At 53.0% G+C, this 70430-nt stretch overlaps 1 protein-coding gene and 1 long non-coding RNA gene across 2 annotated transcripts in view; one reads left to right on the top strand and one right to left on the bottom strand.

Moving 5' to 3' along the window:
* Positions 1–34741: 34741 nt before the first annotated feature.
* On the bottom strand, positions 34742–58288 carry LOC144673429 (uncharacterized). Its single transcript, XM_078535272.1, has 2 exons — positions 58204–58288; positions 34742–35786 (listed from the first exon to the last, which is right to left on the bottom strand). Exon 2 carries the CDS (start codon positions 35773–35775, stop codon positions 34747–34749), a length of 1029 nt encoding a protein of 342 aa, XP_078391398.1. The 5' UTR covers positions 35776–35786; positions 58204–58288; the 3' UTR covers positions 34742–34746.
* An 11856-nt stretch (positions 58289–70144) lies between these two features.
* LOC144673430 (uncharacterized) overlaps positions 70145–70430 on the top strand; it is a 37125-nt gene continuing 36839 nt past the window's right edge. Inside the window, exon 1 of the long non-coding RNA XR_013574308.1 lies at positions 70145–70300. This is a non-coding gene — a long non-coding RNA (uncharacterized LOC144673430). The remainder of the gene's footprint in view (positions 70301–70430) is intronic.

Here is a 70430-nt window from a genome sequence, read left to right as displayed (position 1 = left end):
TCTCTTGGGAGTGTTTGATGGGGACAGTGTAGAGGGACCTTTCCTCTGTATCTAACCCCGTGCTGTACCTGTCCTGGGAGTGTTTGATGGGGACAGTGTAGAGGGAGCTTTACTCTGTATCTAACCCCGTTCTGTACCTGTCCTGGGAGTGTTTGATGGGACGGTGTAGAGGGAGCTTTACTTTGTATCTAACCCCGTGCTGTACCTGACCTGGGAGTGTTTGATGGGGACAGTGTAGAGGCAGCTTTACTCTGTATCTAGCCCCGTGCTGTACCTGTCCTGGGAGTGTTTGATGGGGACAGTGTAGTGGGAGCTTTACTCTGTATCTAACTCCGTGCTGTACCTGTCCTGGGAGTGTTTGATGGGGATGGTGTAGAGGGAGCTTTACTCTCTATCTAACCCCGTGCTGTACCTGTCCGGGGAGGGTTTGATCGGCACTGTTTGGAGGAAGGTTTACTCTGTATCTAACCCCGTGCTTTACCTGTCCTTGGAGTGTTTGATGGGGACAGTGTAGAGGGAGCTTTACTCTGTATCTAACCCCGTGCTGTACCTGTCCTGGGAGTGTTTGATGGGGACGCTATAGAGGGAGCTTTACTCTGTATCTAACCCCGTGCTGTACCTGTCCTGCGAGGGTTTGATGGGGACGCTGTAGAGGGAGCTTTTTTCTATATATAACCCGATGCTGTACCTGTCTTGCGAGTGTTTGATGGGGACGGTGTAGAGGGAGCTTTACTCTGTATCTAACCCCGTGCTGTACCTGTCCTGGGAGTGTTTGATGGGGACAGTGTAGAGGGAGCTTTACTCTGTATCTAACCCCGTGCTGTACCTGTCCTGGGAGTGTTTGATGGGGACAGTGTAGAGGGAGCTTTACTCTGTATCTGACCCCGTGCTGTACCTGTCCTGGGTTGTTTGATTGGGACGGTGTAGAGGGAGCTTTATTCTGTATCCACCCCCGTGCTATACCTGTCCTGGGAGTGTTTGATGGGGACGGTGTAGAGGGAGCATTACTCTGTATCTAAACCCGTGCTGTACCTGTCCTGGGAGTGTTTGATGGGGACAGTGTAGAGGGAGCTTTACTCTGTATCTAACCCTGTGCTGTACCTGTCCTGGGAGTGTTTGATGGGACGGTGTAGAGGGAGCTTTACTCTGTATCTAACGCCGTGCTGTACCTGTCCTTGGAGTGTTTGATGGGGACGGTGTAGAGGGAGCTTTACTCTGTATCTAACGCCGTGCTGTACCTGTCCTGGGAGTGTTTGATGGGGACAGTGTAGAGGGAGCTTTACTATGTATCAAACCCCATGATGTACCTGTCCTGGGAGTGTTTGATGGGGACAGTGTAGAGGCAGCTTTTATCTGTATCTAACCCCGTGCTGTACCTGTCCTGGGAGTGTTTGATGGGGACAGTGTAGTGGGAGCTTTATTCTATATATAACCCGATGCTGTACCTGTCTTGCGAGTGTTTGATGGGGACGGTGTAGAGGGAGCTTTACTCTGTATCTAACCCCGTGCTGTACCTGTCCTGGGAGTGTTTGATGGGGACAGTGTAGAGGGAGCTTTACTCTGTATCTAACCCCGTGCTGTATCTGTCCTGGGAGTGTTTGATGGGGACAGTGTAGAGGGAGCTTTACTCTGTATCTAACCCCGTGCTGTACCTGTCCTGGGAGTGTTTGATCGGGATGGTGTAGAGGGAGCTTTACTCTGTATCTAACCCCGTGCTGTACCTGACCTGGGAGTGTTTGATGGGGACAGTGTAGAGGGAGCATTACTCTGTATCTAACCCCGTGCTGTACCTGTCCTGGGAGTGTTTGTTGGGGACAGTGTAGAGGGAGCTTTACTCTGTATCTCACCCCGTGTTGTACCTGTCCTGGGAGTGTTTGATGGGGACGCTGTAGAGGGAGCTTTACTCTGTATCTAGCCCCGTGCTGTACCTGTCCTGGGAGTGTTTGATGGGGACAGTGTAGAGGGAGCTTTACTCCGTATCTAACCGCGTGCTGTACCTGTCCTGGGAGTGTTTGATGGGACGGTGTAGAGGGAGCTTTACTTTGTATCTAACCCCGTGCTTTACCTGACCTGGGAGTGTTTGATGGGGACAGTGTAGAGGGAGCTTTACTCTGTATCTAACCCCGTGCTGTACCTGTCCTGGGAGTGTTTGATGGGACGGTGTAGAGGGAGCTTTGCTTTGTAACTAGCGCCGTGCTGTACCTGTCCTGGGAGTGTGTGATGGGGACAGTGTAGAGGGAGCTTTACTCTGTATCTAACCCCATGCTGTACCTGTCCTGCGAGTGTTTGATGGGGACGCTGTAGAGGCAGCTTTATTCTATATACAACCCGATGCTGTACCTGTCTTGGGAGTGTTTGATGGGGACGGTGTAGAGGGAGCTTTACTCTGTATCTAACCCCGTGCTGTACCTGTCCTGGGAGTGTTTGATGGGGACAGTGTAGAGGGAGCTTTACTCTGTATCTAACCCCGTGCTGTACCTGTCCTGCGAGTGTTTGATGGGGACGCTGTAGAGGGAGATTTGCTCTGTATCTAGCCCCGTGCTGTACCTGTCCTGGGAGGGTTTGATGGGACGGTGTAGAGGGAGCTTTACTCTGTATCTAACGCCGTGCTGTACCTGTCCTAGGAGTGTGTGATGGGGACAGTTTAGAGGGAGCTTTACTCTGTATCTAACTCCGTGCTGTACCTGTCCTGGGAGTGTTTGATGGGGACAGTGTAGAGGGAGCTTTACGCTGTATCTGACCCCGTGCTGTACCTGTCCTGGGTTGTTTGATGGGGACGGTGTAGAGGGAGCTTTATTCTATATATAACCCGATGCTGTACCTGTCTTGGGAGGGTTTGATGGGGACGGTGTAGAGGGAGCTTTACTCTGTATCTAACCCCGTGCTGTACCTGTCCTGGGAGTGTTTGATGGGGACAGTGTAGAGGGAGCTTTACTCTGTATCTAACCCCGTGCTGTACCTGTCCTGGGAGTGTTTGAAGGGGACGGTGTACAGGGAGCTTTACTCTGTATCTAACCCCGTGCTGTACCTGTCCTGGGAGTGTTTGATGGGACGGTGTAGAGGGAGCTTTACTCTGTATCTAACGCCGTGCTGTACCTGTCCTGGGAGAGTGTGATGGGGACAGTGTAGAGGGAGCTTAACTCTGTATCTAACCCCATGCTGTACCTGTCCTGGGTGTGTTTGATGGGGACAGTGTAGAGGGAGCTTTACTCTGTATCTAACCCCATGCTGTACCTGTCCTGGGTGTGTTTGATGGGGACAGTTTAGAGGGAGCTTTACTCTGTATCTAACCCCGTGCTGTACCTGTCCTGGGAGTGTTTGATGGTGACAGTGTAGAGGGAGCTTTACGCTGTATCTGACCCCGTGCTGTACTTGTCCTGGGTTGTTTGATGGGGACGGTGTAGAGGGAGCTTTATTCTATATATAACCCGTTGCTGTACCTGTCTTGGGAGTGTTTGATGGGGACGGTGTAGAGGGAGCTTTACTCTGCATCTAACCCCGTGCTGTACCTGTCCTGGGAGTGTTTGATGGGGACAGTGTAGAGGGAGCTTTACTCTGTATCTAACCCCGTGCTGTACCTGTCCTGGTAGTGTTTGATGGGGACGGTGTAGAGGGAGCTTTACTCTGTATCTAACGCCGTGCTGTACCTGTCCTGGGAGTGTGTGATGGGGACAGTGTTGAGCAGCTTTACTCTGTATCTAACCCTGTGCTGTACCTGTCCTGGGAGTGTTTGATGGGGACGGTGTAGAGGGAGCTTTACTCTGCATCTAGCCCCGTGCTGTACCTGTCCTGGGAGTGTTTGATCGGGATGGTGTAGAGGGAGCTTTACTCTGTATCTAACCCCGTGCTGTACCTGACCTGGGAGTGTTTGATGGGGACAGTGTAGAGGGAGCTTTACTCTGTATCTAACACCGTGCTGTACCTGTCCTGGGAGTGTTTGATGGGGACAGTGTAGACGGAGCTTTACTCTGTATCTCACCCCGTGATGTACCTGTCCTGGGAGTGTTTGATGGGGACGGTGTAGAGGGAGCTTTACTCTGTATCTAACCCCGTGCTGTACCTGTCCTGCGAGTGTTTGATGGGGACGCTGTAGAGGGAGCTTTGCTCTGTATCTAGCCCCGTGCTGTACCTGTCCTGGGAGGGTTTGATGGGACGGTGTAGAGGGAGCTTTACTCTGTATCTAACGCCGTGCTGTACCTGTCCTAGGAGTGTGTGATGCTCACAGTGTAGAGGGAGCTTTACTCTGTATCTAACCCCATGCTGTACCTGTCCTGGGTGTGTTTGATGGGGACAGTTTAGAGGGAGCTTTACTCTGTATCTAACCCCGTGCTGTACCTGTCCTGGGAGTGTTTGAAGGGGACAGTGTAGAGGGAGCTTTACGCTGTATCTGACCCCGTGCTGTACCTGTCCTGGGTTGTTTGATGGGGCCGGTGTAGAGGGAGCTTTATTCTATATATAACCCGATGCTGTACCTGTCTTGGGAGGGTTTGATGGGGACGGTGTAGAGGGAGCTTTACTCTGTATCTAACCCCGTGCTGTACCTGTCCTGGGAGTGTTTGATGGGGACAGTGTAGAGGGAGCTTTACTCTGTATCTAACCCCGTGCTGTACCTGTCCTGGGAGTGTTTGATGGGACGGTGTAGAGGGAGCTTTACTTTGTATCTAAAGCCGTGCTGTACCTGTCCTGGGAGTGTATGATGGGGATGGTGTAGATGGAGATTTACTCTGTATCTAACCCCGTGCTGTACCTGTCCTGGGAGGGTTTGATGGGGACGCTGTAGAGGGAGCTTTATTCTATATATAACCCGATGCTGTTCCTGTCTTGGGAGTGTTTGATGGGGACGGTGTAGAGGGAGCTTTACTCTGTATCTAACCCCGTGCTGTACCTGTCCTGGGAGTGTTTGATGGGACGGTGTAGAGGGAGCTTTACTCTGTATCTAACGCCGTGCTGTACCTGTCCTGGGAGAGTGTGATGGGGACAGTGTAGAGGGAGCTTTACTCTGTATCTAACCCCGTGCTGTACCTGTCCTGGGAGTGTTTGATGGGGACAGTGTAGAGGGAGCTTTACGCTGTATCTGACCCCGTGCTGTACCTGTCCTGGGTTGTTTGATTGGTACGGTGTAGAGGGATCTTTATTCTGTATCCACCCCCGTGCTGTACCTGTCCTGGGAGTGTTTGATGGGGACGGTGTAGAGGGAGCTTTACTCTGTATCTAAACCCGTGCTGTACCTGTCCTGGGAGTGTTTGATGGGGACAGTGTAGAGGGAGCTTTACTCTGTATCTAACCCCGTGCTGTACCTGTCCTGGGAGTGTTTGATGGGACGGTGTAGAGGGAGCTTTACTCTGTATCTAACGCCGTGCTGTACCTGTCCTTGGAGTGTTTGATGGGGACGGTGTAGAGGGAGCTTTACTCTGTATCTAACGCCGTGCTGTACCAGTCCTGGGAGTGTTTGATGGGGACAGTGTAGAGGGAGCTTTACTATGTATCAAACCCCATGATGTACCTGTCCTGGGAGTGTTTGATGGGGACAGTGTAGAGGCAGCTTTACTCTGTATCTAACCCCGTGCTGTACCTGTCCTGGGAGTGTTTGATGGGGACAGTGTAGAGGGAGCTTTATTCTATATATTACCCGATGCTGTACCTGTCTTGCGAGTGTTTGATGGGGACGGTGTAGAGGGAGCTTTACTCTGTATCTAACCCCGTGCTGTACCTGTCCTGGGAGTGTTTGATGGGGACAGTGTAGAGGGAGCTTTACTCTGTATCTAACCCCGTGCTGTATCTGTCCTGGGAGTGTTTGATGGGGACAGTTTAGAGGGAGCTTTACTCGGTATCTAACCCCGTGCTGTACCTGTCCTGGGAGTGTTTGATCGGGTTGGTGTAGAGGGAGCTTTACTCTGTATCTAACCCCGTGCTGTACCTGACCTGGGAGTGTTTGATGGGGACAGTGTAGAGGGAGCATTACTCTGTATCTAACCCCGTGCTGTACCTGTCCTGGGAGTGTTTGATGGGGACAGTGTAGAGGGAGCTTTACTCTGTATCTCACCCCGTGCTGTACCTGTCCTGGGAGTGTTTGATGGGGACGCTGTAGAGGGAGCTTTACTCTGTATCTAGCCCCGTGCTGTACCTGTCCTGGGAGTGTTTGATGGGGACAGTGTAGAGGGAGCTTTACTCTGTATCTAACCCCGTGCTGTACCTTCCTGGGAGTGTTTGATGGGACGGTGTTGAGGGAGCTTTACTTTGTATCTAACCCCGTGCTTTACCTGACCTGGGAGTGTTTGATGGGGACAGTGTAGAGGGAGCTTTACTCTGTATCTAATCCCGTGGTCTACCTGTCCTGGGAGTGTTTAATGGGGACAGTGTAGAGGGAGCTTTACTCTGTATCTAACTCCGTGCTGTACCTGTCCTGGGAGTGTTTGATGGGGATGGTGTAGAGGGAGCTTTACTCTGTACCTAACCCCGTGCTGTACCTGTCCGGGGAGTGTTTGATGGGGACAGTGTAGAGGGAACTTTACTCTGTATATAACCCCGTGCTGTACCTGTCCTGGGAGTGTTTGATGGGGACGCTATAGAGGGAGCTTTACTCTGTATCTAACCCCGTGCTGTACCTGTCCTGCGAGTGTTTGATGGGATGGTGTAGAGGGAGCTTTATTCTATATATAACCCGATGCTGTACCTGTCTTGCGAGTGTTTGATGGGGACGGTGTAGAGGGAGCTTTACTCTGTATCTAACCCCGTGCTGTACCTGTCCTGGGAGTGTTTGATGGGCACAGTGTAGAGGGAGCTTTACTCTGTATCTAACCCCATGCTGTACCTGTCCTGGGAGTGTTTGATGGGGACGGTGTAGAGACAGCTTTACTCTGTATCTAACCCCGTGCTGTACCTGTCCTGGGAGTGTTTGATGGGGATGGTGTAGAGGGAGCTTTACTTTGTATCTAACCCCGTGCTGTACCTGACCTGGAAGTGTTTGATGGGGACAATGTAGAGAGTGCTTTACTCTGTATTTAGCCCCGTGCTGTACCTGTCCTGGGAGTGTTTGATGGGGACAGTGTAGAGGGAACTTTACTCTGTATCTAACTCCGTGCTGTACCTGTCCTGGGAGTGTTTGATGGGGATGGTGTAGAGGGAGCTTTACTCTGTATCTAACCCCGTGCTGTACCTGTCCGGGGAGGGTTTGATTGGCACTGTTTGGAGGAAGGTTTACTCTGTATCTAACCCCGTGCTTTACCTGTCCTTGGAGTGTTTGATCGGGACAGTGTAGAGTGAGCTTTACTCTTTATCTAACCCCGTGCCTTGCCTGTCCTGGGAGTGTTTGATGGGGACAGTGTAGAGGGAGCTTTACTCTGTATCTAACCCCGTGCTGTACCTGTCCTGGGAGTGTTTGATGGGGATGGTGTAGAGGGAGCTTACTCTGTATCTAACCCCGTGCTGTACCTGACCTGGGAGTGTTTGATGGGGACAGTGTAGAGGGAGCTTTACCCTGTATCTAACCCCGTGCTGTACCTGTCCTGCGAGTGTTTGATGGGGACGCTGTAGAGGGAGATTTGCTCTGTATCTTGCCCCGTGCTGTACCTGTCCTGGGAGGGTTTGATGGGACGGTGTAGAGGGAGCTTTACTCTGTATCTAACGCCGTGCTGTACCTGTCCTAGGAGTGTGTGATGGTCACAGTGTAGAGGGGTCTTTACTCTGTATCTAACCCCATGCTGTACCTGCCCTGGGAGTGTTTGATGGGGACAGTGTAGAGGGAGCTTTACTCTGTATCTAACCCCGTGCTGTACCTGTCCTGGGAGTGTTTGATGGGACGGTGTAGAGGGAGCTTTACTTTGTATCTAACGCCGTGCTGTACCTGTCCTGGGAGTGTTTCATGGGGATGGTGTAGAGGGAGATTTACTCTGTATCTAACCCCGTGCTGTACCTGTCCTGGGAGTGTTTGATGGGACGGTGTAGAGGGAGCTTTACTCTGTATCTAACACCGTGCTGTACCTGTCCTGGGAGAGTGTGATGGGGACAGTGTAGAGGGAGCTTAACTCTGTATCTAACCCCATGCTGTACCTGTCCTGGGTGTGTTTGATGGGGACAGTGTAGAGGGAGCTTTACTCTGTATCTAACCCCATGCTGTACCTGTCCTGGGTGTGTTTGATGGGGACAGTTTAGAGGGAGCTTTACTCTGTATCTAACCCCGTGCTGTACCTGTCCTGGGAGTGTTTGATGGTGACAGTGTAGAGGGAGCTTTACGCTGTATCTGACCCCATGCTGTACCTGTCCTGGGTTGTTTGATGGGGACAGTGTAGAGCAGCTTTACTCTGTATCTAACCCTGTGCTGTACCTGTCCTGGGAGTGTTTGATGGGGACGGTGTAGTGGGAGCTTTACTCTGTATCTAGCCCCGTGCTGTACCTGTCCTGGGAGTGTTTGATGGGGATGGTGTAGAGGGAGCTTTACTCTGTATCTAACCCCGTGCTGTACCTGACCTGGGAGTGTTTGATGGGGACAGTGCAGAGGGAGCTTTACTCTGTATCTAACACCGTGCTGTACCTGTCCTGGGAGTGTTTGATGGGGACAGTGTAGACGGAGCTTTACTCTGTATCTAACCCCGTGATGTACCTGTCCTGGGAGTGTTTGATGGGGACGGTGTAGAGGGAGCTTTACTCTGTATCTAAGCCCGTGCTGTACCTGTCCTGCGAGTGTTTGATGGGGACGCTGTAGAGGGAGCTTTGCTCTGTATCTAGCCCCGTGCTGTACCTGTCCTGGGAGGGTTTGATGGGACAGTGTAGAGGGAGCTTTACTCTGTATCTAACGCCGTGCTGTACCTGTCCTAGGAGTGTGTGATGGTCACAGTGTAGAGGGAGCTTTACTCTGTATCTAACCCCATGCTGTACCTGTCCTGGGTGTGTTTGATGGGGACAGTTTAGAGGGAGCTTTACTCTGTACCTAACCCCGTGCTGTACCTGTCCTGGGAGTGTTTGATGGGGACAGTGTAGAGGGAGCTTTACGCTGTATCTGACCCCGTGCTGTACCTGTCCTGGGTTGTTTGATGGGGACGGTGTAGAGGGAGCTTTATTCTATATATAACCCGATGCTGTACCTGTCTTGGGAGGGTTTGATGGGGACGGTGTAGAGGGAGCTTTACTCTGTATCTAACCCCGTGCTGTACCTGTCCTGGGAGTGTTTGATGGGGACAGTGTAGAGGGAGCTTTACTCTGTATCTAACCCCGTGCTGTACCTGTCCTGGGAGTGTTTGATGGGACGGTGTAGAGGGAGCTTTACTTTGTATCTAAAGCCGTGCTGTACCTGTCCTGGGAGTGTATGATGGGGATGGTGTAGAGGGAGATTTACTCTGTATCTAACCCCGTGCTGTACCTGTCCTGGGAAGGTTTGATGGGGACGCTGTAGAGGGAGCTTTATTCTATATATAACCCGATGCTGTACCTGTCTTGGGAGTGTTTGATGGGGACGGTGTAGAGGGAGCTTTACTCTGTATCTAACCCCGTGCTGTACCTGTCCTGGGAGTGTTTGATGGGACGGTGTAGAGGGAGCTTTACTCTGTATCTAACGCCGTGCTGTACCTGTCCTGGGAGAGTGTGATGGGACGGTGTAGAGGGAGCTTTACGCTGTATCTGACCCCGTGCTGTACCTGTCCTGGGTTGTTTGATTGGGACGGTGTAGAGGGAGCTTTATTCTGTATCTAACCCCGTGCTGTACCTGTCCTGGGAGTGTTGATGGGGACGGTGTAGAGGGATCTTTACTCTGTATCTAACCTCGTGCTGTACCTGTCCTGGGAGTGTTTGATGGGGACAGTGTAGAGGGAGCTTTACTCTGTATCTAATCCCGTGCTGTACCTGTCCTGGGAGTGTTTGATGGGGACGGTGTAGAGGGAGCTTTATTGTATATATAACCCGATGCTGTACCTGTCTTGGGAGTGTTTGATGGGGCCGGTGTGGAGGGAGCTTTACTCTGTATCTAACCCCGTGCTGTATCTGTCCTGGGAGTGTGTGATGGGGACAGTGTAGAGGGAGATTTACACTGTATCTAACCCCGTGCTGTACCTGTCCTGGGAGAGTTTGATGGGGACAGTGTAGAGGGAGCTTTACTCTGTATCTAACCCCGTGCTGTACCTGTCCTTGGAGTGTTTGATGGGGACGCTGTAGAGGGAGCTTTACTCTGTATCTAACCCCGTGCTGTACCTGTCCTGCGAGTGTTTGATGGGGACGCTGTAGAGGGAGCTTTACTCTATATCTAACCCCGTGCTGTGCCTGTCCTGGGAGTGTTTGATGGGTCAGTGTGGACAGAGGTTTACTCTGTACCTAACCCCGTGCTGTACCTGTCTTGGGAGTGTTTGATGGGGACAGTGTAGAGGGACCTTTACACCGTATCTATCCCCGTGCTGTACCTGTCCTGGGAGTGTGTGATGGGGACGGTGTAGAGGGAGCTTTATTCTATATATAACCCGATGCTGTACCTGACTTGGGAGTGTTTGAAGGGGACGGTGTAGAGGGAGCTTTACTCTGTATCTAACGCCGTGCTGTACCTGTCCTGGGAGTGTGTGATGGGGACAGTGTAGAGGGAGCTTTTTTCTGTATCTAACCGCGTGCTGTACCTGTCCTGGGAGTGTTTGATGGGGACAGTATAGAGCAGCTTTACTCTGCATCTAGCCCCGTGCTGTACCTGTCCTGGGAGTGTTTGATAGGGACAGTGGAGAGGGAGCTTTACCCTGTATCTAACCCCGTGCTGTACCTGTCCTGAGAGTGTTTGATGGGGACGGTGTAGAGGGAGCTTTACTCTGTATCTAACCCCGTGCTGTACCTGTCCTGGGAGTGTTTGATGGGGACAGTGTAGAGGGAGCTTTACTCTGTATCTAACCCCGTGCTGTACCTGTCCTGGGAGTGTTTGATGGGACGGTGTAGAGGGAGCTTTACTCTGTATCTAACCCCGTGCTGTACCTGTCCTGGGAGTGTTTGATGGGGACAGTGTAGAGGGAACTTTACTCTGTATCTAACCCGTGCTGTACCTGTCCTGGGAGTGTTTGATGGGGACGGTGTAGAGGGAGCTTTACTCTGTATCAAACCCCGTGCTGTACCTGTCCTGGGAGTGTTTGATGGGGACAGTGTAGAGGGAGCTTTACTCTGTATCTAACCCCGTGCTGTACCTGTCCTGGGAGTGTTTGATGGGGACGGTGTAGAGGGAGCTTTACTCTGTATCTAGCCCCGTGCTGCACCTGTCCTGGGAGTGTTTGATGGGACGGTGTAGAGGGAGCTTTACTCTGTATCTAACCCCGTGCTGTACCTGTCCTGGGAGTGTTTGATGGGGACGCTGTAGAGGGAGCTTTATTCTATATATAACCCGATGCTGTACCTATCTTGGGAGTGTTTGATGGGGACGGTGTAGAGGGAGCTTTACTCTGTATCTAACCCCGTGCTGTACCTGTCCTGGGAGTGTTTGATGGGGACAGTGTAGAGGGAGCTTTACTCTGTATCTAACCCCGTGCTGTACCTGTCCTGGGAGTGTTTGATGGGAAGGTGTAGAGGGAGCTTAACTTTGTATCTAACGCCGTGCTGTACCTGTCCTGGGACTGTTTGATGGGGACAGTGTAGAGGGAGCTTTACTGTGTATCTAACCCCGTGCTGTACCTGTCCTGGGATTGTTTGATGGCGACAGTGTAGAGGGAGCTTTACTCTGTATCTAACCCCATGCTGTACCTGTCCTGGGAGTGTTCTGATGGGGACAGTGTAGAGGGAGCTTTACGCTGTATCTGACGCCGTGCTGTACCTGTCCTGGGTTGTTTGATGGGGACGGTGTAGAGGGAGCTTTATTCTATATATAACCCGATGCTGTACCTGTCTTGGGAGTGTTTGATGGGGACGGTGTAGAGGGAGCTTTACTCTGTATCTAACCCCGTGCTGTACCTGTCCTGGGAGTGTTTGATGGGGACAGTGTAGAGGGAGCTTTACTCTGTATCTAACCCCGTGCTGTACCTGTCCTGGGAGTGTTTGATGGGACGGTGTAGAGGCAGCTTTACTCTGTATCTCACGCCGTGCTGTACCTGTCCTGGGAGTGTTTGATGGGGACGGTGTAGAGGGAGCTTTACTCTGTATCTAACGCCGTGCTGTACCTGTCCTGGGAGTGTTTGATGGGGACAGTGTAGAGGGAGCTTTACTCTGTATCAAACCCCATGATGTACCTGTCCTGGGAGTGTTTGATGGGGACGGTGTAGAGGGAGCTTTACTCTGTATCTAACCCCGTGCCGTACCTGTCCTGGGACTGTTTGATGGGGACAGTGTAGAGGGAGCTTTACTCTGTATCTAACGCCGTGCTGTACCTGTCCTGGGAGTGTGTGATGGGGACAGTGTAGAGGGAGCTTTACTCTGTATCTAACCCCGTGCTGTACCTGTCCTGGGAGTGTTTGATGGGGTCAGTGTAGAGCAGCTTTACTCTGTATCTAGCCCCGTGCTGTACCTGTCCTTGGAGTGTTTGATGGGGACGCTGTAGAGGGAGCTTTACTCTATATCTAACCCCGTGCTGTGCCTGTCCTGGGAGTGTTTGATGGGTCAGTGTGGACAGAGGTTTACTCTGTACCTAACCCCGTGCTGTACCTGTCTTGGGAGTGTTTGATGGGGACAGTGTAGAGGGACCTTTACACTGTATCTATCCCCGTGCTGTACCTGTCCTGGGAGTGTGTGATGGGGACGGTGTAGAGGGAGCTTTATTCTATATATAACCCGATGCTGTACCTGACTTGGGAGTGTTTGAAGGGGACGGTGTAGAGGGAGCTTTACTCTGTATCTAACGCCGTGCTGTACCTGTCCTGGGAGTGTGTGATGGGGACAGTGTAGAGGGAGCTTTTTTCTGTATCTAACCGCGTGCTGTACCTGTCCTGGGAGTGTTTGATGGGGACAGTGTAGAGCAGCTTTACTCTGCATCTAGCCCCGTGCTGTACCTGTCCTGGGAGTGTTTGATAGGGACAGTGGAGAGGGAGCTTTACCCTGTATCTAACCCCGTGCTGTACCTGTCCTGAGAGTGTTTGATGGGGACGGTGTAGAGGGAGCTTTACTCTGTATCTAACCCCGTGCTGTACCTGTCCTGGGAGTGTTTGATGGGGACAGTGTAGAGGGAGCTTTACTCTGTATCTAACCCCGTGCTGTACCTGTCCTGGGAGTGTTTGATGGGACGGTGTAGAGGGAGCTTTACTCTGTATCTAACCCCGTGCTGTACCTGTCCTGGGAGTGTTTGATGGGGACAGTGTAGAGGGAACTTTACTCTGTATCTAACCCGTGCTGTACCTGTCCTGGGAGTGTTTGATGGGGACGGTGTAGAGGGAGCTTTACTCTGTATCAAACCCCGTGCTGTACCTGTCCTGGGCGTGTTTGATGGGGACAGTGTAGAGGGAGCTTTACTCTGTATCTAACCCCGTGCTGTACCTGTCCTGGGATTGTTTGATGGCGACAGTGTAGAGGGAGCTTTACTCTGTATCTAACCCCATGCTGTACCTGTCCTGGGAGTGTTTGATGGGGACAGTGTAGAGGGAGCTTTACGCTGTATCTGACGCCGTGCTGTACCTGTCCTGGGTTGTTTGATGGGGACGGTGTAGAGGGAGCTTTATTCTATATATAACCCGATGCTGTACCTGTCTTGGGAGTGTTTGATGGGGACGGTGTAGATGGAGCTTTACTCTGTATCTAACCCCGTGCTGTACCTGTCCTGGGAGTGTTTGATGGGGACAGTGTAGAGGGAGCTTTACTCTGTATCTAACCCCGTGCTGTACCTGTCCTGGGAGTGTTTGATGGGACGGTGTAGAGGCAGCTTTACTCTGTATCTCACGCCGTGCTGTACCTGTCCTGGGAGTGTTTGATGGGGACGGTGTAGAGGGAGCTTTACTCTGTATCTAACGCCGTGCTGTACCTGTCCTGGGAGTGTTTGATGGGGACAGTGTAGAGGGAGCTTTACTCTGTATCAAACCCCATGATGTACCTGTCCTGGGAGTGTTTGATGGGGACGGTGTAGAGGGAGCTTTACTCTGTATCTAACCCCGTGCCGTACCTGTCCTGGGAGTGTTTGATGGGGACAGTGTAGAGGGAGCTTTACTCTGTATCTAACGCCGTGCTGTACCTGTCCTGGGAGTGCGTGATGGGGACAGTGTAGAGGGAGCTTTACTCTGTATCTAACCCCGTGCTGTACCTGTCCTGGGAGTGTTTGATGGGGTCAGTGTAGAGCAGCTTTACTCTGTATCTAGCCCCGTGCTGTACCTGTCCTGGGAGTGTTTGATGGGGACAGTGTAGAGGGAGCTTTACCCTGTATCTAACCCCGTGCTGTACCTGTCCTGGGAGTGTTTGATGGGGACAGTGTAGAGGGAGCTTTACTTTGTATCAAACCCCATGATGTACCTGTCCTGGGAGTGTTTGATGGGTACAGTGTAGAGGGAGCTTTACTCTGTATCTAACCCCGTGCTGTACCTGTCCTGGGTGTGTTTGATGGGGACAGTGTAGAGGGAGCTTTACTCTGTATCTAACCCCGTGCTGTACCTGTCCTGGGAGTGTTTGATGGGGACAGTGTAGAGGGAGCTTTACTCTGTATCTAATCCCGTGCTGTACCTGTCCTGGGAGTGTTTGATGGGGACGGTGTAGAGGGAGCTTTATTGTATATATAACCCGATGCTGTACCTGTCTTTGGAGTGTTTGATGGGGACGGTGTAGAGGGAGCTTTACTCTGTATCTAACCCCGTGCTGTACCTGTCCTGGGAGTGTGTGATGGGGACAGTGTAGAGGGAGCTTTACACTGTATCTAACCCCGTGCTGTACCTGTCCTGGGAGTGTTTGATGGGGACAGTGTAGAGGGAGCTTTACTCTGTATCTAACCCCGTGCTGTACCTGTCCTGGGAGTGTTTGATGGGGACGCTGTAGAGGGAGCTTTACCCTATATCTAAACACGTGCTGTACCTGTCCTGGGAGTGTTTGATAGGGACTGTGTAGAGGGAGCTTTACTCTGTATCTAACCCCGTGCTGTACCTGTCCTGGGAGTGTTTGATGGGGACGCTGTAGAGGGAGCTTTACCCTGTATCTAACCCCGTGCTGTACCTGCCCTGGGAGTGTTTGATGGGGACAGTGTAGAGGGAGCTTTACCCTGTATCTAACCCCGTGCTGTACCTGTCCTGGGAGTGTTTGATGGGGACAGTGTAGAGGAAGCTTTACTCTGTATCTAACCCCGTGCTGTACCTGTCCTGGGAGTGTTTGATGGGGACAGTGTAGAGGGAGCTTTACTCTGTATCTAACCCCGTGCTGTACCTGTCCTGGGAGTGTTTGATGGGGACAGTGTAGACAGAGGTTTACTCTGTACCTAACCCCGTGCTGTACCTGTCTTGGGAGTGTTTGAAGGGGACGGTGTAGAGGGAGCTTTACTCTGTATCTAACGCCGTGCTGTACCTGTCCTGGGAGTGTGTGATGGGGACAGTAAAGAGGGAGCTTTACTCTGCATCTAACCGCTTGCTGTACCTGTCCTGGGAGTGTTTGAATGGGACAGTGTAGAGCAGCCTTACTCTGTATCTAGCCCCGTGCTGTACCTGTCCTGGGAGTGTTTGATGGGGACAGTGTAGAGGGAGCTTTACCCTGTATCCAACCCCGTGCTGTACCTGTTCTGAGAGTGTTTGATGGGGATGGTGTAGAGGGTGCTTTACTCTGTATCTAACCCCGTGCTGTACCTGACCTGGGAGTGTTTGATGGGGACAGTGTAGAGGGAGCTTTACTCTGTATCTAGCCCCGTGCTGTACCTGCCCTGCGAGTGTTTGATGGGGACGCTGTAGAGGGAGCTTTACTCTGTATCTAACCCCGTGCTGTACCTGCCCTGCGAGTGTTTGATGGGGACGCTGTACAGGGAGCTTTACTCTGTATCTAACCCCGTGCTGTACCTGTCCTGGGAGTGTTTGATGGGACGGTGTAGAGGGAGCTTTACTCTGTATCTTACCCCGTGCTGTACCTGTCCTGGGAGTGTGTGATGGGGACAGTGTAGAGGGAGCTTTACTCTGTATCTAACCCCAAGCTGTACCTGTCCTGGGAGTGTTTGATGGGGACAGTTTAGAGGGAGCTTGACTCTGTATCTAACCCCGTGCTGTACCTGTCCTGGGAGTGTTTGATGGGGACAGTGTAGAGGGAGCTTTACGCTGTATCTAACCCCGTGCTGCACCTGTCCTGGGAGTGTTTGATGGGGACGGTGTAGAGGGAGCTTTACTCTGTATCAAACCCCGTGCTGTACCTGTCCTGGGAGTGCTTGATGGGGACAGTGTAGAGGGAGCTTTACTCTGTAACTAACCCCGTGCTGTACCTGTCCTGGGAGTGTTTGATGGGACGGTGTAGAGGGATCTTTACTTTGTATCTAACGCCGTGCTGCACCTGTCCTGGGAGTGTGTGATGGGGACAGTGTAGAGGGAGCTTTACTCTGTATCTAACCCCGTGCTGTACCTGTCCTGGGAGTGTTTGATGGGGATGGTGTAGAGGGAGCTTTACTCTGTATCTAACCCCGTGCTGTACCTGTCCTGGGAGTGTTTGATGGGACGGTGTAGAGGGAGCTTTACTCTGTATCTAACCCCGTGCTGTACCTGTCCTGGGAGTGTTTGATGGGGACGGTGTAGAGGGAGCTTTACTCTGTATCTAACCCCGTGCTGTACCTGTCCTGGGAGTGTTTGATGGGGACAGTGTAGAGGGAGCTTTACTCTGTATCTAACCCCGTGCTGTACCTGTCCTCGGAGTGTTTGATGGGGATGGTGTAGGGGGAGCTTTACTCTGTATCTAACCCCGTGCTGTACCTGTCCTGGGAGTGTTTGATGGGACGGTGGAGAGGGAGCTTTATTCTATATATAACCCGATGCTGTACCTATCTTGGGAGTGTTTGATGGGGACGGTGTAGGGGGAGCTTTACTCTGTATCTAACCCCGTGCTGTACCTGTCCTGGGAGTCTTTGATGTGGACAGTGTAGAGGGATCTTTACTCTGTATCTAACCCCGTGCTGTACCTGTCCTGGGAGTGTTTGATGGGAAGGTGTAGAGGGAGCTTTACTTTGTATCTAACGCCGTGCTGTACCTGTCCTGGGAGTGTTTGATGGGGACAGTGTAGAGGGAGCTTTACTCTGTATCTAACCCCGTGCTGTACCTGTCCTGGGAGTGTTTGATGGCGACAGTGTAAAGGGAGCTTTACTCTGTATCTAACCCCGTGCTGTACCTGTCCTGGGAGTGTTTGATCGGTATGGTGTAGAGGGAGATTTACTCTGTATCTAACCCCGTGCTGTACCTGTCCTGCGAGTGTTTGATGGGGACGCTGTAGAGGGAGCTTTATTCTATATATAAACCGATGCTGTACCTGTCTTGGGAGTGTTTGATGGGGACGGGGTAGAGGGAGCTTTACTCTGTATCTAACGCCGTGCTGTACCTGTCCTGGGAGTGTGTGATGGGGACAGTGTAGAGGGTGCTTTACTCTGTATCTAACCCCATGCTGTACCTGTCCTGGGAGTGTTTGATGGGGCCAGTTTAGAGGGAGCTTTACTCTGTATCTCACCCCGTGCTGTACCTGTCCTGGGAGTGTTTGTTGGCGACGGTGTAGAGGGAGCTTTATATATAACCCGATGCTGTACCTGTCTTGGGAGTGTTTGATGGGGACGGTGTAGAGGGAGCTTTAATCTGTATCGAAAACCGTGCTGTACCTGTCCTGGGAGTGTTTGATGGGGACATTGTAGAGGGAGCTTTACTCTGTATCTAACCCCATGCTGTACCTGTCCTGGGAGTGTTTGATGGGACCGTGTAGAGGGACCTTTACTCTGTATCTAACGCCGTGCTGTACCTGTCCTGGGAGTGTGTGATGCGGACAGTGTAGAGGGAGCTTTACTCTGTATCTAACCCCGTGCTGTACCTGTACTGGGAGTGTTTGATGGAGACAGTGTAGAGGGAGCTTTACTCTGTATCTAACCCTATGCTGTACCTGTCCTGGGAGTGTTTGACGGGGACGCTGTAGAGGGAGCTTTACCCTGTCTCTAACCACGTGCTGTACCTGTCCTGGGAGTGTTTGATGGGGACGCTGTAGAGGCTGCTTTACCCTGTATCTAACCCCGTGCTGTACCTGTCCTGGGAGTGTTTGATGGGGACGGTGTAGAGGGAGCTTTACTCTGTATCTAATCCCGTGGTCTACCTGTGCCGGGAGTGTTTGATGGGGACACTGTAGAGGGAGCTTTACTCTGTATCTAACCCCATGCTTTACCTGTCCTGGGAGTGTTTGATGGGGACAGTTTAGAGGGAGCTTGACTCTGTATCTAACCCCGTGCTGTACCTGTCCTGGGAGTGTTTGATGGGGACAGTGTAGAGGGAGCTTTACTCTGTATCTAACCCCGTGCTGTACCTGTCCTGGGAGTGTTTGATGGGGACAGTGTAGAGGGAGCTTTACTCTGTATCTAACCCCGTGCTGTACCTGTCCTGGGAGTGTTTGATGGGGACAGTGTAGAGGGAGCTTTACTCTGTATCTAACCCCGTGCTGTACCTGTCCTGGGAGTGTTTGATGGGACGGTATAGAGGGAGCTTTACTTTGTATCTAACGCCGTGCTGTACCGGTCCTGGGAGTGTGTGATGGGGACAGTGTAGACGGAGCTTTACTCTGTATCTATCCCCGTGCTGTACCTGTCCTGGCAGTGTTTGATGGGGATGGTGTAGAGGGAGCTTTACTCTGTATCTAACCCCGTGCTGTACCTGTCCTGGGAGTGTTTGATGGGACGGTGTAGAGGGAGCTTTATTCTATATATAACCCGATGCTGTACCTATCTTGGGAGTGTTTGATGGGGACGGTGTAGACGGAGCTTTACTCTGTATGTAACCCCGTGCTGTTCCTGTCCTGGTAGTGTTTGATGCGGACAGTGTAGAGGGAGCTTTACTCTGTATCTAACCCCGTGCTGTACCTGTCCTGGGAGTGTTTGATGGGACGGTGTAGAGGGAACATTACTTTGTATCTAACGCCGTGCTGTACCTGTCCTGGGAGTGTGTGATGGGGCCAGTGTAGAGGGAGCTTTACTCTGTATCTAACCCCGTGCTGTACCTGTCCTGGGAGTGTTTGATGGGGATGGTGTAGAGGGAGATTTACTCTGTATCTAACCCCGTGCTGTACCTGTTCTGAGAGTGTTTGATGGGGATGGTGTAGAGGGTGCTTTACTCTGTATCTAACCCCGTGCTGTACCTGACCTGGGAGTGTTTGATGGGGACGGTGTAGAGGGAGCTTTATTCTATATATAACCCGATGCTGTACCTATCTTGGGAGTGTTTGATGGGGACGGTGTAGAGGGAGCTTTACTCTGTATCTAACCCCGTGCTGTACCTGTCCTGGGAGTGTTTGATGGGGACAGTGTAGAGGGAGCTTTACTCTGTATCTAACCCCGTGCTGTACCTGTCCTGGGAGTGTTTGATGGGAAGGTGTAGAGGGAGCTTTACTTTGTATCTAACGCCGTGCTGTACCTGTGCTGGGAGTGTTTGATGGGGACAGTGTAGAGGGAGCTTTACTCTGTATCTAACCCCGTGCTGTACCTGTCCTGGGAGTGTTTGATGGCGACAGTGCAGAGGGAGCTTTACTCTGTATCTAACCCCGTGCTGTACCTGTCCTGGGAGTGTTTGATCGGTATGGTGTAGAGGGAGATTTACTCTGTATCTAACCCCGTGCTGTACCTGTCCTGCGAGTGTTTGATGGGGACGCTGTAGAGGGAGCTTTATTCTATATATAAACCGATGCTGTACCTGTCTTGGGAGTGTTTGATGGGGACGGGGTAGAGGGAGCTTTACTCTGTATCTAACGCCGTGCTGTACCTGTCCTGGGAGTGTGTGATGGGGACAGTGTAGAGGGAGCTTTACTGTGTATCTAACCCCATGCTGTACCTGTCCTGGGAGTGTTTGATGGGGACAGTTTAGAGGGAGCTTTACTTTGTATCTCACCCCGTGCTGTACCTGTCCTGGGAGTGTTTGTTGGGGACAGTGTAGAGGGAGCTTTACCCTGTATCTAACCCTGTTCTGTACCTGTCCTGGGAGTGTTTGATGGCGACGGTGTAGAGGGAGCTTTATTCTATATATAACCCGATGCTGTACCTGTCTTGGGAGTGTTTGATAGGGACTGTGTAGAGGGAGCTTTACGCTGTATCTAACCCCGTGCTGTACCTGTCCTGGGAGTGTTTGATGGGGACAGTGTAGAGGGAGCTTTACTCTGTATCTAACCTCGTGCTGTACCTGTCCTGGGAGTGTTTGATGGGGATGGTGTAGAGGGAGCTTTACTCTGTATCTAACCCCGTGCTGTACCTGTCCTGGGAGTGTTTGATGGGACGGTGTAGAGGGAGCTTTACTCTGTATCTAACGCCGTGCTGTACCTGTCCTGGGAGTGTTTGATGGGGACGGTGTAGAGGGAGCTTTACTCTGTATCTCACCCCGTGCTGTACCTGTCCTGGGAGTGTTTGATGTGGACAGTGTAGAGGGAGCTTTAATCTGTATCTAACCCCGTGCTGTACCTGTCCTGGGAGTGTTTGATGGGGATGGTGTAGAGGGAGCTTATCTCTGTATCTAACCCCGTGCTGTACCTGTCCTGGGAGTGTTTGATGGGACAGTGTAGAGGGAGCTTTATTCTATATATAACCCGATGCTGTACCTATCTTGGGAGTGTTTGATGGGGAGGGTGTAGAGGGAGCTTTACTCTGTATCTAACGCCGTGCTGTACCTGTCCTGGGAGTGTGTGATGGGGACAGTGTAGAGGGAGCTTTACTCTGTATCTAACCCCGTGCTGTACCTGTCCTGTGATTGTTTGATGGGGACAGTGTAGAGGGAGCTTTACTCTGTATCTAACCCCGTGCTGTACCTGTCCTGGGAGTGTTTGATGGGGACGCTGTAGCGGGAGCTTTATTCTATATATAAACCGATGCTGTACCTGTCTTGGGAGTGTTTGATGGGGACGGTGTAGAGGGAGCTTTACTCTGTATCTAACCCCATGCTGTACCTGTCCTGGGAGTGTTTGATGGGGACAGTTTAGAGGGAGCTTTACTCTGTATCTAACCCCGTTCTGTACCTGTCCTGGGAGTGTTTGATGGGGACGGTGTAGAGGGAGCTTTATTCTATATATAACCCGATGCTGTACCTGTGTTGGGAGTGTTTGATGGGGACGGTGTAGAGGGAGCTTTACTCTGTATCTAACACTGTGCTGTACCTGTCCCGGGAGTGTTTGATGGGGACAGTGTAGAGGTAGCTTTACTCTGTATCTAACCCCGTGCTGTACCTGTCCTGGGAGTGTTTGATGGGTCGCTGTAGAGGGAGCTTTACTCTGTATCTAACCCCGTGCTGTACCTGTCCTGGGAGTGTTTGATGGGGACAGTGTAGAGGGAGCTTTACTCTGTATCTAATCCCGTGGTCTACCTGTCCTGGGAGTGTTTGATGGGGGCAGTGTAGAGGGAGCTTTACTCTGTATCTAACTCCGTGCTGTACCTGTCCTGGGAGTGTTTGATGGGGACGGTGTAGAGGGAGCTTTACTCTGTATCTAATCCCGTGGTCTACCTGTCCTGGGAGTGTTTGATGGGGGCAGTGTAGAGGGAACTTTACTCTGTATCTTACTCCGTGCTGTACCTTTCCTGGGAGTGTTTGATGGGGACAGTGTAGAGGGAGCTTTACTCTCTATCTAATCCCGTGATCTACCTGTCCTGGGAGTGTTTGATGGGGGCAGTGTAGAGGGAGCTTTACTCTGTATCTAACTCCGTGCTGTACCTGTCCTGGGAGTGTTTGATGGGGATGGTGTAGAGGGAGCTTTACTCTGTATCTAACCCCGTCCTGTACCTGCCCTGCGAGTGTTTGATGGGGACGCTGTAGAGGGAGCTTTATTCTATATATAACCCGATGCTGTACCTGTCTTGGGAGTGTTTGATGGGGACGGTGTAGATGGAGCTTTACTCTGTATCTAACCCCCTGCTGTACCTGTCCTGGGAGTGTTTGATGGGACGGTGTAGAGGGAGCTTTACTCTGTATCTAACGCCGTGCTGTACCTGTCCTGGGAGTGTGTGATGGGGACATTGTAGAGGGAGCTTTACTCTGTATCTAACCCCATGCTGTTCCAGTCCTGGGAGTTTTGATGGGGACAGTTTAGAGGGAGCTTGACTCTGTATCTAGCCCCGTGCTGTACCTGTCCTGGGAGTGTTTGATGGGGACAGTGTAGTGGGAGCATTACGCTGTATCTAACCCCGTGCTGCACCTGTCCTGGGAGTGTTTGATGGTGACGGTGTAGAGGGAGCTTTATTCTATATATAACCCGATGCTGTACCTGTCTTGGGAGTGTTTGATGGGGACGGTGTGGAGGGAGCTTTACTCTGTATCTAACCCCGTGCTGTACCTTTCCTGGGAGTGTTTGATGGGGACAGTGTAGAGGGAGCTTTACTCTGTATCTAACCCCGTGCTGTACCTGTCCTGGGAGTGTTTGATGGGACGGTGTAGAGGGAGCTTTACTCTGTATCTAACGCCGTGCTGTACCTGTCCTGGGAGTGTGTGATGGGGACAGTGTAGAGGGAGCTTTACTCTGTATCTAACCCCGTGCTGTACCTGTCCTGGGAGTGTTTGATGGGTCAGTGTAGACAGAGGTTTACTCTGTACCTAACCCCGTGCTGTACCTGTCTTGGGAGTGTTTGATGGGGAATGTGTAGAGGGACCTTTACACTGTATCTATCCCCGTGCTGTACCTGTCCTGGGAGTGTTTGATGGGGACGGTGTAGAGGGAGCTCTATTCTATATATAACCCGATGCTGTACCTGACTTGGGAGTGTTTGAAGGGGACGGTGTAGAGGGAGCTTTAGTCTGTATCTAACGCCGTGCTGTACCTGTCCTGGGAGTGTTTGATGCGGACGGTGTAGAGGGAGGTTTACTCTGTATCTAACCCCGTGCTGTACGTGTCCTCATACTGTTTGATGGGGACGGTGCAGAGGGAGCTTTCCTTTGTATCTATCCCTGTGCTGTACCTGTCCTGGGAGTGTTTGATGGCGACGGTTTAGAGGGAACTTTACTGTGTATCTAACCTCGTGCTGTATCTGTCCTGGGAGTATTTGATGGGGACGGTATAGAGGGAGCTTTACTCTGTATCTAACGCCATGCTGTACCTGTCCTGCGAGAGATCGATGGGGACAGTGTAGAGGGAGCTTTACTCTGTATCTAACCCTGTGCTGTACCTGTCCTGCGAGTGTTTGATGGGGACGCTGTAGAGGGAGCTTTATTCTATATCTAACCCTAAGCTGTACCTGTCCTCGGAGTGTTTGATGGGGACAATGTACAGAGAGCATTACTCAGTATCTAACCCCGTGCAGTACCTGTCCTGGGAGTGTTTGATGGGGACAGTGCAGAGCGAGCTTTACTCTGTATCTAACCCTGTGCTGTACCTGTGCTGTGAGTGTTTGATGGTGGCAGGGTAATGGGAGCTTTACTCTGTATCTAACCCCGTGCTGTACCTGTCCTGAGAGTGTTTGATGGGGACAGTGTAGAGGGAGCTTTGCTCTGTATGTAACCCCGTGCTGTACCTGTCCTGGGAGTGTTTGATGGGGATGGTGTAGAGGGTGCTTTACTCTGTATCTAACCCCGTGCTGTAATTGTCCTGGGAGTATTTGATGGGGACGGTGTAAAGGGAGCATTACTCTGTATCTAACCCCGTGCTGTACCTATCCTGGGAGTGTTTAATGGGGATGGTGTAGAGGGAGCTTTACTCTGTATCTAACCTCATACTTTACCTTTGCTGCGAGTGTTTCATGGGGACGGTGTAGAGGGAGTTTTACTTTGTATCTGACCTCGTGCTGTACCTGTCCTGGGAATGTTTGATGGGGATGGTGTAGAGGGAGCTTTACTCTGTATCTAACCTCGTACTCTACCCGTCCTGGGAGTGTTTCATGTGGACTATGTAGAGTGAGCTTTACTCTGTATCTAACCTGGGGCTGTACCTGTCTTGAGAGTGTTTGATGGGGACAGTGTAGAGGGAGCTTTTCTCTGTATCTAACCCCGTGCTGTACCTGTCCTGGGAGTGTTTGATGGGGACGGTGTAGAGAGAGCTTTACTCTGTATCTAACCCCGTGCTGTACCTGTCCTGGGAGTGTTTGATGGGGACAGTGTAGAGGAAGCTTTACTCTGTATCTAACCCCGTACTGTACCTGTCCTGGGAATGTTTAATGGGGTCTATGTAGAGGGAGCTTTACTCTGTATCTAACCGTGTGCTGTACCTGTCTTGAAAGTGTTTGATGGGGCGAGTGTACAGGGAGATTTACTCTGTATCTAACTCCGTGCTGTACCTGTCCTGTGAGTGTGTGATGGGGGCAGTGTAAAGGGAGCTTTACTCTGTATCTAACCCCGCGCTGTACCTGTCCTGGGAGTGTATGATGGGGACAGTATAGAGGGAGATTTACTCTGTATCTAATCCCGTGCTGTACCTGTCCTGAGTGTTTCATATGGACAGCGTGGAGGGAGCTTTACTCTGTAACTAATCCCGTACTGTACCTGTCATGGGAGTGTTTAATAGGGACTATGTAGAGGGAGCTTTACTCTGTATCTAACCCCGTGCTGTACCTGTCCTGGGAGTGTTTGATGGGGACAGTGTAGAGGAACCTTTACTGTGCATCTAACCCCGTGCTGTACCTGTCCTGGGAGTGTTTGATGGGGACAGTGTAGAGGGAGCTTTACTCTGTATCTAACCCCGTGCTGTACCTGTCCTGGGATTGTTTGATGGGGACAGTGTAGAGGGACCTTTCCTGTGTATCTAACACGGTGCTGTACCTGTACTGGGAGTGTTTGATAGGGACGGTTTAGAGGGAGCTTTACTCTGTATCTAACCCTATGCTGTACCTGTCCTCGGAGTGTTTGATGGGGACAATGTACAGAGAGCATTACTCAGTATCTAACCCCGTGCAGTACCTGTCCTGGGAGTGTTTGATGGGGACAGTGCAGAGCGAGCTTTACTCTGTATCTAACCCTGTGCTGTACCTGTGCTGTGAGTGTTTGATGGTGGCAGGGTAATGGGAGCTTTACTCTGTATCTAACCCCGTGCTGTACCTGTCCTGAGAGTGTTTGATGGGGACAGTGTAGAGGGAGCTTTGCTCTGTATGTAACCCCGTGCTGTACCTGTCCTGGGAGTGTTTGATGGGGATGGTGTAGAGGGTGCTTTACTCTGTATCTAACCCCGTGCTGTAATTGTCCTGGGAGTATTTGATGGGGACGGTGTAAAGGGAGCATTACTCTGTATCTAACCCCGTGCTGTACCTATCCTGGGAGTGTTTGATGGGGATGGTGTAGAGGGAGCATTACTCTGTATCTAACCTCATACTTTACCTTTGCTGCGAGTGTTTCATGGGGACGGTGTAGAGGGAGTTTTACTTTGTATCTGACCTCGTGCTGTACCTGTCCTGGGAATGTTTGATGGGGATGGTGTAGAGGGAGCTTTACTCTGTATCTAACCTCGTACTCTACCCGTCCTGGGAGTGTTTCATGTGGACTATGTAGAGTGAGCTTTACTCTGTATCTAACCTGGGGCTGTACCTGTCTTGAGAGTGTTTGATGGGGACAGTGTAGAGGGAGCTTTTCTCTGTATCTAACCCCGTGCTGTACCTGTCCTGGGAGTGTTTGATGGGGACGGTGTAGAGAGAGCTTTACTCTGTATCTAACCCCGTGCTGTACCTGTCCTGGGAGTGTTTGATGGGGACAGTGTAGAGGAAGCTTTACTCTGTATCTAACCCCGTACTGTACCTGTCCTGGGAATGTTTAATGGGGTCTATGTAGAGGGAGCTTTACTCTGTATCTAACCGTGTGCTGTACCTGTCTTGAAAGTGTTTGATGGGGCGAGTGTACAGGGAGATTTACTCTGTATCTAACTCCGTGCTGTACCTGTCCTGTGAGTGTGTGATGGGGGCAGTGTAAAGGGAGCTTTACTCTGTATCTAACCCCGCGCTGTACCTGTCCTGGGAGTGTATGATGGGGACAGTATAGAGGGAGATTTACTCTGTATCTAATCCCGTGCTGTACCTGTCCTGAGTGTTTCATGTGGACAGCGTGGAGGGAGCTTTACTCTGTAACTAATCCCGTACTGTACCTGTCATGGGAGTGTTTAATAGGGACTATGTAGAGGGAGCTTTACTCTGTATCTAACCCCGTGCTGTACCTGTCCTGGGAGTGTTTGATGGGGACAGTGTAGAGGAACCTTTACTGTGCATCTAACCCCGTGCTGTACCTGTCCTGGGAGTGTTTGATGGGGACAGTGTAGAGGGAGCTTTACTCTGTATCTAACCCCGTGCTGTACCTGTCCTGGGATTGTTTGATGGGGACAGTGTAGAGGGACCTTTCCTGTGTATCTAACACGGTGCTGTACCTGTACTGGGAGTGTTTGATAGGGACGGTTTAGAGGGAGCTTTACTCTGTATCTAACCCTGTGATGTACCTGTACTGAGAGTGTTTGATGAGGACAGCGTAGAGGGAGGTTTACTCAGTAAATGACCCCGTGCTGTACCTGTCCTGGGAGTGTTTGATGGGGACAGTGTAGAGGGAGCTTTGCTCTGTCTGTAACCCCGTGCTGTACCTGTCCTGGAAGTGTTTGATGGGGACGGTGTAGAGGGAGCTTTACTCTGTATCTAACCTCGTACTGTACCTGTTCTGGGAGTGTTTTATGGGGACAGTTTGGAGGAAGGTTTACTCTGTATCTAACCCTGTGCTATACCTGTCCTGGGAGTGTTTGAAGGGGACAGTGTAGAGGAAGGTTTACTCTGTACCTAACCCCGTGCTGTACCTGTCCTGGGAGTGTTTGATGGGGACAGTGTACAGGGAGCTCTACTCTGTCTCTCACACTGTGCTATCCCTGTCCTGGGAGTGTTTAATGTGGACTATGTAGAGTGACCTTTACTCTGTATCTAACCCCGTGCTGTACCTGTGTTGAGAGTGTTTGATGGGGACAGTGTGGAGGGAGGATTACTCTGTATCTAAACCTGTGCTGTACCTGTCCTGGGAGTGTTTGATGGGGACAGTGTAGAGGGAGCTTTACTCTGTATCTAACCCGGTGCTGTACCTGTCCTGGGAGTGTTTGATGGGGACGGTGTAGAGGGAGCTTTACTCTGTATCTAACCCTATGCTGTACCTGTCCTGGGAGTGTTTGATGGGTCAGTGTAGACGGAGCTTTACTGTGCATCTAACCCCGTACTGTACCTGTCCTGAGAATGTTTAATGGGGACTATGTAGAGGGAGCTTTACTCTCTATCTAACCCCGTGCTGTACCTGTCCTGGGAGTGTTTGATGGGGACGGTGTAGAGGGAGCTTTACTCTGTATCTAACCCCGTGCTGTACCTGTCCTGGGAGTGTTCGATGGGGACAGTGTAGAGGGAGCTTTACTCTGTATCTAACCCCGTGCTGTACCTGTCCTGGGAGTGTTTGATGGGGACGCTGTAGAGGGAGCTTTACCCTGTATCTAACCCCGTGCTGTACCTTTCCTGGGAGTGTTTGATGGGGACGCTGTAGAGGGAGCTTTATTCTATATATAACCCGATGCTGTAGCTGTCTTGGGAGTGTTTGATGGGGACGGTGTAGAGGGAGCTTTACTCTATATCTAATCCCGTGCTGTACCTGTCCTGGGAGTGTTTGATGGGTCAGTGTAGACAGATGTTTACTCTGTACCTAACCCCGTGCTGTACCTGTCTTGGGAGTGTTTGATGGGGAATGTGTAGAGGGACCTTTACACTGTATCTATCCCCGTGCTGTACCTGTCCTGGGAGTGTTTGATGGGGACGGTGTAGAGGGAGCTCTATTCTATATATAACCCCATGCTGTACCTGTCCTGGGAGTGTATGATGGGGACAGTATAGAGGGAGATTTACTCTGTATCTAATCCCGTGCTGTACCTGTCCTGAGTGTTTCATGTGGACAGTGTGGAGGGAGCTTCACTCTGTAACTAATCCCGTACTGTACCTGTCATGGGAGTGTTTAATAGGGACTATGTAGAGGGAGCTTTACTCTGTATCTAACCCCGTGCTGTACCTGTCCTGGGAGTGTTTGATGGGGACGGTGTAGAGGGAGCTCTATTCTATATATAACCCGATGCTGTACCTGACTTGGGAGTGTTTGAAGGGGACGGTGTAGAGGGAGCTTTAGTCTGTATCTAACGCCGTGCTGTACCTGTCCTGGGAGTGTTTGATGCGGACGGTGTAGAGGGAGGTTTACTCTGTATCTAACCCCGTGCTGTACGTGTCCTCATACTGTTTGATGGGGACGGTGCAGAGGGAGCTTTCCTTTGTATCTATCCCTGTGCTGTACCTGTCCTGGGAGTGTTTGATGGCGACGGTTTAGAGGGAAGTTTACTGTGTATCTAACCTCGTGCTGTATCTGTCCTGGGAGTATTTGATGGGGACGGTATAGAGGGAGCTTTACTCTGTATCTAACGCCATGCTGTACCTGTCCTGGGAGTGTACGATGGGGACAGTGTAGAGGGAGCTTTACTCTGTAACTAACGCCATGCTGTACCTGTCCTGCGAGTGATCGATGGGGACAGTGTAGAGGGAGCTTTACTCTGTATCTAACCCTGTGCTGTACCTGTCCTGCGAGTGTTTGATGGGGACGCTGTAGAGGGAGTTTTATTCTGTATCTAACCCTATGCTGTACCTGTCCTCGGAGTGTTTGATGGGGACAATGTACAGAGAGCATTACTCAGTATCTAACCCCGTGCAGTACCTGTCCTGGGAGTGTTTGATGGGGACAGTGCAGAGCGAGCTTTACTCTGTATCTAACCCTGTGCTGTACCTGTGCTGTGAGTGTTTGATGGTGGCAGGGTAATGGGAGCTTTACTCTGTATCTAACCCCGTGCTGTACCTGTCCTGAGAGTGTTTGATGGGGACAGTGTAGAGGGAGCTTTGTTCTGTATGTAACCCCGTGCTGTACCTGTCCTGGGAATGTTTGATGGGGATGGTGTAGAGGGTGCTTTACTCTGTATCTAACCCCGTGCTGTAATTGTCCTGGGAGTATTTGATGGGGACGGTGTAAAGGGAGCATTACTCTGTATCTAACCCCGTGCTGTACCTATATGGGAGTGTTTGATGGGGATGGTGTAGAGGGAGCTTTACTCTGTATCTAACCTCATACTTTACCTTTGCTGCGAGTGTTTCATGGGGACGGTGTAGAGGGAGTTTTACTTTGTATCTGACCTCGTGCTGTACCTGTCCTGGGAATGTTTGATGGGGATGGTGTAGAGGGAGCTTTACTCTGTATCTAACCTCGTACTCTACCCGTCCTGGGAGTGTTTCATGTGGACTATGTAGAGTGAGCTTTACTCTGTATCTAACCTGGGGCTGTACCTGTCTTGAGAGTGTTTGATGGGGACAGTGTAGAGGGAGCTTTTCTCTGTATCTAACCCCGTGCTGTACCTGTCCTGGGAGTGTTTGATGGGGACGGTGTAGAGAGAGCTTTACTCTGTATCTAACCCTGTGCTGTACCTGTCCTGGGAGTGTTTGATGGGGACGGTGTAGAGGGAGCTTTACTCTGTATCTAACCCCATGCTGTACCTGTCCTGGGAGTGTTTGATGGGGACAGTGTAGAGGAAGCTTTACTCTGTATCTAACCCCGTACTGTACCTGTCCTGGGAATGTTTAATGGGGTCTATGTAGAGGGAGCTTTACTCTGTATCTAACCGTGTGCTGTACCTGTCTTGAAAGTGTTTGATGGGGCGAGTGTACAGGGAGATTTACTCTGTATCTAACTCCGTGCTGTACCTGTCCTGTGAGTGTTTGATGGGGGCAGTGTATAGGGAGCTTTACTCTGTATCTAACCCCGCGCTGTACCTGTCCTGGGAGTGTATGATGGGGACAGTATAGAGGGAGATTTACTCTGTATCTAATCCCGTGCTGTACCTGTCCTGAGTGTTTCATGTGGACAGCGTGGAGGGAGCTTTACTCTGTAACTAATCCCGTACTGTACCTGTCATGGGAGTGTTTAATAGGGACTATGTAGAGGGAGCTTTACTCTGTATCTAACCCCGTGCTGTACCTGTCCTGGGAGTGTTTGATGGGGACAGTGTAGAGGAACCTTTACTGTGCATCTAACCCCGTGCTGTACCTGTCCTGGGAGTGTTTGATGGGGACAGTGTAGAGGGAGCTTTACTCTGTATCTAACCCCGTGCTGTACCTGTCCTGGGTGTGTTTGACGGGGACAGTGTAGAGGGAGCTTTGCTCTGTATCTAACCCCGTGATGTACCTGTCCTGGGAGTGTTTGATGGGGACAGTGTAGAGAGAGCTTTACTCTGTATCTAACCCGTGCAGTACCTTTCCTGGGAGTATTTGATAGGGAATGTGTAGAGGGAGCTTTACTCTGTATCTAACCTGGGGCTGTACCTGTCTTGAGAGTGTTTGATGGGGACAGTGTAGAGGGAGCTTTTCTCTGTATCTAACCCCGTGCTGTACCTGTCCTGGGAGTGTTTGATGGGGACGGTGTAGAGAGAGCTTTACTCTGTATCTAACCCTGTGCTGTACCTGTCCTGGGAGTGTTTGATGGGGACGGTGTAGAGGGAGCTTTACTCTGTATCTAACCCCATGCTGTACCTGTCCTGGGAGTGTTTGATGGGGACAGTGTAGAGGAAGCTTTACTCTGTATCTAACCCCGTACTGTACCTGTCCTGGGAATGTTTAATGGGGTCTATGTAGAGGGAGCTTTACTCTGTATCTAACCGTGTGCTGTACCTGTCTTGAAAGTGTTTGATGGGGCGAGTGTACAGGGAGATTTACTCTGTATCTAACTCCGTGCTGTACCTGTCCTGTGAGTGTTTGATGGGGGCAGTGTAAAGGGAGCTTTACTCTGTATCTAACCCCGCGCTGTACCTGTCCTGGGAGTGTATGATGGGGACAGTATAGAGGGAGATTTACTCTGTATCTAATCCCGTGCTGTACCTGTCCTGAGTGTTTCATGTGGACAGCGTGGAGGGAGCTTTACTCTGTAACTAATCCCGTACTTTACCTGTCATGGGAGTGTTTAATAGGGACTATGTAGAGGGAGCTTTACTCTGTATCTAACCCCGTGCTGTACCTGTCCTGGGAGTGTTTGATGGGGACAGTGTAGAGGAACCTTTACTGTGCATCTAACCCCGTGCTGTACCTGTCCTGGGAGTGTTTGATGGGGACAGTGTAGAGGGAGCTTTACTCTGTATCTAACCCCGTGCTGTACCTGTCCTGGGATTGTTTGATGGGGACAGTGTAGAGGGACCTTTCCTGTGTATCTAACACGGTGCTGTACCTGTACTGGGAGTGTTTGATAGGGACAGTGTAGAGGGAGATTTACTCTGTATCTAACCCCGTGCTGTACCTGTCCTGGGTGTGTTTGACGGGGACAGTGTAGAGGGAGCTTTGCTCTGTATCTAACCCCGTGATGTACCTGTCCTGGGAGTGTTTGATGGGGACAGTGTAGAGAGAGCTTTACTCTGTATCTAACCCGTGCAGTACCTTTCCTGGGAGTATTTGATAGGGAATGTGTAGAGGGAGCTTTACTCTCTATCTAAACCCGTGCTCTATCTGTCCTGGGAGTGTTTGATGGGGACAGTGTAGAGGGAGCTTTACTCTCTATCTAACCCCGTGCTGTACCTGTCCTGGGAGTGTTTGATGGGGACGGTGTAGAGGGAGCTTTACTCTGTATCTAACCCCGTGCTGTACCTGTTCTGGGAATGTTTGATGGGCTCGGTGAGAGAGAACTTTACTCTGTATTTAACCCCGTGCTGTACCTGCCCTGGGAGTGTTTGATGGGGATGGTGTAGAGGGAGCTTTACTCTGTATCTAACCCCGTGCTGTACCTGTCCTGGATTTATTTGATGGGCACAGTGTCGAGGGAGCTTTACTCTGTATCTAACCCCGTGCTGTACCTGTCCTGGGAGTGTTTGATGGGGACGGTGTAGAGGGAGCTTTACTCTGTATCTAACCCCGTGCTGTACCTGTCCTGGGAGTGTTTGATGGGGACGGTGTAGAGGGAGCTTTACTCTGTATCTAACCCCGTGCTGTACCTGTCCTGGGAGTGTTTGATGGGGACGGTGTAGAGGGAGCTTTACTCTGTATCTAACCCCGTGCTGTACCTGTCTCCCCCCCGGGGCACAGATACTAAGAGGACGGGAAATATCAGTAACAAGTCGTCAATCCGCTCTCCGCTTCTCTCACAAACAAGGACCCAGGCCACGGTGTGTAGGAAACAAAAGCTGATTTATTGATCTAGAACATTGAAATCCAGGCTGGGGTTGACTTGGGTTTGGACTCCCCACCCCCCAGAGGTCTCCTTCGGGCCGATATCAAGACGGTTCCAGTCCCGGATGTGATGGGAGGCAGCGCTGGGGGAGCAGGACGGAGTTGCCATCGGTGCAACGCGGAGACTCTGCCTGGCGAGATCCGCCGGTGTGGGGTGGGGGTGCGCCCGGGAATCCCTTCCCCCGAGCGCCGGAGGCAGAGGTACCCAACGGCCACGCCGACGCAGGTGGTCTTCTCGGGGGAGGGTTTGGGCAAGGGCGCCGCGCCGCACGGACCCGCCGGACGGTTTACCCTCGGAGCTGCCGGATCGGAGTGCGGTTGGGGTTGGGCACACCGTTTCCTGACCCCTTTCGGTCTTGGTCTGAGGCTGGGAGGGACTCGAGGAGGGGGTTTGACCTGCGTCCGGTCTCTGGTGGGTGGACCTCGGAGGAAGGGCGCGGTGTAGCGCGGCGCACCCTGCTGGTTGCGTTGGGAAGAGCGGGAGGCGATCTCGCCAAAACCCGACAGGGTGGCGAAGATTGGACAGGGAGGGTGGGTGGGAGGCTGAGGGATTGTTCCCCGTTGGTTTGGTGGTGGGGGGGGGGGGGGATCGAAAACACGAGGGAGGAGGGAGGGAGGGAGGAGGAGGGGTAGGGACACAGTCTGAGGGTGAGGGGGTGGCCATTTTGGACGGAGGCGAGCAGAAGTCTCTCCGCTCGGAGGGTGGCGAATCTTTGGGGCTTCTCTACCCCGGAGGGTTGTGGGTGCTCCATCGTTAAGAGTCGATTTAAGGCTCGGGGGGGACGGATCGGGTTTCCCGGTCCCTCGGGGCGCTGAGGGAGACGGGGAGCGGAAGCCCCCCCCACCCAAGTCCAGCTTGTGTCGAATGGCGGAGCAAGGCCCAAGGGGCCCGAGTGGTCTTCTCCTGCTCCTGCTTCTTCTGTTCCTTTGGCAGAGCGGCTGGCGCTTTGAAGGGTTTGGTTGGGGGGGGGTGGACGAGCCGCTCCGAAGTCCCCCCGCGAGGCTCCCTCCGACGACTCAGCTTCCTGACTCCTTCCCTCGCTGCGTTCAGGGCCTCCCCCGAGCGAGCCTTGGCCGTTTTGACCGGTCGCCTAAGCCGGTGAGTTTGGTGGGGTGGGGAACGTTTGGCCTCTTCATGGGTGCTTTGAAGGCCATCCCTACGGCCCTTCCGCCCCCCTCCCGAGGAGTCTCCTGCCCGGGACCGGGTTCCGGGCGGGACTCTGGAGTCAGGCGTTTTTAAAAAAAAATTCATTCACGGGGACGTGGGGGGTTCTCGCTGGGGCCGGGCTCAGCATTTATTGTCCGTTCCTCATCGCCCCCTTGAGAAGGTGGTGGGTGAGCCGCCTTCTTGAACCGCTGCAGTCCCCTGTGGTGTAGGTACACCCACGGCGCTGTTAGGGAGGGAGTTCCAGGATTTTGTCCCTGTGGTGTAGGTACACCCACGGTGCTGTTAGGGAGGGTGTTCCAGGATTTTGACCCAGCGACAGTGAAGGAACGGCCGATATATTTCCAAGTCGGGATGGTGAGGGGCTCGGAGGGGGAACTTCCAGGTGGAGGGTGTTCCCCATGTGTCTGCTGCCCTTGTCCTACTAGATGGTAGCGGTCGTGGGTTTGGAAGGTGCTGTCGAAGGAGCCTTGGTGAGTTGCTGCAGTGCATCTTGTAGATGGTACACACACTGCTGCTACTGTGCGTCGGTGGTGGAGGGAGTGAATGTTGGTGGATGGGGTGCCGATCGAGCGGGGCGGGGGCTGCTTTGTCCTGGACGGTGTCGAGCTTCTCGAGTGTTGTGGGAGCTGCAACTCATCCAGGCAAAGTGGGGAGTATCCCCATCACACTCCTGACTTGTGCCTTGTAGATGGTGGACAGGCTTTGGGGGGGTAGTCAGAAGGTGAGTGACTCTCCGCAGGATTCCCAGCCTCTGACCTGCTCTTGTAGCCACAGTATTTATATGGCTGGGTCACCAGTTCAGTTTCTGGTCAATGGTAACCCCCAGGATGTTGATAGCGGGGGAGGATTCAGCGATGGTAATGCCATTGAACGTCATGGGGAGGCGATGGTTGGATTCTCTGTGGTTGGAGATGGTCCTCGCCTGTTGGCACTTGCATGGGCGCGAATGTTTACTGGTCAGCCCAAGGCCGGGATATTGTCCAGGGTCTCGCCGCATTCGGACACGTCCTGCCCAGCGGGGCTGCTTCTGAGCGACTCCCGGGGCCGGGCACGTTGGCTTTGGCAGACGACGGCACTGCCGCTTGGCCCACCTCACCTCGCACCTTGGGTTCGGAGGAGCTGACGAGAAGCCCTTCGGTGGCACGGGGTCCGATCGCTTTCAGCACCCCCCACCCCCCTCTCCCTCCCCGCAAGTGCCCCCTCGGGAGGGAGTTCACGCTCTGTCATCCAAGCAACGGCCAGGAGGAAGGGTGAGGGACTCGGGAGTCAGGGAGGGGGTGGTGGTGGGCGGGGGGGAGTGGGGAACGGGGGAAGGGCACCGGTGGGGGGGAGGTGGGGGAGGTTTTCAATCCCTGGCCGCGGGCTCCTTCAGGGGCCCCGGCCGCACTCGGGGCGGGCGTAGCGCGGCGCCCCGCGCGTGGACCCGCCGGTGGGCCTGGAGGTTGGACAGGTAGGTGAAGCCCTTGCCGCAGGCCGGGCAGGTGAAGGGCCGCTCGCCGGTGTGGACCCGCCGGTGGCCCAGCAGGCTGGAGGAGTAGGTGAAGCCCTTGCCGCACTCGGGGCAGGTGAAGGGCCGCTCGCCGGTGTGGACCCGCTGGTGGGTGCGCAGGCTGAAGGACTGGGTGAAGCGCTTGCCGCAGACGGCACAGGGGTAGGGCCGCTCGCCGGTGTGGACCCGCTGGTGGGTGCGCAGGCTGAAGGCGTGGGCGAAGCGCTTGCCGCAGGCGGCGCAGGCGAAGGGCCGCTCGCCGGTGTGGACCCGCTGGTGGGTCAGCAGCCCCCCGGCGCTGACGAAGCGCTTGCGGCACAGGGGGCAGGCGAAGGGCCGCTCCCCGGTGTGGACCCGCTGGTGCTTCATCAGGCACTGGGCGCTCTTGAAGCGCTTGCCGCACTCGGCGCAGCCGAAGGGCCTCTCCTCGCTGTGGACCCGCCGGTGGGACCAGAGGGCGGAGGACTGGGCGAAGCCCTTGCCGCACACCGGGCAGGTGAAGGGCCGCTCGCCGGTGTGGGAGCGCCGGTGGGCCTCCAGCACCGAGGGGTGGAGGTAGCCCTTGCCGCAGTCCTCGCAGGCGTAGAGCCGCTCCTTGTCGTGGGTGCGCCGGTGCGTGTTGAGCTTGGCCAGGTAGATGAAGCCCTTGCCGCAGTCCTCGCACTCGTGCCAGGTGCCGCCCGCGTGGCTGCTCTTGTGCCGGGACAGCGAGGAGGTGTAGGCGAACCGCTTGCCGCACACGTCGCACTGGAACCGGCTCTCCCCGGGGCCGTGGCGGCTGCCCTTCCCTCCCGTCGGCGGAGGCCGGCCGGGCTCTGGCCCCGGCGTCACGGGCGTCTCTGGAGGCGACGGTGGGTCTGGGATTCCCGCCCCGAACTGGAGCATCTCCTCGCGCTCTGTAAAACGAGTTGAGAAAGGGTTAGGAGGGGAGGGAGCCAGGCAAACAAGTCGCGCGGCGAGATGCGGTTGGACGGCACTTGCCAAGCGATCCCGAGTGCGCCGAGAACGAACTCTCTTTTTGGAGTCAACCAATTCGACAAAGTAAAGGGGACAAAGTAAACACAGCCCCCTAAATTAGGGAACTCCGAAACCAAAGACAAAATTTCAAGGAAACTGACAGACATCGAATCGAAATGCGATTAAAGGTGTCGATAAAGCACCCCAGTCCCCCCACCGCGGGTGCCCACTGGGCACCGGAAGGCGCTAAGTATTAGGCGAACGACCGGTTGAAGGTTATCAGTCGGATTCGCAACATGCCTCGCTCACGCGCGCCAGGGACGCAGAGACCTGTCCTCTGCAGGCCAAAGGAACATGTCCAGGCATGGCGCCTTTTTTTTTGGGAATTAACCATTCTCCACGGCAACGCCACGACCAATCAGAGTCGACCTGCCAACCGATCGCCCGCCTTTTCGCACGCGGTATAATCTGTTGCTCCTTTTGACATTCTTGCATCTGTCCTGATGTGGTGCGGGATGAGAAACTTTGCCACCGTTTTGCCTTCCTCAGCAAGACTCGAGTTCTGTACCACCGAGGAACAACTCAAATACAATAAACGGGCTTTCTAAAGGCATGTTAGCAGGAACAGGAATGTCCGGGGAGGGGCAAACTGTGCTGGCGTCTATACTGCCTCATCCCAGCCTTCCACGTTATCTTTCCAATCCCCTTCTCCCTCCTATATCCGACTAGGTCCATTTTAAATGCTCCTTCTCTTACATCCCCCATTTGGATTTATCAGTAACTATCTGGATTCTCCACATAGTGTAAAAGTTCTCTCTGCGTTTACCCTGTCCAACGCATTCATCATTTTAAAGACCCCCCCTATCAGCTCTGCTCCTTTCCAAGGGAAAATGTTCCAAATTCCTTGCTCTTTCCTGGCAGGTGTACCCACGCGAAGTTACGGCACCATCCCACCAATCTTTTCTTTTCCCACTTTCTGTACCGGAACTGTACACGGTGCTCCCGGTGCGATACGGAGACCGGAACTGTACACGGTGCTCCCAGTGCGATACGGAGACCGGAACTGTACACGGTGCTCCCGGTGCGATACGGAGACCAGAACTGTACACGGTGCTCCCAGTGTGATACGGAGACCGGAACTGTACACGGTGCTCCCAGTGCGATATGAAGACCGGAACTGTACACGGTGCTCCCAGTGTGATACGGAGACAGGAACTGTACACGGTGCTCCCAGTGCGATACGGAGACCGGAACTGTACATGGTGCTCCCGGTGCGATACGGAGACCGGAACTGTACATGGTGCTCCCGGTGTGATACAGAGACCGGAACTCTACGGAGACTGGAACTATACACGGTGCTCCCAGTGTGATATGGAGACCGGAACTGTACACGGTGCTCCCAGTGCGATACGGAGAGCGAAACTGTACACGGTGCTCCCAGTGCGATACGGAGACCGGAACTGCACACGGTGCTCCCAGTGCCGTACGGAGACCGGAACTGTACACGGTGCTCCCAGTGTGATACGGAGCCCAGAACTGTACACGGTGCTCCCAAAGCGATACGGAGACCGGAACTGTACACGGTGCTCCCAGTGCGATACGGAGACCGGAACTGTACACGATACTCCCAGTGTGATACGGAGAGCGAAACTGTACACGGTGCTCCCAGTGCGATACGGAGACCGGAACTGCACACGGTGCTCCCAGTGCCGTACGGAGACCGGAACTGTACACGGTGCTCCCAGTGTGATACGGAGCCCAGAACTGTACACGGTGCTCCCAGTGCGATACGGAGACCGGAACTGTACACGGTGCTCCCAGTGTGATACGGAGCCCAGAACTGTACACGGTGCTCCCAGTGCGATACGGAGACCGGAACTGTACACGGTGCTCCCAGTGTGATACGGAGCCCAGAACTGTACACGGTGCTCCCAGTGCGATACGGAGACTGGAACTCTACGGAGACTGGAACTGTACATGGTGCTCCCGGTGTGATACGGAGAGCGAAACTGTACACGGTGCTCCCAGTGCGATACGGAGACCGGAACTGTACACGGTGCTCCCAGTGCGATACGGAGACTGGAACTCTACGGAGACTGGAACTGTACATGGTACTCCCGGTGTGATACGGAGAGCGAAACTGTACACGGTGCTCCCAGTGCGATACGGAGCCCAGAACTGTACACGGTGCTCCCAGTGCGATACGGAGACCGGAACTGTACACGGTGCTCCCAGTGCGATACGGAGACCGGAACTGTACACGGTGCTCCCAGTGCGATACGGAGACCGGAACAGTACACGGTGCTCCCAGTGATACGGAGCCCGGAACTGTACACGGTGCTCCCAGTGTGATACGGAGACCGGAGCAGTACACGGTGCTCCCAGTGTGATCTGGAGCCCGGAACTGTGGACGGTGCTCCCAGTGCGATACGGAGACCGGAACTGTGCAGTCTGCCCGGGTACACGTTTAACGTAACTCCACTACTTTTGATCTCTGCACTCAACCTCGCAAAATAAATCCACAGCTTCATTTGCCATTTTAATTCCCGTGCCAACCTGCCTCGCACGATTGGCCAGCATTGGCTGCCCATCCCTCATTTCCCCTTGAACTGAGTGGCTTGCTGGGGGGCATTTCGGAGGGCAGTTGAGAGTCAACCGCACGGAGTGTGGGTCGGGAGTCACGTTTCGTCCGGACCAGGTAAGGGCAGCACACTTCGTTCCCTCAGTGAATTCGTGAACCAGGTGGGTTTTTTTGGATCAACGGACATCAGTCACGTGGTCACCATCACTTGAGACTGACTTTGCAGTTCCAGATTTTATGGATTGAATTTAAATACCGTGGTGGGATTTGGACCCGTGGGACCCAGAGTATTAGACCGGGACTTTGGATTTACTAGCCCAGTGACATGATTTACTAGCGCCGCTGTCTCCCCGGTTTTTTCATGACTGGTTCACCTCTATCCCTGGAACCCTTTGCTCTTCTCCTTCACTCAGTTTCTTAATTGCTAAAGCTACGTTCAATACGAGCGTGCGAAATCGGAGCAGGAGGCCGTTCGGCCCCTCGAGCTCTGCTCCGCCGTTCAATGAGATCGTGGCTGATCTGTTTTGCGTTTCGAGTTCCACATTCCCGTCTACCCCCCCGCCGATAACCTTCGATCCCCTCGCCTCACGAGAATCTCTCCACTTCCGCCTTAAAAATATTCAGTGACCCCCCCCCCGTCTCCACCGGCAGAGAGTTCCAAAGTCGCACAACCCTCGGAGAGAACAAATTTCTCCTCGTCTCTGTCCTAAAAGGGCAATCCCCTAATTTTAAAACAGTGCCCCCTCCTCTAGTTCTGAACTCACCCACATCCTTTCCATGTCCATCTTGTCAAGGCCGTTCAGGATTTTGTAAACTTCAATCGAATCATCCCCCCCACTCACTCTTCTAAACTCCAGTGGTAACAAGCCTAGTCTATCCAACCCTTTCCTCATAAGACAACCCACTCATTCCAGGTATCAATCCGGTAAACCTCCTCTGAACCACCTCCAACGCATTTACATCCTTCCTTAAATAAGGAGACCAAAACTGCACACAGTATTCGAGATGCGGTCTCACCGACGCCCTGTATAACTGAAGCGTAATATCCTTACTTTCATGTTCAATATTTCTTGCAATAAAGGGTAGCGTTCCATGAGCCGCCTTAATTACTCGCTGTGCCTGCATACTAACTTTTTGTGACTCATGCACCAGAACACCCAGATCCCTCTGTACCTCGGTGGAGTTACCGTCACTGAACCTCGGCCAATCAGATTCCGACCCTTTCCTCCCGCAGTATAAATTGTTGTGAGAGATTGATCTGCTGAGCGCAAGAGGAAAAGCTTCGGCAAACGTCGGACTAGCGTGTTGCGTTCGACATCGTGGTGGGGAGGGGGTCACCGTTGACCAGAAACTGAACTGGGACCAGCCGTATAAATACTGTGGCTACAAGAGCGGGTCGGAGGCTGGGAACTCCGCAGGGAGTAACTCACCTCCCGACTCCCCCAATAAAGCCAGTCCACCATCTACAGTAACCCAGAACAGAGAAATTGAATCAGGCCATATATTTGGTACAATTCCAGAGCACGGGAAGCCAGGGGGTTAAAAACAGGCAACGGTACCATGTCAATCTGTTCAAAGCTGCGCGAGAATAAATACTCCACGTGCAGACTTGGACTGTGGGTGAGGTCTGTCTTTATTATGCAGAAGGATGCTGGGACTAGCGCAGTTTCTGGTGCTCATCTCAATGCTGCCCCAACAGCGCGCGGGGATGAGGTTGCGTATGGTGTCATGAAGCTATTAGTGTAGATAACATTTTGGAAAATATTTTGGTTTTAAAATAGAGGTTTAGTCTGCGGGTGTGTGTCTTAATTGGATTAAAGCCCAGCTGGTCTGGGTGCTTTTCGATGGGCACTAGTTTTGATGGGGAAGAGAGATAGCGTGCATTTGCGTTGTTTGAATAGAGCATTCAAGAAGTGGGGGTGAAATCTTGCACCTACCTAGCGGAGACCAAGCAATATGTTTATCTCACTCATAAAATGGTGCAGTTGAATGGGGTTTCATTGTGAAAAGATAAAGCTCAAAGAGGCTGGTGGGACGATGAGAATTTGAATTCAATCGGCGGCGGTAGGTATAACTTCAGTAGTTTTTGGGTGTGCGGGGCAAAGGCAATGTGAGATCAAAAGGCAGCTACAAGCCTCCAGCTGGCTCCACAGTGAAAAGGAACCTCATTTTGGATTGGTAAGGTGAAAGTGCTTTGCCTGGTGTCTGGTTAAGCCTATGGGTCGCTGTTGCCTTCATGGAGATTAGTTTGGGAGTTTGTTGAAAGCTGTGATCGTAGTAATTTGTAGCCATTTGTGTACACATATTTTAATCTGTGTAAACGAATAAAATGTTTCGTTTAGTTTAATGTAAAACCTCTCGAGAACTGGTGGTCTGATTCCTGAGTTTAGCATTGCATCTCAAACGCAACGCTTAAAAAAATTATAGGTTGTGACAGTTGTTTCAAGTCTCCCTGTGCGATTTTTAAGTAACTTAGCCTTTACCAATGGCATCGACAATGGTTAGCCACTGGAACTGAGACCACAGAAGATCGGCGTTCAATTCCAGTGGGGCTACTGCGATGCTGTGAACAGTGCAGATGGGACCCCACCCCATTTCGATAACGGAGATGAGGACCACAACTGACCTATCGTGTGAGGCATCAAGTGTGCATGCGTTTTCAGCCTCGCACGTGGGGAATGTGTAGGAGGGTGATGTTTTAATGATTCGTTTAGTTACAACCACACAATCCAAGTAGATTAACCGATTAAACTTTAGTACCTTAGTCTCATGTGACTGTTATTTCAAAAGCAGACAGTGTTAACTGCAGGACGCTCCTGAATCGGTACGAGACTTGCAATTGTTTGCGTTTGAATGAGCAATAACCCTGTCACGGTGCTGATTCTTGCTACCCATGCCTGGATTAATTGAATGTCGAAGGATATTTTACAGGCTTCGTCCTCTGAACACCGATTATTGCCGCGCACATAACTTTATACACACCCTGTGTGGATTTTTAAGCATTACCTACTCTGCAATCCCCCTGTCTTTAGTTTGACATCGCTTTGCTTCAGTTAGAAGCGATTTGTTTTGAAAGTAAAGACGCTCATTCCGAACACAACATCACCCAGCAGGAGGCCGCTAAACAGCAGACAGTCACGGACAAGTGACGAGGGTCAACGTGTTGAGTCCGAATGGCTTCTTAGGGACTCGAAAGGTTAACTCTGTCTCTCTCTCTCTCCACAGATACTGCCAGGCCTGCTGAGTTTTTCTGTGTTTTTTTTTAAATCTCAGATTTCCACCGTAGACATAAGACATAGGAGCAGAAATTAGGCCATTCGGCCCATCGAGTCTGCTCCGCCATTCAATCATGGCTGATAAGTTTCTCAACCCCCCATTCTCCCCGCCTTCTCCCCGTCACCTTTGATCCCCTTACCAATCAAGAACCTATCTACCTCGGTCTTAAATACACTCAATGACCTGTGGCCTCCACAGCCTTCTGTGGCAATGAATTCCATAGATTCACCACTCTCTCTGGCTAAAGAAGTTTCTCCTCATCTCTGTTCTAAAAGGTCTTCCCTTTACTCTGAGGCTGTGCCCCTCGGGTCCTAGTCTCTCCTACTAATGGAAACATCTTCCCCACGTCCCACTCTATCCAGGCCTTTCAGTATTCTGTAAGTTTCAATCAGATTCCCCACCCCCTCATCCTTCTAAACTCCATCGAGTATAGACCCAGAGTCCTCAAACGTTCCTCATATGTTAAGCCTTTCATTCCTGGGATCGTTCTCGTGAACCTCCTCTGGACCCTCTCCAGGGCCAGCACATCCTTCCTGAGATACGGGGCCCAAAATTGCTCACAATATTCTAAATGTGGTCTGACCAGAGCCTTATAAAGCCTCAGCAGCACATCCCTGCTTTTATATTCTAGTCCTCTCGAAATAAATGCAAACATTGCATTTGCCTTCCTAACTACCGACTCAACCTGCAAGTTAACCTTAAGAGAATCCTGGACTAGGACTCCTAAGTCCCCTTGCACTCCAGACTTCTGAATTCTCTCCCCATTTAGAAAATAGTTTGACTCTTGACTGCCCTCAGTGATAGCCCGAGCCAGCCATTCAGTTGAAGGGATTTATTAAGAAAGCGAGAACCAAGGGATTGATTTAAGAAGGGGGAAAATAGAATACGAGAGTAAGCTTGCAGGGAACATAAAAACTGACTGTAAAACTTTCTATAGGTATGTGAAGAGAAAAAGATTGGTGAAGACAAATGTAGGTCTCTTACAGTCAGAAACAGGGGAATTTCTAATGGGGAACAAAGAAATGGCTGACCAACTAAATACAAACTTTGGTTCTGTCTTCACCAAGGAGGACACTAATAACATACCAGAAATGTTGGGGAACACAGGGTTTAGTGAGAGGGAGGAACTGAAAGAAATCAGTATTTAGTAGGGAAATGGTGTTGGGGAAATTGATGGGATTGAAGGCCGATAAATCCCCGGAGCCTGATAATCTACATCCCAAAGTACTTAAGGAAGTGGCCCTAGAAATAGTGGATGCATTGGTGGTCATCTTCCAAGATTCTATAGACTCTGGAACAGTTCCCACAAATTGGAGGGGAGCTAATGTAACCCCACTATTTAAAAAGGGAGGCAGAGAGTAAACAAGGAATTATAGACCAGTCAGCCTGACGTCGGTAGTGGGGAGAATTCTAGAGTCCATTATAAAAGATTTAATAGCTGAGCACGTGGAAAACAGTGGCAGAATCGGACAGAGTCGGCATGGATTTACGAAAGGGAAATCATGCTTGACAAAGCTACTGGAACTTTTTGAGGGTTGATGAGGGGGGAGCCAGTGGATGTGGTTTATTTGGACTTTCAGGAGGCTTTCGACAATAAGAAATTGGCGTGTAAAATTAAAGCCCATGGGATTGGGGGGGTAGTGTGTTGAGATGGATAGAAAACTGGTTGGCAGACAGGAGACAAAGAGTAGGAATAAACGGGGTCTTTTACCGAATGGCAGGCAGCGACTAGTGGGGTACCGCAGGGATCGGCGCTGGGACCCCAGCTATTCACAATATATATTCATGATTTAGATGAGGGAATTAAGTGTAATATCTCCAGATTTGCAGATGACGCAAAGCTGGGTGGGAGGGTGAGCTGTGAAGAGGATGCAGTGTGATTTGGACAAGCTGAGTGAGTGGGAAAATACATGGCAGATGCAGTTTAATGTGGTCTCTATGTTTCTAAGGGGCAATTAGGGACGGGCATCAAACGCTGGCCTCGCCAGCGATACAAAATATCCGATGAAAGAATAAAGGGCAAAGAGACCGGCACCCCCGCCTTTGCCTATCCCCCAACTCCGGGCCTGCGTTAAACTTCATTTGCCGCTTAGCTGCCCAAGTTTTTACGTCTTCTTGAAGCCCGCAGGAGGCCGCTCGGCCCGTCGAGTCCGTGTCGGCTCTCTCTAGAAGCGACCGGCTCAGCCGCGATCCCCGTGGCCCTGCTCATCTCCCTCCCGGCGCCTGTCCGAATTTGAAATTCTCGAACCCAATAAAAAATTAAAGAGCCTGACGGCGACCACGAAACCCGTTGTCGGCTGTCGTTAAAAAAAAAACCCCATCTGGTTCACCAATGCCCTTCAGGGAAGGAAATCGGCCGTCCTTATCCGGTCTGGCCCTTACACGTGACTCCGGGTCCACAGCAGCGATGCGGTTGACTCTTCAATACCCTCTGAACAAGGGGGCAATTAGGGATGGGGCAATAAATGCTGGCCTAGCCAGCGACGCCCACATCCCCATGAATGAATAATAATAAAAGAATTCCCCTTTTGAAATCATTCGTCGTCTCCGAAGCGGCGAGTTCTAGGCTATACCTCGGCCCTTCACCCCCAGGCCCCCATGCAGCTCAGTGTCATGGAATCACACAATGGCGCAGCCAAAGGCGCAGGCCATTTGGCCTTTCCTGTCCATGCTGGTCCTCCACGAGGGCAATTCACCTCCGGCAGATCTGCCTGTGTTGAAACTGAGAACCAGGTTTGAATTCAGAAGGTTCAGAGGGGAGGTGAAAAAGCAAGCAAGAGAAGCAAAGAGGGCGGATGCCAAGAGACTGGCAGCTAACGTAAAAAGGGAATCTCAAAGTCTCCTCTGAGCGTACAAATAGCAACAATTGTGGTAAAGGGAGGGGGTAGAGCTCATGAGGGATAAAAGAATGGGATTCATGAAGGCAGGGGACATAGCTGAGGTGTTAAATGAATACCACCCTACTCTCATGTCCGTCCTTGGCCTGGCTGCAATGTTCCAGTGAAGCTCAACGCAAACTGGAGGAACAGCACCTCATCTTCCGACCAGGCGCTTTACAGCCTTCCGGGCTTAACATTGAGTTTAACAGCTTCAGATCATGAACTCTCTCCTCCATCCCCACCCCCTTTCCGATTCCCCTTTTTCCAATAATTTATAAATTTTTAAAAAGTATATTTTACTTTTCCCACCTAGTTCCATTATTTTTAAATGTATTTCCATCCATTGTTTCATCTCCACCTATTAGCCTATTTCGATCCCTTCCCCCCACCCCCACTAGGGCCATCTGCCACTAGCTTGCTACCCTTAATGTCCCCATTAGCACCTCCTTTAGCTGATATTACCACCGTCAACACCCCTTTGTCCTCTTGTCCGTGACATCTTTGGCAATCTCTCCTTTGCCTCCACCTATCACTGGCCCTCTATCCAGCTCTATCTGTCCCACCCCCCCCCAACCAGCTTATATTTCACCTCATTTCTATATTTCCTCAGTCATACGGACTCGAAACGTTAACTGTGCTCCTCTCCGCAGATGCTGTCAGACCTGCTGAGTTTTTTCCAGCTATTTTTTATCATTATTATTTGTGTTAAATGAATACTTTGTCTTGACCGAGGAAGATGTTATGCCGATATTGGTGAAAGAAGGGGTAGGTCAGGACACTAGAAGGGTTCAAAATTGATGCGGAGGAGGTATTGGATAGGCCGCTTGGACTTGAAATTGTTAAGGCACCAGAACCAGATGAGATGCACCCAAGGATAGGGAGGGAAGCAAGTGTGGAAATTTGTAGAGGCGCCAGCCAGACATTTTCAGTCTTCCCTAGTCTTTGGGGTGGTGCCAGAGGACTGGAGAACTGCTAATGTCACACCCTTGATCAGAAAAAAGGGATAAGGATAAGCCAAGGCAAGTTATAGGCCAGTCAGTTTAACTTCGGAGGTTGGGAAACTGCTAGAAACTATAACTAGGGACAGAGTTAATCGTCACATGGACAAAGGCGGGTGAATTAAGGGGAGCCGGAATGGATCTCTTAAGGGAAAAATCGTGTTTAACTAACTTGCTGGAGTTTTTTTTGGAAGAGGTGACAGAGAGGGTTGATGTGAGGAATGCCGTTGATGTGGTGTACGTGGAGTTCCAGAAAGCATTCGATACAGTGCCACACAACAGACTTGTGAGAACAGGTCATGGGATAAAAGGGACAGTAGCAAATTGGACGAGTGACGGTAAACGGTCAATGGATGTTCTTCGGACTGGGGGAAGGTATTGGGACCCTTGCTTTTCCTGATATATATATATGGACCTTCGTGTACAGGGAACATTGCGAACGGTGAGGAGGATGGTGTGGAACTTCAACAGGGGGCAATATAAAGTAAAGGATACAGTTCTATAAAAGGGTGTGCAGGAGCAGAGGGACCTGGGGTGTATTTGGTTTGGTCGGTAGAACGCGTAGAGACAGTGTAAAATAAAGGGACATCTCTACCGGAGGGGCAGCAGAGGGAGCTGGGTGTTATCTGTGTATAAATCAATTGGAGGTGGTAGGACAGGCGGGGGAGAGCGGTGAATGAAGCAGACAGTATCCTGGGCTTTATTAATAGGGGCAGAGAGTACAAGAGCAGGGAGGTTATGTTGAACCTGTATAAGGCACTGGTTAGACCTCAGCTGGAGTTCTGGGCACCACACTATAGGAAGGATGTAAAGATTGGAGAGGTTTGGTTGGGAGGCAGGGTCAGTCGAGGCGTTCCAGAGGGAGTGGGGAATGATCGCATGATCATTCGAACAGAAACAATCTGCAGGGCTATGGTGGGGAGGGGGCGCGAAGGCAGGAGAATGGCACTCGGTCAGATGCTCATTCAGAGAGCCCGGTGCACAGGCATGGCGATGGGCTGAATGGCCTCCTCTTGCACGGTAACAATTCTGTGATCCAAATTATTAACGCGAGTGACGAGCCAGAGATCCCGGTGGATACGATTTCGATTTTCCTCCGATCGGAATAACTACCCGTGGCAACGCAGAAAATTGGAGCAGGAGGAGGCCATTCGGCCCCTTGAGCCTGCTTCTCCCATTCATTAAGATCACGGCCGATCATCCGACTCAATAGCCTGGCTCCCCGCTTTCTCCCCACACCCTTTGATCCCTTTCGCCCCCCACCCTCCCCACCAAGAGCGACATCTAACTCCCTCTGGAAAACACGCAAGGTTTTGGCCTCGACTACTTTGTGTGGTAGCGAATTCCACAGGCTCACCGCTCTCCGGGTGAAGAAGTTTCTCCTCGTCCCAGTCCCCTTCGCTCTAGCTCTCTGCTTCCCAATTTGTAACGGACTTTTCATTGTGTTCGGAGGGATAAACACCATAATCGGGGAGGGAGGGAGGGAGGGAGATGGTGGGTGTAGTGGTGTTGCCACTGGACCCTTATCCGGTCTGGCCCTACACGTGACTCCAGACCCACAGCGATGCCGTTGACTCTTAACTCCACTCACTATTTCCAGTTCCGGATCGAAGCGGGGGAGGGGGGGGGGGGGGGGGGGGTGGAGTTCGGAGCCTATCCCGCCAGGCAGAGGCGGGGTACGCTCAGGGGGTACGGGACTCCAGTCCATCACAGGGGCACACAGAAATCACAGAGTGCTGGAGAGGCCCTTCGGCCCATCGAGTCTGCACCGACACCGTGAGAAACGCCTGACCTACCTACCTAATCCCCGTTTACCAGCACTTGGCCCCATAGCCTTGAATGTTTATGAGGTGCCAAGTGCTCATCCAGGGACTTTTTAAAGGATGTGAGGCTAACCCGCCTCCACCACCCTCCCAGGCAGCGCATTCCAGACCCTCACCACCCTCTGGGTAAAAAAAGTTTTTCCTCACATCCCCCCCCCTCCACTAAACCTCCTGCCCCTCACCTTGAACTTATGTCTCCCTCGTGACTGACCCTTCAACTAAGGGGAACAGCTGCTCCCTATCCACCCTGTCCATGCCCCCTCATAATCTTGTACACCTCGATCAGGGTCGCCCCCTCAGTCTTCTCTGCTCCAACGAAACCAACCCAAGTCTATCCAAACCTCTCTTAGTAACTTCAATGTTTCATCCCCAGGCAACATCCTGGTGAATCTCCTCTGCACCCCCCTCCCAGTGCCATCACATCCTTCCTATAATGTGGCGACCAGAACTGCACACAGTACTCCAGCTGTGGCCTCACCAAGGGTCTACACAACTCCAACATCACCTCCCTACTTTTGTAATCTATGCCTCGATTGATAAAGGCAAGTGTCCCATGTGCCTTTTTCACCACCCCCACTAATAAGCCCCCTCCGCCTTCAGAGATCTATGGACAGTTTTAAGACCGAGATAGACAGGTTCTTGATGGGTAAGGGGGGATCAAAGGTGACGGGGAGAAGGCGGGAGAATGGGGCTTGAGAAACTTATCAGCCATGATTGAATGGCGGAGCAGACTCGATTGGCCTAATTTCTGCTCCTATGTCTTATGGTCAATGGCCTACACTTATGGACACACACGCCAAGGTCCCTTTGTTCCTCAGAACTCGGGGAGAGAGACTGCGAGGTTCTTGAGCGAACGGATAAGAGGGAGGGAGAAGGTATTGGAGGTGTTGGGGCAGTGGGAAGCAAGCTGCAAGCTCCACACCCGAGGGCGCGGGATCCAACCCGGGTCCCCTGGAGCTGTGGGGCAGAAGGCAGCAACCACGGTCTGTACCGCCCCACCCCCCTCTGGAATGGCCGAGCCAGCCGCTCAGCTCAGGGGGCAATTAGGGACGGGCAATAAACGTCGTCCCACGCCCACGTCCCGTGAGAGAGGTTGAAAGGGAATCCTCTGCATTTGGACCCTCCGGACGGTGAAGTCCTTGCAAAGCTAAACGTGTTTCCTATCCAGAGTCACCTCTGTCCCACTTCCCGTCGCTATTTTGGGTCCATTGTTCTGAAAGGAGCCGACGAGGGGGGTTTGAACCGAGCAGGCAGGAATCGCAACATCCTGAATAAGGACATGAGAATCGGGAGCAGGAGTAGGCAAATTCAGCCCCTCGAGACTGCCCCGCCATTCAATACGATCGTGGCTGATCTCATTTCGGCCTCGACTCCGATTTGCCGCCCTCTTCCCCCATAACCTTTCAACCCCGTTACTAATTAAAAATCTGTCTATCTCCTCCTTTAAATTTATTCAGCGTCCCGGCATCCACTGCGTTCTGAGGTAGCGAATCCCACAGATTCACCACCCTTTGAGAAAAGTAATTCCTCCTCATCTCTGATTTAAATCTACCACCCCTTAGCCTGAAACTATGGCCTCTCGTTCTAGAATGCCCCACAAGGGGAAACATCCTCTCCACGTCTAACAGCGCCGTGGGTGTACCTACACCACAGGGACAAAATCCTGGAACTCCCTCCCTAACAGCGCTGTGGGTGTACCTACACCACAGGGACAAAATCCTGGAACTCCCTCCCTAACAGCGCTGTGGGTGTACCTACACCACGGGGACAAAATCCTGGAACTCCCTCCCTAACAGCGCCGTGGGTGTACCTACACCACAGGGGACAAAATCCTGGAACTCCCTCCCTAACAGCGCTGTGGGTGTACCTACACCACAGGGACTGCAGCGGTTCAAGAAGGCGGCTCACCCACTAACTTCTCAAGGGGCAATTGGGGATGGGCAACATACGCTCACACCCCATGAACCGATAAAAAAGAAGCAGCAGGCAATAGATTGGCTAATCGTCTTAAATATTCTGATCGGAATGTTTTTCCGAGCCAAGCATCTTAAGAGACGCTGAGCGGAGACGAGTAAACGGAAGATACAGGCAAAACCGTGATTTGAGTGAATTGGCAGAATTGGTTCGAAGGGCTGAATGGCCTCTTCCCGTCCTTATCTGGTCAGGCCTTATGATCCAAAACCTTGACAACGTTCAACAACATAAAACTGCTGGAATGAGAGATGTCAGTGAAGCTTTTCATCCTGCGCTCATTGGGACAAATGCAAGAATGTCAAATTTCAAACTCTCACAACAATTTACACCACATGAGAGAAAAGTGCCGATTTGGTCGGCAAGTCGACTCTGATTGACTGAGCTGTTGCCGTGGAGAAAGAGAAGGGGAGCGATAGGCTCCCGCAAGCTCCTGGGTAATTCAAAAATGGCAAGGCTTGAACATATTCCTTTTGTTTGCAGAGAACAGGTTCCTGTGCACGAATGTTCGCCCGAAAGCCTCGGCAAGCTATCTGTCCTTTCAGCAATATTCAACTTCAGCACCAGCATGCAACCGATCATAGAATGTCTCAAAGTGTTTCATGACAGCGGAACTCAAACAAAGTTTGGGACTGAACAAGATCATTTATCAGAACATGATGACAAAACACGTGGGCAAAGGAGTCAGTTTAAGAAGTGCTTGAAGGGGGGAGAGAGAGAGAGAGAGAAATGGGAGGGTTGTAGAGGCTGGAGGAAGTTACAGAGATAGGGAGGGTTGTAGGGGCTGGAGGAGGTTACAGAGATAGGGAGGGTTGTAGGGGCTGGCGGAGGTTACAGAGATAGGGAGGGTTGTAGGGGCTGGAGGAGGTGACAGAGATAGGGAGGGTTGTAGGGACTGGAGGAGGTTACAGAGATTAACAGGGTTGTTGGGACCAGAGAAAGTTACAGAGATAGGGAGGGGTGTAGGGGGTGGGAGGAGGTTACAGAGATAGGGAGGGGTGTAGGGGCTGGAGGAGGTTACAGAGATAGGGAGGGTTGTAGGGGCTGGAGGAAGTTACAGAGATAGGGAGGGGTGTAGGGGCTGGAGGAGGTTATAGAGATAGGGAGGGGTGTAGGGGGCTGGAGGAGGTTACAGAGATAGGGAGGGGTGTGGGGTCTGGAGGAGCTTACAGAGATAGGGAGGGGTGTAGGGGCTGGAGGAGGTTACAGAGATAGGGAGGGTTGTAGGGGCTGGAGGAAGTTACAGAGATAGGGAGGGGTGTAGGGGCTGGAGGAGGTTATAGAGATAGGGAGGGGTGTAGGGGGCTGGAGGAGGTTACAGAGATAGGGAGGGGTGTAGGGTCTGGAGGAGCTTACAGAGATAGGGAGGGGTGTAGGGGCTGGAGGAGCTTACAGAGATAGGGAGGGGTGTAGGGTCTGGAGGAGGTTATAGAGATAGGGAGGGGTGTAGGGGGCTGGAGGAGGTTACAGAGATAGGGAGGGGTGTAGGGTCTGGAGGAGCTTACAGAGATAGGGAGGGTTGTAGGGACTGGAGGAGGTTACAGAGATTAACAGGGTTGTTGGGACCAGAGAAAGTTACAGAGATAGGGAGGGGTGTAGGGGGTGGGAGGAGGTTACAGAGATAGGGAGGGGTGTAGGGGCTGGAGGAGGTTACAGAGATAGGGAGGGTTGTAGGGGCTGGAGGAAGTTACAGAGATAGGGAGGGGTGTAGCGACTGGAGGAGGTTATAGAGATAGGGAGGGGTGTAGGGGGCTGGAGGAGGTTACAGAGATAGGGAGGGGTGTAGGGTCTGGAGGAGCTTACAGAGATAGGGAGGGGTGTAGGGGCTGGAGGAGGTTACAGAGATAGGGAGGGTTGTAAGGGATGGATGGGGTTACAGAGCTAGGGAGGGTTGTAGGGGCTGGAAGAGGTTACAGAGATAGGGAGGGTTGTAAGGGCTGGAAGAGGTTACAGAGATAGGGAGGGTTGTAGGGACTGAGGGAGGTTACAGAGATGGGGAGGGTTATAGGGGTGAGGTTACAGAGATTGGGAGGGGTGTAAGGGTCAGAGGAGGTTACAGAGATAGGGACGGTTGTAGGGGCTGGAGGAGGTTACAGAGATAGGGAGGGAGGATTGTAGGGGGCTGGAGGAGGTTACAGAGATAGGGAGGGTTGTAGGGGGCTGGAGGAGGTTACAGAGATAGGGAGGGGTGTAGGGGCTGGAGGAGGTTACAGAGATAGGGAGGGGTGTAGGGGGCTGGAGGAGGTTACAGAGATAGGGAGGGGTGTAGGGGGCTGGAGGAGGTTACAGAGATAGGGAGGGGTGTAGGGACTGGAGGAGGTTACAGAGATAGGGAGGGGTGTAGGGTGCTGGAGGAGGTTACAGAGATAGGGAGGGGTGTAGGGGGCTGGAGGAGGTTACAGAGATAGGGAGGGGTGTAGGGGCTGGAGGAGGTTACAGAGATAGGGAGGGTGTAGGGCCTGGAGGAGGTTACAGAGATAGGGAGGGGGTGTAGGGGCTGGAAGAGGTTACAGAGATAGGGAGGGTTGTAGGGACTGGAGGAGGTTACAGAGATTAACAGGGTTGTTGGGACCAGAGAAAGTTACAGAGATAGGGAGGGGTGTAGGGGGTGGGAGGAGGTTACAGAGATAGGGAGGGGTGTAGGGGCTGGAGGAGGTTACAGAGATAGGGAGGGTTGTAGGGGCTGGAGGAAGTTACAGAGATAGGGAGGGGTGTAGCGACTGGAGGAGGTTATAGAGATAGGGAGGGGTGTAGGGGGCTGGAGGAGGTTACAGAGATAGGGAGGGGTGTGGGGTCTGGAGGAGCTTACAGAGATAGGGAGGGGTGTAGGGGCTGGAGGAGGTTACAGAGATAGGGAGGGTTGTAGGGGCTGGAGGAAGTTACAGAGATAGGGAGGGGTGTAGTGGCTGGAGGAGGTTATAGAGATAGGGAGGGGTGTAGGGGGCTGGAGGAGGTTACAGAGATAGGGAGGGGTGTAGGGTCTGGAGGAGCTTACAGAGATAGGGAGGGGTGTAGGGGCTGGAGGAGGTTACAGAGATAGGGAGGGTTGTAAGGGATGGATGGGGTTACAGAGCTAGGGAGGGTTGTAGGGGCTGGAAGAGGTTACAGAGATAGGGAGGGTTGTAAGGGCTGGAAGAGGTTACAGAGATAGGGAGGGTTGTAGGGACTGAGGGAGGTTACAGAGATGGGGAGGGTTGTAGGGGTGAGGTTACAGAGATTGGGAGGGGTGTAAGGGTCAGAGGAGGTTACAGAGATAGGGACGGTTGTAGGGGCTGGAGGAGGTTACAGAGATAGGGAGGGAGGATTGTAGGGGGCTGGAGGAGGTTACAGAGATAGGGAGGGTTGTAGGGGGCTGGAGGAGGTTACAGAGATAGGGAGGGGTGTAGGGGCTGGAGGAGGTTACAGAGATAGGGAGGGGTGTAGGGGGCTGGAGGAGGTTACAGAGATAGGGAGGGGTGTAGGGGGCGGGAGGAGGTTACAGAGATAGGGAGGGGTGTAGGGACTGGAGGAGGTTACAGAGATAGGGAGGGGTGTAGGGTGCTGGAGGAGGTTACAGAGATAGGGAGGGGTGTAGGGGGCTGGAGGAGGTTACAGAGATAGGGAGGGGTGTAGGGGCTGGAGGAGGTTACAGAGATAGGGAGGGTGTAGGGCCTGGAGGAGGTTACAGAGATAGGGAGGGGGTGTAGGGGCTGGAGGAGGTTACAGAGATAGGGAGGGGTGTAGGGGCTGGAGGAGGTTACAGAGATAGGGAGGGGTGTAGGGGCTGGAGGGGGTTACAGAGATAGGGAGGGGGTGAGGATGTCCCAGAGTGAGTTGAAAGTGGGGTTGAGAATTTTAAAACCAGGTGTTGATGGACTGGGAACCCTGTAGGTAACTGAGGGTCGGGGTGGACCGGGACGCGGGGAACTGAGCCTTTGGAGGGTAGAAGATGAGTGACCGGCCAGGAGAGCGCTGGAGAGGTCAAGTACAGAGTTAACAATTACGCCGAGGGCTGTGGCTGATTTATTTGGGGATGTTGAGTGACTGAGACCCAGCCAAGAGTTGGCATCCGATAAAACAGCTGGTGCCAGCATAATGATCATCTCCATTCCTGCCACCCTCTGGGCCTGGTTACACTGGCACAGATTCAGACAGTTTGGCAGGAATGACACATTCCGCACCTGAGCAGGAAGCCAGCGCAGTCAGCAGGTTAATTCGGAGCTGATGCAGTCAACAGACAAACATCAGGGCAATGAAACGTTTAACCCCCTCAGTGTTTCCAGTGTCAGGACGAAGGCAGAAGGCACCCCGAGGGAGCTTTACTCTGTATCTAACCCCGTGCTGTACCTGTCCTGGGAGTGTTTGATGGGGACAGTGTAGAGGGAGCTTTACTCTGTATCTTACCCCGTGCTGTACCTGTCCTGGGAGTGTTTGATGGGGACGGTGTAGAGGGAGCTTTACTCTGTATCTTACCCCGTGCTGTACCTGTCCTGGGAGTGTTTGATGGGGACAGTGTAGAGGGAGCTTTACTCTGTATCTTACCCCGTGCTGTACCTGTCCTGGGAGTGTTTGATGGGGACGGTGTAGAGGGAGCTTTACTCTGTATCTAACCCCGTGCTGTACCTGTCCTGGGAGTGTTTGATGGGGACAGTGTCGAGGGAGCGTTCCTCTGTCATCCCTTCCCACACTCCCAGAGGGCGCTTCCAATGATCCAGGGACGCAGGCATCGGGACAATCAAGCTCACAGGGACACAAATAGTCTTTTGAGGTTTTATTGAGAGTGCTGGTGATGGACCTCCTGTGGCGAGACGACAACCGACAGTCCGCCCCGTTATCCACGTGTACACAAGCCTTGAGAGTAAGGTCAGAGTCACCTTGTGTCTTTACGCTCGTTCTCGGAATAGGGGCTACACAGATTCAACAACGTTTCGTTGAGCAGGAGGAGAGAGAAACTCACAACAACAGACCGGGCTGATTAATAAACAGGAACGCGAGTGGCTGAGGGGGTCAGTTACCAAGCGGGGCAACGATTGCAGCCGATCGAGGGTTCGCGGGGAAAAGCCTTTCCCACCCGGAGGGCGTAGGAGGGTCTGGGATTGGCTGCCTGAGTTGGTGGTTGAGGCTGAAATGAGGAGACACGATGGGCTGAATGGCCCCCTTTTCTGCGCTATAAGCTTTCTAAGATTCTGTCGTACGTCATAAGGCCGCCAATGTAAGATAGTCCCTCATAAGGGCCATTAGGGGGGGAGGGAATTCAGGAGAGGCTTCTTTAACCGGAAAGCAGGGGGGGACGGACGTGGGACTCGCTCCCACGGGGAGTGGTCGAGGTGAATCGTGTCGATGTGTTTAAGGTGGGGGAAGCTGGATAAAGGCACAAAGGAGAGAGGAAGGGGTGGGGGAGGGGGAGGCAGATGAGGAGTGGGTGGGAAGAGGCTTGTAAGATGATACAAAGATCGGTGGAGGGACAGGTAGTATTGAGGAGGCGGGGAGGCTGCAGAAGGATTTGGACAGGTTAGGAGAATGGGCAAAGAAGTGGCAGATGGAATACAATGTGGGGAAGTGTGAGGTCATGCACTTTGGTAGGAAGAATAGAGGCATAGACTATTTTCTAAATGGGGAGAGAATTCAGAAATCTGGAGTGCAAAGGGACTTGGGAGTCCTAGTCCAGGATTCTCTTAAGGTTAACTTGCAGGTTGAGTCGGTAGTTAGGAAGGCAAATGCAATGTTGGCATTTATTTGGAGAGGACTAGAATATAAAAGCAGGGATGTGCTTGCTGAGGTTTTATAAGGCTCTGGTCAGACCACATTTAGAATATTGTGAGCAATTTTGGGCCCCGTATCTCAGGAAGGATGTGCTGGCCCCTGGAGAGGGGTCCAGAGGAGGTTCTCCCTTGCTGGAGATGGCCATTGCCTGGCCGTTACCAGGATTCCGTCCCTAACAGCGCTGTGGGTGTACCTACAGCACAGGGGACAAAATCCTGGAACTCCCTCCCTAACAGCGCTGTGGGTGTACCTACACCACAGGGGACAAAATCCTGGAACTCCCTCTCTAACAGCGACGTGGGTGTACCTACACCACAGGGACTGCAGCGGACCAAGAAGGCAGCTCACCCCCACCTTCTCAAGGGGGAAATTAGGGATGGGTATATAAATGCTGGGCTAGTCAATGGCGCCCACATCCCGTGAGTGAATTAAAGAAAAGAGGGATGAGGGGCGGGGGGGGATTTTAGCAATTGGGTGAGGGCGGGAGAAGCTGGGGCTGTTCTCCCCGGGGTGAAGGCGATCAAGGGGACGTCTGACCGAGGGGGATCCGATCAGGACAGGTTCGGATAAGGCCGATGTGGAAAAGCTGCTGTTTCCGTTAGTTGACGGAACAAGGACTTGTTGTGGGCGGGTAGCGGGGGGGGCGCGGTGGCACAGATTTAAGATTCTGGTGCCGCTTGGCGGGGAGGGGCAGTGAGCAGGAAACCTGTTTCCGCGGCGAGCGGTGAGGACCTGGGACTCGCTGCCCCGAGGGTGGCGAAGGATTCCGAAGGGGGGGGGTATAGGGCGGGCGCTCGAGGGGTCACAGGGTAAGGGGCGGGCTGACTGGATTGCTCTGTGAGGAGCTGGCATGGACTCGAGGGGCCGAATGGTGCCCCGCTGACCGGTTACGGGTCGGGGTTTTCCCTCGGGAGCCTTGGCCAGGCCGGCTGACGGTGGGCGGGCACTTTGACAGGGCGACGGGTGTAGCCCTTGCCGCACTCGGAGCAGGTGTACGGCCTCTCACCGGTGTGCCGGCCCACGTGGCTTCTCCAGGCCGGACGCTCGGCCGAACCCCCGCCCCCTCCCCGCCCCGCGACACGGAGCACGTGTGCGGCGCTCTCTCTCTCCTCGCCGCCGTGGCCGCTCGCTCCTTCCGTGCGCGGAGGCTGCCGGTGCTCGGGCTCCCGGGATGGAGGGGGTGTCGGTAGGTGGTGGTGGAGGGGTGGGGCGGTGGGTGGGTAGGTGGTGAGGAGGAGGGGGCGGTGAGGAGTAGAGCGGCCCTCCTGTTTTTGTTTTTTGTTGCTTGGGTCCTCTTGGCTACGTTTGGCTCGGTTCCTCCCGGGCTGCCAGGTCCTCCTGTTTTTTTTATATATATATATATAGCCCTGTAGAATTATTTCAGAGAGGGTCCTCACCCGTCCCCCTCCCCCTACCCCAACACCATCACCACTATCCCCCCCTACCTCCCCCACCACAGCCATTAACCCAAAGGCTCGCTACAGGGGCACCTTAAGGGGTCGTGAATCTGTGCACCCGCTCATGGTTGGCGCCCGGAGAAGTTGGGGATGGAGGGAGGGAAGGGAGGGAAAGGAGGGAAAGGAGGGAAGGGAGGGAAGGGAGGAAGGGGGAAGGGAGGGGAAGGAAGGGAGAGAGGGAGGGGAGGGGAGGGGAGGGAGGAAGGGAGGAAGGGGGAAGGGAGGGGAAGGAAGGGAGGGAAGGGAGGGAGGGAGAGAGGGGGTTGGTACGGAGTGTACAAGCATAAAATGGCCACTGCCGTTGCTGGAGAGGGAGAATGTTTCAGTAAAAGGGGAGGGCGCGCGGCCCCCAAGCGCTCGCCAACACGCAAATCAGGAGCAGTAGGGTGAGAGAAGAGGGGGAGGGGGGGGGGGGTTTAGAGAGAGATAAAGAAAGAGAGAGAGAGACACACACACAGAGGGAGACAGGGGAGGAACGCAGGGCTTCAGAGCAGGAGGGGGCCACTCGGCCCCTCTCCAGCCTGCTCTCGCCCCCCCGTTCATTAGGGTCAGGGCTGATCTGATTGTGTCCTTAACTCCGCTTTTCCTGCCTATCACCCTTGGCTCCCTCGTCGATGGAGAATCTGTCTCACTCGGGCCTCGAGTGTATTCAGTGTCCCGGCCTCCACCCGCTCTCTCTCTGGGGGAGAGAAAGAGAGAGAGTTCCACAGGCTGACCACCCTCCGAGAGAGGAAATCCCTCCTCGTCTCCGTGGGGAGAGCCCCTCATTCTGTCACCCTGTCCCGTCCCCTCCTGCAGTCCCCAGTTCTCATTTGGGGAACATCCCTAATCTGCTCTTCCTGCCTTTCCCCTCCAATGGGGAGGGGGTGGGGGTTGTTGTTGTTGTTGGGGCTGGGGTTCTCAATGAATTGAGGTTTGCTACAGTCTGGGGAACCTTTTGAAGGTTTATTCTGGGGACTGAAGGGTTCACTCATCCATCACCTACTTACTTCCGGGGTCAGCACAGGCTGGCAAGGCATACAGCGCATGCGCCATGTAACAGCTGCCAGTGCGCATGCTCCGTGGCGCAGTGCCTCCCTCTCAGAGACCAGCTGCCAGTGCGCATGCTCCGTGGCGCTGCGTCCCCTCAAAGAGACCAGCAGCCAGTGCGCATGCTCCGTGGCGCAGTGTGTCTATTCCCCCCCCCCCCCCAGGAGACCTACAGCCAGTGCGCATGCTCTGCGTCGCACCCAAAGCCTTGCAACCAATGCGCGCATGCTCCGGGACGCTGAGCCCCACCCACCCAACCAACCAACCAACCAACCAACCACAAAGACCTGCAGCAAATGCGCATGCTCGAAGTGCAGCTGCCCCCCGAGGGCCAGTGCGCATGCTCAGAGATAGGCGGCCGAGCAGCCAATGCAAATGCTCCGAAACTCACTCCCTACCCACCTCGCCCACCCCCTCTCCCGTATCCAGGAGGCAGCGGCCAGTGCGCTTGCGCAGCGATCCCTCGCTCGTGGCCCCTCCGAATAACGGTCAAGAGTCGGAATGACGAGGCAAAAAGCGTGTCTGACTCACAGACCGGAGTGTGAGGGAGGGAAGTGGTGCTGGGGAAAAGGGGGGAAATAAAAGATGCAAATCACGAACCTGCCGGTCCCGGGAAGCCGCAGCGAGCAGATTTCAGCTCCTCGGAGGAAGGGCGGCCGGCTCGGCGGACACGTGATCGGGGGGGGGGGGGAAGACGGACGGAGGGATTGAGTGGGTGGGGGGCGCGCGCTCGGCCACGCCCCTCCTGCGGCCCTGCTTTTGATCGATGTCGGCTTCAGCCAATCGGGAGCGAGTGGGCGGCGCCTGGAGGACCCAGACGCCCGTGACTCCTCCAACCAATCCGATAAGCAGGGGGCGGGGCTGCGTCTGCCTGATTGACGGGTCTGCAGGGCAGCCTCTTATCTGCGAGCGCCTTTGTTCAGAGGGGCAGCCTCTGAGGGGGGAGGGAAAGGGGGGGGAGGGAAAGGAGGGGGAGGGGGAGGGAAAGGAGGGGGAGGGGGGAGGGAAAGGAGGGGGAGGGGGGAGGGAAAGGAGGGGGAGGGGGGAGGGAAAGGAGGGGGAGGGGGGAGGGAAAGGAGGGGGGAGGGGAAGGGAGGGGGGAGGGAAAGGGGAGGGGGAGGGGGGAGGGAAAGGGAAGGGAGGGGGGAGGGAAAGGGAAGGGAGGGGGGAGGGAAAGGGAAGGGAGGGGGGAGGGGAGGGGAGGGGGGAGGGGAGGGGAAGGGAGGGGGGAGGGGAAGGGAGGGGGGAGGGAAAGGGGAGGGGGAGGGGGGAGGGAAAGGGAAGGGAGGGGGGAGGGAAAGGGAAGGGAGGGGGGAGGGAAAGGGAAGGGAGGGGGGAGGGAAAGGGAGGGGGGAGGGAAAGGGAGGGGGGAGGGAAAGGGAGGGGGGAGGGAAAGGGAGGGGGGAGGGAAAGGGAAGGGAGGGGGAGGGAAACGGAGGGGAGGGAAGGGAGGGGAGGTGAGGGGGAGGGAAAGGGAAGGGAGGGGGAGGGAAAGGAGGGGGAGGGAAAGGAGGGGAGGGGGAAGGGAAAGGAGGGGATGGCAGGCGGTGGGGGAGGGGTGGGGAAGGGGAGGCGGTGGCGAAGCGGAGGGGGTTGGGAAGGGGAGGGGAGGCGGTGGGGAAGGGGGGCGGCGGTGGGGGAGGGGAGGTGGTGCAGGTGTCCGAGATAGGGAGGGGTGTAGGGGGCTGGAGGAGTTTACAGAGATAGGGGGGGGTGTAGAGGGTTACAGAGCTAGGGAGGGGTGTAGGGGCTCGAGGAGGTTACAGAGATAGGGAGGGGTGTAGAGGCTGGAGGAGGTTACAGAGATAGGGAGGGTTGTAGGGGCTGGAGGAGGTTACAGAGATAGAGATGTTTGTTGGGGCTGGCGGAGGTTACAGAGATATGGAGGGTTGTAGGGGCTGGAGGAGGTTACAGAGATAGGGAGGGGTGTAGGGGCTGGAGGAGGTTACATAGATAGGGAGTGGGTGTAGGGGCTGGAGGAGGTTACAGAGATAGGGAGTGGGTGTAAGAGCTGGAGGAGGTTACAGAGATAGGGAGGGGTGTAGGGGGCTGGAGGAGGTTACAGAGATTCGGAGTGGTGTAGGGGCTGGAGGAGGTTACAGAGATAGGGAGAGTTGTAGGGGCTGGAGGAGGTTACAGGATAGGGAGGTTTGTAGTGGGCTGGAGGAGGTTACAGAGATAGGGTGGGGTGTAGGGGCTGCAGGAGGTTACAGAGATAGGGAGGGTTGTAGGGGCTGGAGGAGGTTACAGAGATAGGGAGGGGTGTAGGGAGCTGGAGGAGGTTACAGAGATAGGGAGGGGTGTAGGGTCTGGAGGAGCTTACAGAGATAGGGAGGGGTTGTAGGGTGCTACAGGAGGTTACAGAGATAGGGAGGGTTGTAGGGACTGGAGGAGGTTACAGAGATAGGGAGGGGTGTAGGGGCTGGAGGAGGTTACAGAGATAAGGAGGGGTGTAGTGGCTGGAGGAGGTTATAGAGATAGGGAGGGGTGTAGGGGTCTGGAGGAGGTTACAGAGATAGGGAGGTTTGTTGGGACTGGAGGAGGTTACAGAGATAGGGAGGGGTTGTAGGGTGCTAGAGGAGGTTACAGAGATAGGGAGGGTTGTAGGGACTGGAGGAGGTTACAGAGATAGGGAGGGGTGTAGGGGCTGGAGGAGGTTACAGAGATAGGGAGGGGTGTAGGGGCTGGAGGAGGTTACAGAGATAGGGAGGGGTGTAGGGGTCTGGAGGAGGTTACAGAGATAGGGAGGTTTGTTGGGACTGGAGGAGGTTACAGAGATAGGGCGGGGGTGTAGGGGCTGGAGGAGGTTACAGAGATAGGGAGGGGTGTAGGGGGCTGGAGGAGCTTACAGAGATAGGGAGTGGTGTAGGGGCTGGAGGAGGTTACAGAGATAGGGAGGGGTGTAAGGGGGCTGGAGGAGGTTACAGAGATAGGAAGGGTTGTAGGGGCTGGAGGAGGTTACAGAGATAAGGAGGGGTGTAGGGTGCTAGAGGAGGTTACAGAGATAGGGAGGGTTGTAGGGACTGGAGGAGGTTACAGAGATAGGGAGGGGTGTAGGGGGGGCTGGAGGAGCTTACAGAGATAGGGAGGGGTTGTAGGGTGCTGGAGGAGGTTACAGAGATAGGGAGGGGTGTAGGGGTTGGAGGAGGTTACAGAGATAGGGAGGGGTGTAGGGTGCTAGAGGAGGTTACAGAGATAGGGAGGGTTGTAGTGGGCTGGAGGAGGTTACAGAGATAGGGAGGGGTGTAGGGGCTGGAGGAGGTTACAGAGATAGGGAGGGTTGTAGGGGCTGGAGGAGGTTACAGAGATAGGGAGGGGTGTAGGGGGCTGGAGGAGGTTACAGAGATAGGGAGGGGTGTAAGGTCTGGAGGAGCTTACAGAGATAGGGAGGGGTTGTAGGGTGCTAGAGGAGGTTACAGAGATAGGGAGGGTTGTAGGGACTGGAGGAGGTTACAGAGATAGGGAGGGGTGTAGGGGCTGGAGGAGGTTACAGAGATAGGGAGTGGTGTAGGGGCTGGAGGAGGTTACAGAGATAGGGAGGGGTGTAGGGGTCTGGAGGAGGTTACAGAGATAGGGAGGGGTGTAGGGGGGCCTGGAGGAGGTTACAGAGATAGGGAGGGGTGTAGGGGCTGGAGGTGGTTACAGAGATAGGGAGGGTTGTAGTGGGCTGGAGGAGCTTACAGAGAAAGGGAGGGGTGTAGGGGCTGGAGGAGGTTACAGAGATAGGGAGGGTTGTAGGGGCTGGAGGACGTTACAGAGATAGGGAGGGGTGTAGGGGCTGGAGGAGGTTACAGAGATAGGGAGGGTTGTAGTGGGCTGGAGGAGCTTACAGAGATAGGGAGGGGTGTAGGGGCTGGAGGAAGTTACAGAGATAGGGAGGGTTGTAGGGGCTGGAGGAGGTTACAGAGATAAGGAGGGGTGTAGGGGGCTGGAGGAGGTTACAGAGATAGGGAGGGATGTAGGGTCTGGAGGAGCTTACAGAGATAGGGAGGGGTTGTAGGGTGCTAGAGGAGGTTACAGAGATAGGGAGGGGTGTAGGGGTTGGAGGAGGTTACAGAGATAGGGAGGGGTGTGGGGGGGTGCTGGAGGAGCTTACAGAGATAGGGAGGGGTTGTAGGGTGCTGGAGGAGGTTACAGAGATAGGGAGGGGTGTAGGGGCTGGAGGAGGTTACAGAGATAGGGAGGGGTGTAGGTGCTAGAGGAGTTTACAGAGATAGGGAGGGTTGTAGGGTGCTAGAGGAGGTTACAGAGATAGGGAGGGGTGTAGGGGTTGGAGGAGGTTACAGAGATAGGGAGGGGTGTGGGGGGGTGCTGGAGGAGCTTACAGAGATAGGGAGGGGTTGTAGGGTGCTGGAGGAGGTTACAGAGATAGGGAGGGGTGTAGGGTGCTAGAGGAGTTTACAGAGATAGGGAGGGTTGTAGGGTGCTAGAGGAGGTTACAGAGATAGGGAGGGGTGTAGGGGCTGGAGGAGGTTACAGAGATAGGGAGGGGTGTAGGGGTTGGAGGAGGTTACAGAGATAGGGAGGGGTGTAGGGGCTGGAGGAGGTTACAGAGATAGGGAGGGGTGCTGGGGCTGGAGGAGGTTACAGAGATAGGGAGGGGTGTAGGGGTTGGAGGAGGTTACAGAGATAGGGAGGGGTGTAGGGGCTGGAGGAGGTTACCGAGATAGGGAGGATGTGTAGGGGGTTGGAGAAGGTTACAGAGATAGGGAGGGTTATAGTGGCTGGTTCACTAATCTGCCATCCTTACACGGTCTGACCTCCATGTGACTCCAGACCCACAGGAACGTGGTTGACTGTTAACTGCCCCCTGAAATGCCCTAACAAGGCACTGAATTGTCTCAAACAGTCCATCAGGTATGAAACCGGACGGACCACTCATCATCGACTCAGGCACCGCAAAGAACAGCGTCAAACTCAGCCCTGATGACCTCCTTACTAACGTCTGGGGGCAGAGCTGGTCTCACAGACTAGTCAATCAACAGCCTGAAATAGCCACCTTAACGGAATCATACCCTTATAACCAGTGCCCCAGACATCACCATCACCATCCCTGGGTATGTCCATCACCAAGAGTGGCTCTGTAGCACCACTACTGACCGAGCTGGCCGAGTCCCTAAAGGACATAGCTGGTAGACTGGGTCTGCGGCAGGTGGTGAGGGAACCAACAAGAGGGGAAAACATACTTGACCTCATTCTCACCAACCTGCCTGCCGCAGATGCATCTGTCCGTGACAGTATCGGTAGGAGTGACCACCGCACAGTCCTTGTGGAGATGAAGTCCCGCCTTCACATTGAGGATACCCTCCATCGTGTTGTGTGGCACTACCACCGTGCTAAATGGGATAGATTTCGAACAGATCTAGCAACTCAAGACTGGGCACCCATGAGGCGCTGTGGGCCATCAGCAGCAGCAGAATTGTACTTGAACACAATCTGTAACCTCATGGCCTGGCATATCCCCCACTCTACCATTACCACCAAGCCAGGGGATCAACCCTGGTTCAGTGAAGAGTGCAGGAGGGCATGCCAGGAGCAGCACCAGACATACCTAAAAATGAGGTGTCAACCTGGTGAAGCTATAACACAGGACTACTTGCGTTCCAAACAGCATAAGCAGCAAGGGATAGACAGAGCTAAGCGATCCCACGACCAACGGATTAGATCTAAGCTCTGCAGTCCTGCCACATCCAGTCGTGAATGGTGGTGGACAATTAAACAAGTCACTGGAGGAGCAGGCTCCACAAATATCCCCATCCTCAATGATGGAGGAGCCCAGCACAGCAGTGCAAAAGATAAGGCTGAAGCATTTGCTGCAATCTTCAGCCAGAAGTGCCGAGTGGATGATCCATCTCGGCCTCCTCCGGAGGTCCCCAGCATCACAGACGCCAGTCTTCAGCCAATTCGATTCACTCCAAGTGATATCAAGAAACGGCTGAAGGCACTGGATACTGCAAAGGCTATGGGCCTTGACGATATTCCGGCAATAGTACTGAAGATTTGTTAATTCCCCAGTCTCGCCCTTGACAAGAGTTAAGAGCAAAATACTGCGGATGCTGGAAATATGAAATAAAAACAGAAAATGCTGGAAAAACTCAGCATCTCTGTCTGCTTCTGTGGAGAGAGAAACGGAGTTAACGTTTTGAGCCTGTATGACTAGTCTTCAGGCTAAAGAGAAGTAGAAATATGACGGAGTTTATACTGGGGGTGGAGCAGGTGAAGCAGGTTAGAAGGTCAGGGATAGGTGGGAGCTCAGGAGAGACTGACAAAGACGTCATGGACACAAGACAAAGGGAGTGTTAATGGTAGCGTTAAAGACTAGAGAAGGTGCTGATAGTGGCATAAAGGTAAGAAAGCAGAATGTGAGAATAGCAGGACAAGGGTCAGCACTCTGTGAAATAACAACATGTAAACAAGTGACAGATGGCCGGGTGGTGGGGGTATTAAAAAATGAATAAATCAATGAAATGTTTTGAATAAGGATTTAAAACGGTGTAAAGATGGAGGAATAAGTTCATCTGTGGAACTTGTTGAACAGGATACAGAGTAAAGCTCCCTCTACACTGTTCCCATCAAACACTCCCAGGACAGGTACAGCACGGGGTTAGATACAGAGTAAAGCTCCCTCTACACCGTCCCCATCAAACACTCCCAGGACAGGTACAGCACGGGGTTAGATACAGAGTAAAGCTCCCTCTACACTGTCCCCATCAAACACTCCCAGGGCAGGTACAGCACGGGGTTAGATCCAGAGTAAAGCTCCCTCTATACCATCCCCATCAAACACTCCCAGGACAGGTACAGCACGGGGTTAGATACAGAATAAAGCTCCCTCTACACTGTCCTCATCAAACACTCCCAGGACAGGTACAGCACGGGGTTAGATACAGAGTAAAGCTCCCTCTACACTGTCCCCATCAAACACTCCCAGGACAGGTACAGCACTGGGTTACCTACAGAGTAAAGCTCCCTCGACACTGTCCCCATCAAACACTCCCAGGGCAGGTACAGCACGAGCTTAGATACAGAGTAAAGCTCCCTCTATACTGTCCCCATCAAACACTCCCAGGACAGGTACAGCACGGGGTTAGATACAGAGTAAAGCTCCCTCTACACCGTCCCCATCAAACACTCCCAGGACAGGTACAGCACGGGGTTAGATACAGAGTAAAGCTCCCTCTACACTGTCCCCATCAAACACTCCCAGGGCAGGTACAGCACGGGGTTAGATCCAGAGTAAAGCTCCCTCTACACTGTCTGGTTACATGGCGCTCCGTTGTGGACCAGCCACAAGCTGCTTGTATGTGGAGAGGGTCGTGTCGTGGCGATGTTACTGAACTCGCAATTCCCGAGCTCCAGGCTAATATTCAGGGGGCTGGGTTTCAGTTCCCAACTGGGCGGCTGGTGGAATTTGTTCTGCGTTCATAAAACCTGGGGTTGAAAGCTCCTCTTAGGAGCGGTGATCGCGATTGTGGTTAAAAACCCCATCTGGTTCACTTACCCCACCTTTACGGCAGCAAATCTGCTGTCCTTACCCGGTCTGGCCTGCACGTGACTCCAGACCAGCGGCACCATGGTTCGTTCCTTAACCGCCCTCCGAAAAAGCCTCACCGCCTCTGAGTTCGAGGGCGATGGGCAACAAACGCCGGCCTCGCCATCGATGCCCAGTGTCCCCTGACACCATGAAGGCAAAGATCAGCCACAAGCTCGGTAAATGGTGGGACGGGGCTTGATGTGGAGGGGTTGGGGTTGGGGGTGGTGGGGCGCGTGATTGACCTCCTCCTGCCTCACCTAAATTACAATCCCCCCGTTAACGTGAAAACTTTGCATGCTTGGGCAATGCTCGCTAAGAAAGCGGGCGTTTAAATACGGACATCGGCGTGTTCTTCTCGCCGCCGATCCCCCCACTCGTCGGCTCCATGTTCGACAGCGGCACTCGTGAATCGTTCTTGCCGGCCAGGGGTGGGGGGGGCGCTGTCGGATACGGTTCCGCAGCAGCGCCCGCAAAGATAAATAAATAATTCTCACGGGATTAAAAACTGAACCGTTCCCCCCCCCCCACAACGGCCCCCGGTAAAGCTGATCAAAGCAAAATACCACAGATGCTGGAAATCTGAAATAAAAACAGGAAATGCCGGATAAACTCAGCAGCGTCTGTGGAGGGAGAAACCGAGTTCACGAGTTTCGAGTCCGCCTGACTCTTCCTCAGAGGTAAGGAGAGGTAGAAATGTGATGGATTTTATCCTGTATTTATTACACACTGTCAAGCCGTAGCCCTGCAGCTCGAAGGGCGGATTGAGCCGTGCTAGACAGCGCCCCTTTCGCGGACGGAGGACTGGCGCACTGACGGGAAACAGAGCCGGGAGGAACGCCCCATTTTCAGGCCTGCCCGCTGTGGGGGGTGGTGGGGAATTGAAAACGCTAAAAGAGAGCACTGTAAGAATTTACTGAAGAACACTTAAAATCTCCGGGCAGACACGGCTGCTAAGCGTCTTAAGAGTTGACCATTACCAGATGAACATTGCACAGCCTTGAGAGTCAGACTAGAAACACAAGAAAGGACATGAATTCGATTAAGTGCACTCCCCTCTCACATAGGGAAGGGACAGATGGTTTTAGCTTAGATATGGGAAGACATACAATGGACAAAGAGGGGGGCTTTGGTGAAACACAGTCTTGAGCTGTGAGAACCAAGGTCTTTGCGTATGTGTTTTAATTTTGATTGGATAATATAATTATGTGTACGCCCTTTAGAATAATTGGTTAGCAAAATCACATGTTTATGTACGCAATAGGATAGAGTTAGTACGGGACCGGTGTGTCAGTTACCGATTGGATGTATTCAAATGTACTCAAATGTATTGTGAGGAGAAAAAGTACAAAAGTAGTGAAATGTAATCAGTCTGGGAGCCGGGTCCTCATTCTTAGGAAGGATTGCGACTCCCTTGCATATGCTTGAATAAAACCGGTTAAAGGAAGCCTGAGTCTCTGTGGTCGACGTGTGATCGGGGATTGTAATTTCTCCTCTTCAACTGGCCGATGTGGTAGTTGCTGGATTGGAGGGAGTACCTTCATCACAGGGATCACACAAAGTCACCATTCAGGTACAGCAAGGAGGTGAGAAGGCAAATGGTGTGTTGGCCTTTCTTGAAAGGGAGTGGGGTGGAGTTTAAAAGAATGAGGGGTGATCTTATTGAAACGTATAAAAGATTCTGAGGGGGGCTCGACAGGGTGGATTCTCACCCTCCCCGCCCTCGTGGGGGAATCTAGAACGAGGGGGCACAGTTCAAAGACAAGGGGTCTTCCATTTAAGGCAAGAGAGGAGGAGAGTTACGATCCCAGTAGTGACCGATAACTTCTAAAAGAAAGGAATTCCGACGACGTCAATGGAAAGAAAACCGATGGACAAGATTTCGCTTTTTGAAACTTTCACTGTAACAAACAAACTAACTAAACATGATTCGAACATTAATTAACAGGCACTGGATATTTCAAGCAGAGGTGAGCTTCACTTTCATAGTCGCTACAATAAAGATATGCTTCACGCCGTCACAGGGACCTTCGTTACTTCCCACATGAATGTGGCATCACCTGCAATTTCCATCTTTTTAACTCAGCTTCTGCTGCGTAGGATTTCTCACTTCCTACTCCGTCATTGGGTTCTTGAGTCACATTTCCCAGGAGCCATATTCCATCCGATGTCCTCCGGAAACGGTTACCACCAAGGCACACGTCTACGATCCACCTCTCACTTGGGTCAGAACGGCTCTGATGGCACCCAGAATCCCCAGAGACTCCCTCCTCCGACCCTTTTTGACGGTCTGGAGCACTCCGGCAACACTGAAACAGCAGCCAGTTGGTCCTGTCGAATCAACAATCTGTTGCCATTCCCGTCGTGAGCTCTCAGCTCTTTCCAACTGTATTACACACACACAGTGACACAACGTCCGCTCTATTCTCAGAGACCTGCTTCAACACCAGGATCTGTTTGAAGACTGCCAAACAGAACTGTTCAACTCAGAGAGAGCCTTGCTTGTTCCCTCTTTACATATATTCCCCAGTAATTCTGAACTGTCAAACAGAAAACCCGGCTGACGCAACCCCACTGCCGATAACTTTCTATTTACCCTTTGCTTCTTAGCTGCATACCCATGACAATCTCAGGGACATCTTACAAAACAAAAAAAAAAACAGGCTTTTCCCAGCACGTGGATCGTCACAAGGAGGGGTTTCTTCTCTCAGGAGGCTGTTAGTCGCTGGAGGTCTCTTCCCCCGCAGCCCCCACCCCCCCCCAAACCGAGAGCAGTGGAGACTGGAAGGCTGAATATATTCAAGGCTGAAGAATGGCAGATATTCGATCGACAAGGGAGGTGAGGGTTACCGGAGGCAAGAAAGTGGATTTGAGGCCACAATCAGATCAGCCATGATCTGCTTGTAAGGGAGAGCAGGCAACAAGTGGCCTCTCGCTGCTCCTGTTTCTTACCACCAAGGCGCACGTCTACAATACACCTCTCACTCGGGTCAGAACGGTCCTGATGGCACAGAATCCCCAGAGACTCCTTTCTCCAGACCCTTTATGAGGAATTGCCGGTGCCTGTCCCTTTAAATTTGCAGATGACACAAAGCTGGGTGGGAGGATGCAGGGATGCTTCAGTGTGATTTGGAGAAGCTGAGTGAGTGGGCAAATGCATGGCAGATGCTGTACAATGTGGTTAAATGTGAGGTTATCCATTTTGGTAGCAAAAACAGGAAGGCAGATTATTATCTGAATGGCTATAAATTGAGAGAGGGGAACATGCAATGAGACCTGGGTGTCCTTGTGCACCAGTCGCTGAAGGTAAGCATGCAGGTGCAGCAGGCGGTAAAGAAGGCAAATGGTATGTTGGCCTTCATAGCCAGAGGGTTCGAGTACAGGAGCAGGGATGTCTTTGCTGCAATTGTACAGGGCCTTGGTGAGACCACAACCTGGAATATTGTGTGCGGTTTTGGTCTCCTTATCTGAGGAAGGATGTTCTTGCTACAGAGGGAGTGCAGCGAAGGTTTACCCGACTGATTCCTGGGATGGCGGGACTGACACAGGAGGAGAGATCGAGTCAGTTAGGATTATATTCGCTGGAGTTCAGAAGAATGAGGGGGGGGGGGGGGATCTCACGGAAACCTATAAAATTCTAACAGGACTAGACAGGGTAGATGCAGGAAGGATGTTCTCGATGGTGGTGGGGGGAGTCCAGAACCGGGGGGGTCACAGTCTGAGTATACGGGATAGACCATTTAGGACTGAGATGAGGAGAAATTTCTTCACCCGGAGAGCGGTGAGCCTGTGGAATTCACCACCACAGAAAGTAGTTGAGGCCAAAACACTGTGTGTTTTCCAGAAGGAGTTAGATATAGCTCTTGGGGGCGAAAGGGGTCAAAGGGCATGGGGAGAAAGCGGGAGCAGGCTATTGAGTTGGACGATCAGCCATGATCATGATGAATGGGGGAGCAGGGCTCGAAGGGCTGAATGGCCTCCTCGTGCTCCATATGTTTCTATGACATTGGAGACAATGAGGGAGAGTGGGACCTGCAGCCAATGACGTCATGGGGGGGGTGGGATTAGGTCCCACCTCCTCCTCCTCCTCCCTCCACGATTGACTGGAGGACCAGCAGTCCTCCCAGCCCCCTCCCCTCCCCTGATTGGCTCCCGCGTCACGTCAGTCAAAGCGGGGGCCCCCCCCCCAGTCTCTGCTCCTGTCCAGCCCGAGGGAGCGCTGAACGTGACGTCATATTGGAGGGGCGGGCTGAAGAGCTCCCGCCTGCTCACCTCTGGGCGGCATTCGGTCCGCTGATTGGTTCGTATTCAGCGTCAATCAATGGGGTTGGACCTGCCTCGTTGGCCCGTCCAGCTTAGAGGTGGGGGGAGGGCGGGGCCCCGTCTCCATGACGTCATCAAGGGAGCAAGCACCGCCTCCTCTCCTCCGCGATTGGCTGGAGGACCAGGAGTCCTCCCAGCGACATCAGTCGGTCCGCGATTCACGTCCCATCAGAGCTTCCCGCTTCCCCGAAGGACCTTGGTATAGAAAAGTATAAGCGCGTCAATTTTAGCCGGTTTTGCAGCAAACTTGATCCCGATAAATACTTCAAATCCGTTTGGAATCCTGACCGGAGTGGGGGGGAGGGAGGGAGGGTTGCTGGAGCAACCGTCGTGAGCCTGAGCGCTCAGTGCCCCCATGACGTCCGAGACGTTGGGCACGCCCACTAGCGACGTCAAGCATATGGCCCAGCCCCCCCTTATCCGCACGCGCGCATGCGCGGAACCCCGGGTGTTTTGGGGGGCGGAGGAAGTGGCGAGGCCGCGGCGGTTGGTGTGGCCGCGCAGGCGTACCTGGGCCCGAGGTGTCTTTGGTCCAGAAAACAAAAACCGGAAAAAACTCTTGATTAATTGAAGCTTCCGTCTGATCTTTATTCCTGGCTCAGATACGAATCGATGGCAATGAATTGATTTGACATTTTTTTACCCTCATCGTTCGTTATATTATTACCGCGGGCAGGCGGGGGGGTAAGGGAGGGGGAAATATGTCGGTCTGGTGACGTCAGTGGGCCGGGCCCTGGATGATTGACGTCGCCTCGGTCCAATGGGAGATCCTGGAGGACCGAGCCGGGCGTGCGGTCCTCCAACCAATCAGCGCGCAGAGGAGGCAGGACGTCAGCTGGGGTGGTAAGTGGACACCAATCACTCTACCCCTCATTGTGAGAGGCAGCTGTGTTTATAATTTTATATTTCTAATTTAATGTTTTTTTTAAAAAAAAGATGGGGATTAAATAAGGCACAGCCAGCAAAGGATTTG

Source organism: Cetorhinus maximus, unplaced genomic scaffold (genome assembly GCF_964194155.1).
Source record: "Cetorhinus maximus unplaced genomic scaffold, sCetMax3.hap1.1 HAP1_SCAFFOLD_363, whole genome shotgun sequence".
NCBI classification, from domain to species: Eukaryota; Metazoa; Chordata; class Chondrichthyes; order Lamniformes; family Cetorhinidae; genus Cetorhinus; species Cetorhinus maximus.
Note: the sequence above shows the minus strand (reverse complement) of the source record. Positions and strands in the feature narration are given on the sequence as shown.

Coding starts and splice junctions, on each gene's coding strand:
- LOC144673429 (XM_078535272.1), bottom strand. CDS start 35,775: ATGCTCCAGTTCGGGGCGGGAATCCCAGACCCACCGTCGCCTCCAGAG.